The following is a 65,617-nucleotide window of genomic DNA, read 5'->3' as shown; positions in this document are numbered from 1 at the left end:
TAGAATCTTCCCTTTGAAAGACAAGCTGTGTCCCCTCCCATGCCCATTTTGAAGCTGTAGCAAAACATTCTGACAATGATTCATTGTGGACACTTCTTAGTCTTACAGAGAAGGACCATTGAGCTCAGCATGGTTGAACTGGTTAGATGTTAAGCCCAGAGCTTTTGCACTCTGAAGTCCTCACTACTATACTTTCCACTTGCTTAGAAAAGAAGGGAGGGTTCATAGCAAAGATAATTTGAGTCTCAACTCCACTGTGTAAAACAGCCAACATGGGGAGTTTGACACTCTCCAGGTCCTTGTTCTCATCACCTCATTCCCAGGTTAGTCAATATCTTTATTGTAGAGGGAGGAACATACACGCTAATCAGAGGAGCAGGGACACAAGAGGCTAGGTTGAGATAGAGGAACGAAAATTGTGTGTGTTCCTTCATTCAATGGATCAGCACAGAGCAAGTTTGCACATATTTTTCTCTGTACTGTCTAGGAGCCCTGCCACTCTTAGAACATTAATTCTCCATCTTTTCTCCTGGGGTTGAAGTCATTATAGTCTTCCATTACTCTTTCTTCAAGGCCACTGAGACTGTTATATCATTTATTAACCCAGTGGATCTCTTGACTCCAGTAGGGTTCATGTCTCACAAAGGATATATCTAACTGCAACAAAACACTCCTTTATTCCAAGCCCAGAAACCAGACCCCTCCTATTCTGTCTCCTTTAGCTCCTACACTCACACAGTCAGGCAACAGACCAGGATTCAGTGGTGTCTCTCATTTAGTCCATTTACATTTAAGGTTAATATTGTTATGTGTGAACTTGATCCTGCCATTATGATATTAACTGGTTATTTTGCTCATTAGTTGATGCAGTTTCTTCCTAGCATCGATGGTCTTTACATTTTGGCATGTTTTTGCAATGGCTGGTACCGGTTGTTCCTTTACATGTTTAGTACTTCCTTCAGGGTCTCTTGTAAGGCAGGCCTGGTGGTGACAAAATCTCTAATCATTTGCTTATCTGTAAAGGATTTTATTTCTCCTTCACTTATGAAACTTAGTTTGGCTGGATATGAAATTCTGGGTTGAAAATTCTTTTCTTTAAGAACGTTGAATATTGGCCCCCACTCTCTTCTGGCTTGTAGAGTTTCTGCCGAGAGATCTGCTATTAGTCTGATGGGCCTCCCTTTGTGGGTAACCCGACCTTTCTCTCTGGCTGCCCTTAAGATTTTTTCCTTCATTTCAACTTTGGTGAATCTGGCAATTATGTGTCTTGGAGTTGCTCTTCTGGAGGCGTATCTTTGTGGCGTTCTCTGTATTTCCTGAATTTGAATGTTGGCCTGCCCTACTAGGTTGGGGAAGTTCTCCTGGATGATATCCTGAAGAGTGTTTTCCAACTTGGTTCCATTTTCCCCCTCACTTTCAGGCACCCGAATCAGACGTAGATTTGGTCTTTTTACATAATCCCATACTTCTTGCAGGCTTTGTTCATTTCTTTTTCTTCTTTTTTCTTTTGGTTCTCTTCTCGCTTCATTTCATTCATTTGATCCTCAATCGCTGATACTCTTTCTTCCAGTTGATCGAGTTGGTTACTGAAGCTTGTACATTTGTCATGTATTTCTCGTGTCATGGTTTTCATCTCTGTCAGTTTGTTTATGGCCTTCTCTGCATTAATTATTCTAGTTATCAATTCTTCCACTCTTTTTTCAAGATAGTTTTTCTTTTTTCAAGATAGTTTTTTAGTTTCTTTGTGCTGGGTACATAATTCCTCCTTTAGCTCTGAGAAGTTTGATGGACTGAAGCCTTCTCTCATCTCGTCAAAGTCATTCTCCATCCAGCTATGATCATTTGCTGGCAATGAGCTGCATTCCTTTGCAGGGGGAGATGCGCTCTTATTTTTTGAATTTCCAGCTTTTCTGCCCTGCTTTTTCCCCATCTTTGTGGTTTATCTGCCTCTGGTCTTTGATGATGGTGATGTACTGATGGGGTTTTGGTGTGGGTGTCCTTCCTGTTTGTTAGTTTTCCTTCTAACAGTCAGGACCCTCAGCTGTAGGTCTGTTAGAGATTGCTTGAGGTCCACTCCAGACCCTGTTTGCCTGGGTGTCAGTAGCAGAGGCTGCAGAAGATAGAATATTGCTGAACAGCGAGTGTACTTGTCTGATTCTTGCTTTGGAAGCTTCCTCTCAGGGGTGTACTCCACCCCTGAGGTGTGGGGTGTTGGTCTGCCCCTAGTGGGGGATGTCTCCCAGTTAGGCTACTCAGGGGTCAGGGACCCACTTGAGCAGGCAGTCTGTCCGTTCTCAGATCTCAACCTCCGTGTTGGGAGATCCACTGCTTTCTTCAAAGCTGTCAGACAGAATTGTTTGTGTCTGCAGAGGTTTCTGCTGCTCTGTTGTTGTTGTTTAGCTTTGCCCTGTCCCCAGTGGTGGAGTCTACAGAGACATGCAGGCCTCCTTGAGCTGCTATGAGCTCCACCCAGTTTGAGCTTCCCAGCAGCTTTGTTTACCTACTTAAGCCTCAGCAATGATGGGCGCCCCTCCTCCAGCCTCGCTGCTGCCTTGTTAGATCGCAGAGTGCTGTGCTAGCAATGAGGGAGGCTCCGTGGGTGTGGGACCCTCCCGGCCAGGTGTGGTATATAATCTCCTGGTGTGCCTGTTTGCTAAGACCCTTGGTAAAGCGCAGTATTGGGGTGGGACTTACCCGATTTTCCAGGTGTTGTGTGTCTCAGTTCCCCTGGCTAGGAAAAGGGATTCCCTTCCCCCTTGTGCTTCCCAGGTGAGGCGATGCCTCACCCTGCTTCAGCTCTCGCTGGTCGGGCTGCAGCAGCTGACCAGCACCGATTGTCTGGCACTCCCTAGTGAGATGAACCCAGTACCTCAGTTGAAAATGCAGAAATCACCTGTCTTCTGTGTCCCTCGCGCTGGGAGCTGGAGACTGGAGCTGTTCCTATTTGGCCATCTTGCTCCGCCACCTCCAGTCTTAGTATTCTAAGTGGTTTTCCTCTGGGATCTGAATTGAAGTGCTAGCAATGATGACAGAAGTAGCATAGCAGAGTGGCTTGCAGCAAGGATGACTGCTCCAAACTAATAGGCTGACATCTTGACTGTACGACTTACCTATTGTGTGACCTTGATCAAATGATTTCACCTTTTCTTGCCTCCGTTTCTATGTCAATAAAGGGAATTAAATAATTCCCCTTAGGAATCTTCGTAGGGTCTTGAAGAAAAATTAAGTGGTCCCCCTGTGTGCTTTCTTACCTAAGCAGGTCCTATACTTAATTGGAATTCAGGATACTTGATTATCCATGCCCTCAGATCCCTAATGAATTTCAGAACATGAATGATTTTGTAGTTTATTCAGATTTTTCTCATCACTAGTGTGGGAGCAATGCTTTTTCCAGCTTTGTAAATCCTAAGTAGAATCAGAACTAAGATTGTCTTTTCTTAATTTAGTTATGTATAGTTATAATTGCTTAGACAACTTCCCAATACATGGTAAGCACATAGAAATGCTTTACTTAATAAAGAATTATCTAATGCAGTGCATTATGCATATACACATGTGTGCATGAAATATTTAGTAAATATTTTTTCCCTAAGGTTCTAGGTCAAGTCAGTTTTCATAAGACTCACGACACAATGGAGAGACAAATTTCTATTGCAGAAATATATGTACGCTGCCCCACTGCCCCTTGCAAAAAGACTCTTAATAACTCCCTTAATTCATTACATGTCAAAAATCAATTTTGGACTTTTTAGACTAGTTTATTCTATATATTAGTGCACACATTCTTGCATCACAGTGTCGGATAAAGTTTGCCTCCATCTGGAACATCTGTCACTCAGAAATTATACCTGATAACACTATATTAAAATATAGTCAAATGAACCAGGCACGGTACAGTGGGGCATGCCTGTTAGTCCCAGCTACTCAGTATAGTAGGCAGAAGGATTGCTTGAGCCTGGGAGTTTGAGACCAGGCTGGGCAACATAGCAAGACCCTGTCTGTAAAAATAAAAAACAGGCCGGGCGCAGTGGCTCACGCCTGTAATCCCAGCACTTTGGGAGGCCGAGGTGGGCAGATCATGAGGTCAGGAGATCGAGACCATCCTGGCTAACACGTGAAACCCCATCTCTACTAAAAATACAAAAAAAAAAAAATTTGCCGGGCGTGGTGGCGGGCACCTGTAGTCCCAGCTACTCGGGAGGCTGAGGCAGAAGAATGGCGTGAACCTGGGAGGCGGAGCTTGCAGTGAGCTGAGATGGCACCACTGCACTCCAGCCTGGGCGACAGAGTGAGACCGTGTCTCAAAAAAAAAAAAAACAACAACAAAAAATAAACATATAGCCACATAGCCAAATACTAATGTATAACTTGATAACTGATCAAAGGAATTGAAGTAAATCACCTCCATCTTCTCAGGAGCTGATTTTGGGGTGTAAAAGAAGAACTTCTGTTGTATGGGCCGGTAATCAACATGGAACTTTCAAGAGATGAGAAAATCCCACCAGACTTACTTCAAAATGTTCAAAAGTTGTACCCCTCTTACACTGGAGAGAAAGAGTTCTAAACTGTGAAAATAACAGCAATCCCAAAATACATTATTTCTTGAAGACTTGTTAAAGGAAGTGACTACAACTTAGTACCTAAAAGAGAAGCACATTACTTAGTGCTTTTCAGGCTGGTGGTGTGAAAGAAGGGAAAATTCTCTCTTGTCCTGGTTAAACAGGCCCTATATGCTTGAGGTGGGTCTTTCTAAGCATCCCTATTTCTCATCCCCATGAAAACCAATCTCAGCCTTGTCTCTATGGCAGATGTCACATAATAGTGTGTTATTTACCCATTTACACAATGCTTGTATAACCATTGCCTCTTGAACTAAATAATTTGTTTTTTGTTTCAAAAGTTCACAAACGGAAATAGCTTGCCTTGAATCTCAGATAAGACTTTAGATCTTTAGACTTTAGAGTTGGTTCTGGAACAAGTTAGGACTTTTGGAAACTATTGGGATGGAATGATTATATTTTGCAATGTGAAAAAGACATTTGACTTGGGAGGCCAGAGGAGGAATAGTATGGATTAGATATGCTTTGTTTGTTCCTTCCAAATCTCACATTGAAATCTGATCCCCTTGTTGGAGGTGGGGCCTGGTGGGAGGTGTTTGATCGTGGAGCTGATCCTTCATGAATGGCTTGGTGCCATTTTTGTGGTAACAGGTGAGTTCTCACTCTATTAGTTCGCACGGAACTGATTGTTGAAAAGAGCCTGGCACCTCCCCCATCTCTCTCTTGCTTCCTCACTCCCATGTGATCTCTGCACACACCAGTTCCCTTTCACCTTATGCCATATGTGGAAGTAGACTGATGCCCTCACCAGAAAAAAGGTGCTGGCACCATACTTCTTGTACAGACTGCATAACCATGAGACAAATAAATATCTTTTATTCCTAAATTATCCAGCCTCCAGCACTCCTTAATAGCAATGCAAATTGTCTAAGACACTACCATACCCCCAGTGGTAGCATACACTTACTAATGTTAGAATAGGATCCTGAGCTGAGGACAATTTCCTGCCCCTATAGAGGTAGAAAACCTTTATTTATTTTACCCATCTCTAGCAGTACTGGGTGTTTACTTGTGCCTTGAAGGTGGCAGGGTTTGTGGCCCATTCACCAGCAGGTTAAGGGTTTTACCTTATAGGCGAAGAGAATCCAGGCAGGAGTTGGACTTCATGTCTTTTCCTCGTGACATTCCCTCCAGAACCAAGGGAGGCACTTTCTGGTTTTCTGCTTGTCTCTAATATTTAACGTTGGCACCTGGGCACGGTCCATGCAAAAACACATGAGTAGGTGGAATTGCTCTTGTGTCTGAGGCTCCCAGAAGTTCTGTATTGTCATAGTAGCTAAGATTTGGCCTTCAGCAATTGAATAAAATGTTAACTAATTTTTTAAATGAAATTGCATGGAAGCCACCTTATTCTTGTACTCTACCACAGTTGAGAAAGTACATGTATCTTTTCTTACCTCAGAAAATCCTGCCTTTTTTAAAAAAAACATTTTAGAAACTCGGTTACCCTGTACCTTCATATCCCTAAAGAGTTTCAGAATATGTGTGGTTTTTGTAGTTTGTCCAGCCTTGTCTTATCATTAGGGTGAAACAATGCTTTTTTCCAGCTTTTAAATCCTAGGAGGAAACCGTATTAAGGCTGTATTTTCTTAATTGAGATATGCGTTCTTCCGTCTTACTTGTGCCATTTATCCAGGTATGACATGAAGGATTAGCAACGATTGGAAAATATTGTTCAATTACTCGTAACTGGTTGGACTATATAATTTACACTGATTATTCTGATGGGTAAGATGGGTTATGGTCTCAGTTATTTATTTTGTCAACTAAATTAAAGGATAAAATTGCATGACCGGCCGGGTGCGGTGGCTCAAGCCTGTAATCCCAGCACTTTGGGAGGCCGAGGCGGGCGGATCACGAGGCCAGGAGATCGAGACCATCCTGGCTAACATGGTGAAACCCCGTCTCTACTAAAAAATACAAAAAAACTAGCCGGGCGAGGTGGCGGGCGCCTGTAGTCCCAGCTACTCGGGAGGCTGAGGCAGGAGAATGGCAGGAACCCGGGAGGCGGAGCTTGCAGTGAGCTGAGATCCGGCCACTGCACTCTAGCCTGGGCGACAGAGCGAGACTCCGTCTCAAAAAAAAAAAAAAAAAAAAAAATATATATATATATATATATATATATTGCATGACCATCCTGCATGGATGCTTTCTATGTGTAGGATCATTCTTTATCATGAATCCATTCTGCCAGGTATACTGCATACCTAAAGGTTTTTCACTTCTGGTTCTTTGTAAGGAGAAAAAAATCTACTAAGGATATTGAACAGCCAAACACTCAGAATGGTCTGAGATGCTCAGAGGACAAGTAGTCATTATCCATGATTGGCACAGAAGAGCCAAAGTCCCATGGTCGTAAAGAAGATCTCAGATGCTTCACAAGAGAGTAATCAACTTTGGTGGAGCTGCAAGATCATTTTCTCTGGGTTTTGATATGACCAACACTCTGTTATATCCCAGGATTATTTGTATCTCATTTTCTAGCACAAGGACGTTTCATATACTTATATTGGTTACAAAAGGTGCATTGTTGGTAACGTTAGTGTAATATACTATTGTCATAGTCTGTTCAGGCTGCTATGACAAAAATACTATCAACTGGGTGGCTTAGACAGCAAACATTTGTTTCTCACAGTTCTGGAAACTGAAAAGCTGAAAATCAAAAGGCCAGAATGTTGAGTGCCTGGTAAGGGCTTGCTTCCTGGTTCATAGACTGCCATCCTCTTGATGTGTTCTCCCTTGGCAGAAAGAATGAGAGAGAGAGAGCTCTGGGGTCTCTTTAATAAGTCCACTAATTCCATTCACAAGGACTCCACCTTCATTACCTAATTACCTCCTAAAATCCCACCTCCTTATACCAACTTATTGGGGTTTAGGATTACAACATATAAATTTTAAGAAAAACAAATATTCAGTCCGTAACAGCCATTATTTCATTCTCAGGGTTTTCTATGCTTAATATGTTGCACTTCTGTTTATTTTGTTAAAAATTATTAATGGTTCATATGTGTGAGTTTCTTCATTATTTGACTTACAGTATCTCTAAAAGAAAATATCATTAAAAACTGATAAGAAAAATTTCTATTGAGGTTGAAGTGATTCATATGATGAAGTCGAGTCATGTAATTTGCATAAATAGAATTGTAGCAAAATACCCTAGATGTTTATCTATAGTTATATTAGGGCAGTTTTTGATTAGAATATTCTTTTTTTTTTTTTTTTTGAGACGGAGTCTCGCTCTGTCGCCCGGGCTGGAGTGCAGTGGCCGGATCTCAGCTCACTGCAAGCTCCGCCTCCCGGGTTTACGCCATTCTCCTGCCTCAGCCTCCCGAGTAGCTGGGACTACAGGCGCCCGCCACCTCACCCGGCTAGTTTTTTGTATTTTTTAGTAGAGACGGGGTTTCACCATGTTAGCCAGGATGGTCTCGATCTTCGGCCGGGCGCGGTGGCTCAAGCCTGTAATCCCAGCGCTTTGGGAGGCCGAGACGGGCGGATCACGAGGTCAGAAGATCGAGACCATCCTGATTAGAATATTCTTAATCAAAATTTATTTTAGAAACATCAATGGCAAGTATGGCCATTAATTTTTTTTTTCCCAATGTTGTTCTATTGAATAATTTTCTAAATTGGCTGTATTTGCAATAGTTTGGAATATCTAAATTATAGTCTGGTCATATTGAGGTTATTAATATTAGTATGTGTAACATTTTACAAAAAATGAAAATTGTATGACTTCAAATCAGTAAAAAGTTTAAAAGACTCAAGAAATTTAAAAAAAACAACGAAGTATGCAAAGGAGAGTGTGACAATCAGTGGTTCTGCACAACTGGGATAATCTGGTTCTGGGTGAAATCTGTCAGTTTCAATGAAGGTGTCTTTCTGCTGTTGGAAATCTTGGGTCTACAATAAATTTCTATGAACTATCCTCTTTCAGAGATTCTGTGGAGAACCTTATATTAAGATTTCTAGTTGATGTAACTTTCCAATTATTTTTCATTGAGGATAATGTCGTTTTAGTTGAGAAACATGTGTTTAGGGATTATTTAATTGCAGTTTAACAGCCACGCTTACAGAAAAAATTACCCTGATAAGGCCACTTCCATCAAAGCTCAAGGGCAGTCTTTTTCTAATGCATTTTCCACCTGGTTTCAGGTGATGTCAGGGCTAAATAAATGGTTAACAAGAAAATCCATCTCATACCTGTTGATGTTGGGGCTGAGTATATTGGACTAGTTATCTTACATCAGTTTATGTCATGGGAATTAAGTATGGTTAAAGATATTTCTAGATAAATTGGTTTCTGGTGACTAACTAATAGGTTGATACTATGTGACTTTGTGAAAGAGAGTAATGAAGTGCCATAGAGCTAAAGGTAGTAGTTTAGGTCAAGGAAATTTACAAATGTCTGATAGTTTAATTCCTGTTCTAATATTCGAGAATTCTAGATAAAATAATAATAGACCCCTAGAAACACATGAAATTATTTAATTAACATCATCAACATACAGATCCCAAGATATCAACAAATCTTAATCAGAATAAACACAAACCTAGAAATATGCTTTAATTAGCATGTTTATTTCTAAAAAACAAAGATAAAAGGAAAATCTTAATAACAGTCAGAGTTAGCAAGATAGCAGAATTAGATGCCTGTGTCCCCAACCCCATGGGTACCCAATGTCATAGCACCCAAATATGTGAAGTAAACACTGACAGAACTAAAGGGAGAAATAAATAGCAAAATAATAATAATGGGGGATTTCAATATCCCACTATCAATAATAAATAGAACATCCAGACAGAAGATTAATAAGAAAATGGAGAACTTCTGAAAACTCCTAGTTCCAAAATTGCAATGTAGAGGCAAGCTGACTTCTCTACCCTACACACACACACACACACACTACACACACACAAATATACAGCACCAGGAACTACACTAGCAACAACCTAGAGCTCAAGTATGAGGATGAGACCGTTCCTGGGGCAACAGAGAAGTAGAAAAACTTTGAGAAGATGTTAGGAGAATCAGACTTGCACATCTACAATGCCCCTCCCCACCATTCTGCCAGGCATGCAGAAAATCTCCTACCAACTCATGGTTTCAACACTGGAAAGATTAAAACTGAGATGGTAAACCAGCTTCCTCCCCTTCTTGGATTCCCTGGCAGCAGACCTGTCCTTGGCTTTAACCAACAAGTGGCACCATAACTTCCTGAAGGGAGAAATATCCATGAGGACAGGCAGAGATGAACAGGGGTTGTCTGGCCCTGGAAACTCTGATCTGTAAGTCAGCCAAAGGAGATGCCAAATCAGAGTGGCTGTAGGAGCTTTGTTCCACAAGTCTCCTGAGAGCAAAAGCCTAGCCAGCCTTCCCATACTGCCAGATAATCCCTTTGGAAGGTCTTCTATTTGGGACAGGCAGTGCTTGGGCCAGTTATTAATTCTAAGGCTGAGGTAAACCTGGACTTAAGGCACTATGTAGAGTTGAAAAGGAGGCAGAGACCTAGTAGTGGAGATTCTCTAAACAAATATATTCAATAAAAACCAAACCAAACTAGACAGAGAAAAACTAACAAATTACTAACCATTCAATGCAAAGACATAGACTTACAGCCACACTAAACAACAGCAAACAAGGAATCATGACTTTCCCAAAAGGGCAGAGCAAAAATCCAGTGACTGACTCTAAGAAAAACAGTGATTTGTGAACTCTCTGACCAAGAATTCAAAAGAGCAGTTTTAAAGAAACTCCGTGATCTCCAAGATAGTGATAGAGGCAGGAGGCAGACAAATGCCTAGGCAGATAAGCAGGGTTGCACAGAGAATCTCCAACCTGCCCCAAAAGTATTTACACGAGATGTTTTTGTGCAGATAAGGGAACCCGCACAGGGTCTTGCCTGAGCATTCCCACAAAGGACAGGAGGTCCATATGCAGTGGGGGAATGGGGTGGAGCCATCAGAAATTCACACCTTATGCAGAGGAGGAGCCTGGCTCCTTCAGCTGGTGTGTGATAGCCTGGTATTCAATTTGCGAGGTGGAAACCTGCATGCAGGACCCCTCACTTTGCTGAGAGCTTTTCTTTCACTTCATTAATTCCACCCTCCTCACCTTTCAAGGTGTCCACATGCCTAATTTTTCCTAGTCATGAGACAGGAACCTGATTTTAGCTGAACTAATGAACAAAAATCCTGCAACATTTTTGTGGCCAGTACAGGAACACATCAGAAGGGTGAAAAAAATACAAACCCAAAAATCTCTTTCACTTTGTTTTCTGAGCTTTCTTGTCATCAGACTTTTTCTGAGGGCAGGAGAAACTGCCCCCACCCCAACCTGTGGCTCTCAGGGTTCAGGAATGTCAGCCTCAGTGCAACCTAGTCTTTTCTAGGCATTTTCCTTCTCTTTTTTTCAGGACTTTAATGGCACCTATATTTTCTTTTACAATATTGGGAGCGTTCCACCCCAACCCCAATGGCTGCAGATGCACATGGGAAGGACTGGTAAATGGCAGCTTCCTGCCCCGCTTCCCTTCTGGCTGGGGCACATGGCCATGTCTGCTGAATGTGCATGTGACATCCAGCTGCTATGCAGGGCAGGACTGAGCCACAGCTGCTGCCAGGGCCCCAGAGTGGTCTCAGGGGCCAGAAGCCCTGAGCAACCAGCTGGCCATTATTCCCTGCCACATACCCACAGGAGTCTTCTCCTCCCTGGCTGAGGGGTCCAGCTCAGTTGAACTTTTAATTGAAAGCAATTAAAAGTTTCTCTCCCTGTGGAGAAATCCGTTTGCGTAAGAATAATAGGTTTCTTCCCCCAGGCATCTTATCTTTTCTCCAACCTATCAGCAGTTAACAGAACCCTGCATTTAAGATTTTTTCCTCCATTCTCTACCCTGCCAGCAGTTAACAGTTAACAGCCTTTTAATAAAGGTTTTTTTTTTCTCCCTAGGGCAAGAGTTAATGTGGTGGTGTGAAGGTAGTTGCAGTTTTTGCCATTACTTAGAATGGTGGGGACCATGATTGCTTTTGCACCAACCTAGTAACAGAGCCCTGAGAGTACAGGGGTCTTCTCTATGCCAGTGGTTTTGTTTTGTTTTGTTTTTTTCTTGGAAGGTTTTTTACTAGGTGAGACCCCAATTCACAAGACACGCTTTTCTTTCCCTTGTTTGAGGAGGCACATTGCAGGTGAGCATGACTAATTTCTGCCAATTAAGCCAAGTTTCCTGTTTCATGGATAGAGGTCATGCTAGTATCCATGGCATAAATGAAGTCTAAGGACTCAAAGGCTATAGACAGCAAGGGGAAATGCAGTGCATGGGTAAGAGCCGATAATCCCACCTCCTAGGTTCCCTGTTAACATGGATGAAAGTCACATTGGCACCCATGAGTGGCATCCTGTCAAGCTCATGGGGACTTAGTATATAAGGATCAAAGACGGAAAGAGGACGCATTTTCCTTCTCTCCCTCACACACCCCAGGTATTTGCTAGGAACAGAAAGGAATTGGGGACACATGGCTCCCCTCTTTGTAGATGAGTAGCCATTTATCTTCTGTCTGCACCCCTTTCAAATGCATCCTGAATCCTGGGGCTCTTTTGAAAAACATGTCTTTTTTTTTTTCCTTTTTCCCCCTTGGTCCTCTCTTCCCAGATGTGTAATCATGTTACTGTACTACAGGACAGTCCCCTTGAATGCATCTCCCAAACTGGGAAAAGTTAATTTCCCAAATCTTAAACTGGTTGGGTTAGAATTAAACTCAGAGGAAGGGACCTGGAAGCCTGACATGCCAGCACAAGGGTAAAAGTTTTTTTACCAGTTGGAATTTTGGCCTGCCTCTTTCTGTGCAAACCAGTAAAAGGAACAGTAAGAATCACTGCTTATATTCTCTGTAAAGTTTTGATTAATAAAACCGGATTTATGAGGTTTGTCTTAAGCTGTAGCCAATCTGCTGTGCTTTGCATGTCCTTCTGTATAGTTCTGTCAGAAAGATGGGTATGTTAGGATAAGATGTGGGCCTAGGACCCTATAAGCCCACTGTTCAAGTTAGCCTGGCAAACTGGTCAACAACAAATTTTGCTGCAAGCCTCCATCTTGTTTTACTTTCTTGGGAGCATGACCTGTAATGACATGACAGTACTTTGTTTTAGCCTCTGCCATTTTGCAATGGCAGCCTGCGTTCAATCCCAGCTTAGGAAATGAGTACTTACTAGTTAATACCTGTGTGACCTTTGCCACTTGCTGATTCTATTCCCCTCCATGAGCCATTTCCAGCTTCCTTTCTTGAATCTTTCCTTCTCTGAGCTACCTTTAAAGCTTCTAAATTTTGTAAAAAACTGCTTGCCACCTCTTTGAGAATGTCTTACACTTTTTATCAGTTTTTAATGATATTCCCCCACACTGTTTTTGTGATAGTGAGTGAATTCTTATGAGATCTGATGATTTTAGAAGTGACAGTTTTTTTCTTGCGTTCTCACTTCTCTCTCTGTCTTGCCTGCTGCCGTGTAAGACATGACTGCTTCCCCTTCTGCTGTGATTGTAAGTTTTCTGAAGACTCCTCAGCCGTGTGGAACTGTGAGTCAGTTAAACCTCCTTTGTTTATAAATTACCCAGTCTTGAGTACAATCTGCATAGCAGTGTGAGAATGAACTAAGAGATCATATAATAATTTCACTAGCAGAGGAAATTGATTGAAAAGTACAAGATAGACAGCAGCTACAGACCTGAAGGAAAAGAAATCCCAACAGACATATAATTATAATTCCTAGTTTAAGACTCTCTCTATCCAGGTTTGTTTTGAGACACTTCCTGGAACCAAGCAGCTTCTTGTCTAATTTTATCTAGATGGGTCTCAACTTCTGCAGAAGTATTAATGTAAACACAGCATGATGTATTAGCCATAATACAAACACTTCCTTGTTCAGCCAGTGTATAATCTAGAGCAATTCAATTATCTAGTACTGCTCAAGCCAAAGAATCTATCACTCTCTGTTGAGCCACTATGACTAAGGCAGTCTCATTGGCAAACCTTCTTAGGATGATAGAAAGGTTCCTAATCATATGTTCATGCATCGCAAGTCCCCACAAGATAATTCACCACAGGACAGGGTAATTCACCCAATGAAATATCCTACACCATCTGGTAAGCTGCCTGATAAATATTTATCTTGGAAAGGACTTCATATCAATCTTTTTGTTCTAGCAAAAAGTTTTTTTTTTTTTTTTTTTTTTTTTTAATTTATTTATTATTTTTTTTTTTTTGAGACGGAGTCTCGCTCTGTCGCCCAGGCTGGAGTGCAGTGGCCGGATCTCAGCTCACTGCAAGCTCCGCCTCCCAGGTTTACGCCATTCTCCTGCCTCAGCCTCCCGAGTAGCTGGGACTACAGGCGCCCGCCACCTCACCCGGCTGGTTTTTTGTATTTTTTTTAGTAGAGACGGGGTTTCACTGTGTTAGCCAGGATGGTCTCGATCTGCTGACCTTGTGATCCGCCCGTCTCGGCCTCCCAAAGTGCTGGGATTACAGGCTTGAGCCACCGCGCCCAGCCTTTTCTTTTTATTATACTTCAAGTTCTAGGGTACATGTGCATAATGTGCAGGTTTGTTACATATGTATACTTGTGCCATGTTGGTGTGCTGCACCCAGCAAAAAGTTTTAAAAAGTTGGTTCATTGCCAGGCATCACTAGAGTTATGGACACAGAAATGAGCAACTAAATGCCCAAGCAAATGAGTACTCCCTATGCACCGGCTGTCTACGCATTTACAGGCTCATGGTTGGCCATTTGCCCCACAGACAAAGATGTATGCTAAGAGAGGACACAGAACACTGGACATGTTGTTAAAATTTGGGTTTTCTGACTCCAGGATCACAGAACATATACAGCTGGTAGATGCTAAATTGGTACAATACTGTTTTGAATCTGATTCGTAAATTATAATCTGGAAATCTTATAGCTTAGTTTGAATTTGTTGACTGCTCCTCTCACAGATACACTATGTAATAATCTTCACTTCATATTGCACCTGTCCTGATGTTTCATAACAAACATTTTAAGTAACATTTTTGGAATGTTTGACATATGCCAGGCATTGTTCTAAGTTTTTACTTATATTTTCTCATTCATTTGATCCTCTCAATAAATAATACTTTATTTTATACATAAAGAAGCTATGAGTACAATGATGTTAAATAATTTGCCCAACTTTATAGTTGATAAAAGGAAGATCCGGGATCTTCATCCAGGAAGTTTAGCTCCATACTAATCACTATAATATGCTGCCCTACCCCCTCAGTATTTATATCATATTACTGTTATGTTTTATTTTTATATTAATAGGTGATCACTAGAATGTAAGCCCTGCAAGTGATCTATATTTTGTTCAGTATGTGTCCAAAATGCCCAGAACAGTGCTTGGCAATCAGTAATATTTATTCCTGTTGTTGAAACAAGCAAATTGTTGAGAATTTGGTGCACCTGTTTGATGTTGCCAGCATGGAGAAAGGACATAAAAATTTCATGTCAATAAGCAGAATAATCATGGCTTATTTCAATGTCACTATTTCCAGTCCCTAGAATTTTCCTCAAGAAAATAAATTTTTAAAACAGAAATAACAGAGGAATGAATAAAAAGAAAGAAACATTATTATATTTAACAATATTTTATTGCATAATTCAAAATAGCTAGAAGAGAGGCATTGTAATGTTCCCAACACAAAGATGAATGTTTGAAGTGAGGGATATCCAAATTATTGTCATTTGATGATTTCACATTGTATACATTTATCAAATATCACATGTGCCCCCAAAATATCTACAAGAATGATACATTGATGAAAAATGCAAAACAGAAAAAATCATTAAGAAAAGGTTGTATAAGTATGCTATATTCGCCTAATTGAATATTTGTCACTATATATATATATATATATATGTATTTCTCTATCTTCCCACTATCCCATCTCCATGCGCTCTGATGGACACTCTATCTTAACTTCCACAATCAAACGTAAGATTTCTTTATAGTAAGGTGATCATGGGGGTGAAAATTCATCCAACTTTAGAAAGATAATACCATTCTCACTTTCATGGGGTGGTGATGAGGAAAAATCCTACCAACAGTTAGTGTTTCTCTTAATAACCTCCTCAGGTGCCATATACACCTGATGTCACATATTTGTCATACATGTTAATGTGATTATCAAGCAGATCAAAGGGCTACCCATAAAATAATCACTTCAAAATACCTCTGAAAGACAAAGGACACACTTTGGCTACTAAATAAAGAGGTCATAGAAAAACACGGAAAAATTATACTACCCAAAAGATAATACCATATCTCATCAAAACTGGCAAAATCTACCCATTGGCAACAATCCACATGTAAGACACGAGTTCCAAGAGAGGGCAGAGTGCAGCTGAATAAAAAGTGTCACTGAGATCTAGAGGTATAGGAAATTGAACAAAATCAGAGACCACTACAAGAAGATCTGGCCATACCAGGTCTGCTAGATTGGAAGGGCAATTCAAGTGCAGGCACCAAGGCAGACCTATTGACCATCCACACTGATTCCCCAGAGCTCAAATATCATCCACTCCTTTCCTGTTTATTACAATCCATTCTTTCTCCCTGCCCACGATACAGTCCTCCACCCACATGCACATCCCACACTGTCTTATGTTCAGGGCTAGCTTCACATAGAAACACAATTCCATTGGTTCCAGTCACAGGGCATGAGAATATGATGCAGAGCATGACTTACACCCTGTACACATTTGTTGGTTCTGTCTGCATGGTAATATAGAGGGAAGCCAAGTTTGTCCAGAATCTAGAACTGGGACCAGATGAGATAGGACATGAGGCCCTGACCCCAGGACTCAGGCATGATGGCTGCTATCCACAGCTCTCCAGTATAGTCCATTATGAACCAGAACACAGGGGTCCTTTCAGGCCCTAGCAGACGGCAGAATGGGAGGTTATGAATACAGCACTCAATGAATCTCTGGTTCCTCTCATTGCCACCAAAATGCCAGAATTTATTCACCAAGGAAGCATGGGTGGTTTTCAGAGATGAGCGTTTAAACATCTCTTGGTCACTGTTGATAGAAGGGGAAAAGAAAAGCCCAAAATATCACGTGTACTGTGATGGATATTTGTATTCCTCTAAATTGTCTTGAAAGGCAAATAGGAACACAGGTAAGTCTGTCTCTGCAGCCAGACTGCCTGGGTTCATAATCTGACTAGCTGTGTGATCTTGAACAGGTAATTTAGTATCTCCCTGCCACCATTTCTTCTGTCATAAAGTGGAGCTATTAATAACAACTCCATCAAGGTCTGTTTCAAGATGGCCAAATAGGAACATCTCCAGTCTGCAGCTCCCAGTGTGATTGACGCACAAGATGGGTGATTTTGGCATTTCCAACTGAGGTACCTGGTTTATCTCACTGGGGCTGGTTGGACAGTGGGTGCAGCCCACAGAGGGTGAACTGAAGCTGGGCAGGGCATCGTCTCACCCTGGAAGCACAAGGGGTCAGGGGATTTCTCTTTCCTAGCCAAGGGAAGCCATGACAGACTCTACCCAGAAAAATGGGACACTCCTGCCCAAATACTGCACTTTTCCCACAGTCTTAGCAACTGTCAGATTCTCTCCTGTGCCTGGCTTAGCAGGTCCCACACCCACAGAGCCTTGTTCACTGCTAGCACAGCAGTCTGAGATCAACCAGCGGGGCTGAAGCCTCGTGGGGAGAGGGGCATCCACCATTGCTGAGTCTTGAGTAGATAAAGCGGCCAAGAAGCTCAAACTGGGCAGAGCTCACCACAGCTCAGCAAGGCCTATGGCCTCTATCGACACCATCTCTGTAGGCAGGGCATAGCTGAACAAAAGGCAACAGGAACTTCTGCAGACTTATATGTCCCTGTCTGACAGCTTTGAAGAGAGTAGTGGTTCTCCCAGCATGGCATTTGAGCTCTGAGAATGGACAGATGGCCTCCTCAAGTGGGTCCCTGACACCCATGTAGCCTAACTGTGAGACACCTCATACAGGCAAGTGTCCCTCTGGGACAAAGCTTCCTGAGGAAGGATCAGGCAGCAATATTTGTTGTTCTGTAATATTTGCTGTTCTCCAGCCTCCGCTGGTGATACCCAGGCAAACAGGGTACAGAGTAGACCTCCAGCAGACTCCAACAGACCTGCAGCTGAGGGACCTGACTGTTAGAAGGAAAACACACAAAAAGGAATAGCATCAACATCAACAAAAGGACATCCATCCCAAAACCCCATCTGTAACAGTTCACCAGTGATTTATTTACAAATGAAAATTGTATATATTTATTGAGTATAATGCTTTAAAGTATGTATACATTGTAAAATGGCACAGTAGAGCTAATTAATATATGCACTATCTTATATACTTTAAAGGTTTTGGTGAAAACACTTAAAATGTATTCATATAACTATTCTCATAAAATAGTATTTTTAAATATAATCACCATACTGTACAATAGATTTATTGGACTGCTCCTACTATCTAACTGAAATTTTGTATCCTGTGACCATCTCCCCAATCCCTACCACCTCCTCCAATGTCTGGTAACCACCATTATACTCTCTGCTTCTATGAATTTAACTTTTTCAGATTTCACATGTAAGTTACATAATGTGGTATTCATCTTTCTGTGCCCGGTTTATTTTACTTAACATAATGTACTCCAAGTTCATCTATGTGGTTTCAAATGACCAAATTTCCTTCTTTTTAAAAGCTGAATAGTAATCTATTGTGCATATATACCACATTTTTAATGTTCATTAATCTGTTGATAGACACTTAGGTTGACTCTATGTCTTGGCTATTGTGAATAATTCTATAATGTACACAAAAGTGCAGATATCTGTTTAACATACAGGCCTGCCTCAGAGATTTGGAAGGTTTAGTTCCAGACCACTGCAATAAAGTGAATATTTCAGTAAAGCAAGTCATATGAAGTTTATGGTTTCCCAGTGCGTATAAAAGTTATGTTCACACCATACTGTTGTCTATTAGGTGTCCAACTGCATTATGTCTTTAAAACGTATCTATCTTAATTTTAAAATACTTTATTGCTAAAAAATGCTAAGGATAATCTGAGCTTTCAAAGAGTTGTAATCTTTTTTTTTTTTTTTTGCTGGTGCAAGGTTTTATTTCAATGTTGATGGCTGCTGACCAGGGTGGGACTTGCTAAAGGTTAAGGTAGCTAAGGCAATGTCTTAAAATAAGACAACAAATAAGTTTGCTGTATTGATTAACTCTTTCTTTTAAGGGAGGAGACCACCCCTCATATTGTCTTGTGCCCAATTTCTGCCTCCAAATAAAGAAGAAGTAAAAACTAAAAGGCAGAAATGAAATCCACAGGCAGACAGCCCGGCACTGTGCCCTGGGCCTGGTAGTTAAAGATCGACCCCTGACATAACTGGTTATGTTATCTATAGATTCCAGACATTGTATGGAAAAGCACTGTGAAAATCCCTGTCCTGTTCTGTTCCGATCTGATTACCGGTGCATGCAGCCCCCAGTCACATACCCGCTGCTTGCTCAATCGATCACGACCCTCTCATGCAGACCCCCTTAGAGTTGTGAGCCCTTAAAAGGGACAGGAATTGCTCACTTGGGGAGCTCGGCTCTTGAGACAGGAGTCTTGCCGATGTTCCCGGTCGAATAAACCCCTTCCTTCTTTAACTCGGTGTCTGAGGAGTTTTATCTGTGACTCGTCCTGCTACACTTTCAGAAAAGATTTGTCTGTAGTATGTAATGCTGTTTGGTAGCATTTTACCCACAGTAAAACTTCATTCAAAATTGGAATCAGTCCTTTTAACCCTTGCTACTGCTTTATCAAATAGGTTTACGTAACATTAGAAATCCTTTGTTATCATTTCAGCAATGTTCACAGAATCTTCACCAGGAGTAGTTTCTATTTTAAGAAGTCACTTTCTTTGCTCATCCGTAAGAAGCAATTTCTTTCATTCAGGTTTTATCATGAGATTGTAGCAATTCAGCCAGATCTTCAGGCTCTTCTTCTAATTTTAGTTCTCTTGTCATTTCCACCACATCTACAGTTACTTCCTCCATTTAAATCTTGAATGCTTCAAAGTTACCCGCAAGGAATGGAATCAACTTCTTCCAAATTCCTTTTGATGTTAATAGCTTGATCTCCTCCCATGAATCATGAATGTTTTTAATGGCATATGGAATGGAAAATCCTTCCAAGAGATTTTCAATTTACTTTGCCCTGATCCGTCAGAGAAATCACAATGTATTGCAGCTATAGCCTTAGAGAATGTATAAATAATAAGACTTGGAAAGTTGAAATTACTCCTTGATCTATGAGCTGCAGAGTGGATGTATGTTAGCAAGCATGAAAAAAAATTAATGTCCTTGCCATCACAGCCTTTGAATGAATAGGTGTATTGTCAATGAGCAGTAATATTTTTATAAGAATATTTTTTTCCTGAGCAGTAAGTCTCAATTGTAGGCTTAAAATATTCAGTAAACAGTGCTGTAAATAGATGGTGCTGTAATCTAGGCTTTGTTCTTCCATTTATAGAGAATAGGCAAAGTATATTTAGCATAATTCTTGAGGGTCCCAGGATTTTTGGAATGGTAAGTGAGCATTGGCTTCAACTTAAAGTCACCAGCTGCATAAACTCCTAATGAGAAAGTCAGCCTGTCCTTTGCAGTTTTGAAGTTAGGCATTGACTTCACCTTTCTAGCTGTGAAAGTCCGTGATGGCATCTTCTTCCAGTAGAAACCTGTGTCATCTACATGGGGAATTTGTTGTTTGGTGTAGCCACCTTCATCAATTATCTTAGGTAGATCTTCTGGATAACCTACTACAACTTCTACATCAGCACTTGCTGCTTCCCTTGGACTTTTATGTTATAAAAATGGACTGGGCGTGGTGGCTCATGCCTGTAATCCCAGCACTTTGGGAGGCTGAGGTTGGTGGATCACCTGAGGTCAGGAGTTTGAGACCAGCCTGACCAACATGGTAAAACCCCATCTCTACTAAAAATACAAAAGAAGAAAGAAAAGAAAAGAAAGAAATCAGCCAGGTGTGGTAGTGGGTGCCTGTAATCCCAGCTACTCGGGAGGCTGAGGGAGGAGAATCGCTGGAGCCCAGGAGACAGAGGTTGGAGTGAGCCCTGATCGCTGCACGACTACATTCCAGCCTGAGCAACAGAGTGAAACTCTGTCTAAAAGACAAAAAAAAAAAAAAAAAAAAAAGAAAGAAAGAAAAAGAAAAGGGCTTCTTTCCTTAAACCTCATGAACCAACCTCTGCTAGTTTCCAACTTTTTTTCTGCAGCTTCCTCACCTCTCTTAGCCTTCAAATAACTTAAAGGAGAGTCTTGTTCAGGATTAAAGTTTGGTTTATGAATGTTGTGGCTAGTTTAATTTTCTATCCAGAGCACTAAAACTTGCTCCAAACAGCAATAAGGCTATTTTGCTTTCTTATCATTTAAGCGTTCACTGGATTAGCATTTTTAATTTCCTTCGAAGATTTTTCTTTGCATTCACAACCTGGCTAACTGTTTGGTGCAAAAGACCTAGCTTTTAGACTATCTTGGATTTTGACCTGCCTTCCTCAATATGCTTAATCATTTTTCACTTTTTGCTTAAAATGTAAGACTCATGACTCTTCCCCTCACCTGAATACTTATAGATCATTGTATGGTTTATAATTGGCATAATTTAAATGTTGTGTCTCAGGGAATAGGAGGCTGGAGGAGAGGGAGAGAGACTGGGAACGCTCAGTCAGTGATACAGTCAGAACACACAACAGTTATCAATTAAGTTTGCTGTCTTGTATGGGTGCAATTTGTGGTGCTCCAGAACAGCTAAAATAGCACCATCAAAAATCACTGATCACAGATCACCTTAACAGACACAATAATACAGAAAAAGTCTGAATATTGTGGGAATGACCAAATGGTAACACAGCCAGGAAGGGAGCACATTTGTTGGAAAAATGGTGCCAGTAGACTTGCTTCATTCAGGGTTGACACAAACCTTTTATATTTGTAAAACTACAGTACCTGTGAAGTACGATAAAGTGAAGTGCAATAAAATGAGGTGTGCCTGTACTGATTTCATTTCCTTTAAACATGTATGCAGTAGGGATTGCTGGATCATATGATAGCTCTATTTTTAACTTTTTGAGGAACCTCTGTATTGTTTTGCATAAGGCTACACTAGTTTACATTCCCACCAACAGTGCACAAGGATTCTCATTTCCTCACATCCTCTCCAACAGTTATCTTTCATCTTCTTGATAATAGCAATTCTAAAAGGTGTGAGGTGATATTGTGATTTTAATTGCTTTTGCTTGATAATGAGTACTGTTGAGCATTAACAACAACAACAACAAAACCCCATTAGTTATTTTTATGTCTTCTTTTGAGAAATGTCTATTCATGATGGTGGCGGGGAGATAGCGGCAGCCGGCTGGGGAGGGGGTGTCCACACACCACAAAGAGCTTCCCTGGGTGAATTCTGGGACCTGGAACAGCCTCCTCCTCTTCCCACTGCCTAGACCTGGGGAAGCCTTTTCTCATCCTTCTCGCCCATCCCCTTGTGGCGGGGCGAGTGGGCTGAACTGCTCCATGCTTGCGGAGCCCAGAGCTGAAACGCTTACCATGAGCGCTGCAGAGTGAACTTCACTTCCTTTCCAGGGCGCACACGTGAGCCACTACCCCAGGTTGTGTTGATGTTTTATTGGTATTTCTGCAAACAGTAATAAGGCCATTTGGATCTTTCATCATTCATGTTTTCACTGGACTAGCACTTCTAATTTCCTTCCAAGTTTTTTTCTTGCACTAAAATCTGTCTTTGTATTTACATCCTGACTCCAGACTCCCTTTTCCAAATCTAGATAAGCACAGTGACCATTCAGCATAACCAAGATCCCTTTCTCACTGTTGCCTCTCTCCTAACTTATCTGCTGCCCTTATTTAAACAAACAAACAAAGAGCAAAACAAACAAAAAATACCTCACTCAAGGAATTAGGTAGGTAAGGAATGATGGATCACTTTGGAGTCTGGGCTTAAAAACACACACAAAAAGAAAAAAGTTAAAATGCACTTGTTTTCTCTACACTGGCTAAGAATATTGTTCTACAGTATAAATTTTAATGTCATGTGTCTGTGTGAATGTAGTTTGGGTTTGAATAGCATTGAGTATGAATGACTCCACAAGTACCTTCAAGTGCAGCCCCTCAGTTTAAAGAAGAAAGCGGGGGAAAATATTCCACAAAGCTTTAAGTTCCTTGAGTGCTTCCTTTTCTTACTGAGCATGGTTCTAAGAACTGGAGATGAGCCTACTTTGGAAACAGCCCCTCTTGCCCCGTGTTTATTCTTAGGGCACCCCTTCATCCATGCCATGACCAATGGTCTCATTCCCAAGTGATGATAAGTTAGCTAGAATTTAACACTTTTCTGTAACTGTAAACTTAGATTATGCTTTGTTATAAATTTTTACACCACTCTTTTGTTAAAGATGCAGAATTGGGCTTTAAAAAAAAAAAAAAAAGTATTGGATCAGATAAGCCCTTTCCTTTCCACTTGTCTCTGGGCAATGTGAGCTGATGGTTCTTCAGATGTTGAGTTTTGTTTAGTACCCACTGCTCTTTAGCCAGGAATTCTCTAGTGATCTGATGCAATGTGGCTGAAAACCAGTTTTTAAATTACGTGTTGACAAGTTGCCTTATATTTTAAAAGGAGAAAAATTACCTGATTTATATTATGCCAGGTGACAGCAACATGAAGTCCTAATTTATTGTTCTTGGTTCTTTTCCCGCCTAATGTGAACTTCCGTGTCCCGGAGCCCTCAGGAATGCCTACAGCTTCTGGTGCAATGTCTTCTCCCAAAGTGTTGGCCACCATTTCACCCAAGACCCTCTTTCAATCCTTGCTTTTCTGAGTCAGACTTAGAGAGCACCACTGTCTCCCCTTATCCCTTACTTGATCTCCAAACCAGATATTCTTGCTATACTTTTCTTTTCAGTACCTCTGCCTGAATGGTGAGCTGCCATTTTAGGAAATTGGGTCAGATACCAATTCGGGAGATTTTAAGTCAAAAACCTCTAACCCATTTCTTCCTGTGAAGGAGTGCAAGTCTCTGAAGCTCTCACTCACCTCTGTAGTCTGTGTAGAAAATGTACTGTAATCCCCCTGGCCCCCAACTGCCATTGCCTTTGGTGTGAGATGTTCCCTATTTCCTAGTTCAACTTGAGTCCATCTCTCCTCTGCTATGCAACCCCCATCCAGCAATAAGGATCCAAGCCACAGCCTCCTATTCACAGTCCCTGCCTCCATTCCACACTACCCTAGGGAATCCCTGGATTCCCCACTCTGTCCACATACTGTAGCATTCATTCTCTATCTCTCTCATCCTCTTACCTGTGGTGGTTTATGGGTGTGATAGAGTTTTCAAGAATATTATAAACTAGTAAAAAGAAAAAAAAAAAACAGAGAGAGAGAAAGATCTATTCAGGGTATCTGTACATTTGATAAACAGGAAAGTTATTCTAGTCTTTGTATACTGGCTTTGTCTGGAAAAACCCTTTCCCAGTCATCCAGCAATTCTTGGCAGGGTTTCTGTTGTGGTCTGCAGGTGAACTTGTTGCTGAAGTCTTCAGGCAGCCTAGCCTGGTGCTTGTGTCAGCAAGTGGTAGGCCTGGTTCCTGGATCTGTAGAGTTGGGCCTAAATCCTGGATCCACTGGGGTGGATATTTTCACTGGGTATGCGGGCATGAACATAAAGCCCATGTCTACAAGGCAGGCATACAGCCTGTACCTATAGGGGCTGGACTGAAGTGTGGGTCCACAGGGACTGACATGGCTCTGATGTGGGCATTGAGCCTCTGTCTGCAGGCACTGGCTAGGTTCTGGAATGGGCCTAGTGTCTGGGTCTACTGGGATAAACATGGAATCTGAGTCCATGGGGACTGGCCTGGTACTGGTGCAGGATTAGAGCCTGAATATGGAGAAATGGACCTAGGATCTTGGTAGATGGAGGCTTACCTAGAGCCTTGGTCCATGATGTCCAGCCTAGCATCAGTGAGAGGTGACAATGTGCTAACAGCCCTCACTCACAGCGCCTCCTCAGCCTCCGGCCTCGGCGTCCACTCTGGCAGGCACTTGAGGAGCCCTTCAGCCCGCCACAGCACCGTGGGAGCCCCTCTCTGGGCTGACTGTGGCCAGAGCCTCCTCCCTCTGCTTGTGGGGAGGTGTGGAAGGAGAGGGGTGGGTGGGAACCGGGGCTGTGCTCCCGGGCCAGCGTGAGTTCCTACGGGCCGAGCTGGGGTTCGGTGGGCCCCGCACACAGTGTGGCCAGCCAGCGCTGCTGGTCCAGGGCAGTGAGGGGCTTAGCACCCAGGCCAGCAGCTGCAGAGGTTGCCCCGGGTCCCCCAGCAGTGCCCACCAGCCCGCCCTGCACTAAAATTCTCGCGGGGCCTTAGCTGCCTCCCCGCGGGGCAGGACTTGGGACCTGCAGCCCCCCATGTCTGAGCTCCCGGCCCTGTGGTGGGCTCCAGAGCAGCCTCAGCCTCCTGGACGGGTGCCGCCCCCTGCTCCATGGCGCCCGGTCCCATCAACAGTCCAAGGGCTGAGGAGTGCAGGCCCGGCTTGGGACCGGCAGGCAGGTCTGCCTGCAGCCCGGGTGCACGATCCACTGGGTGAAGCCAGCTGGGCTCCTGAACTGGATGGGGACTTGGAGAACTTTTATATCTAACTGGAGGATTGTATGTGCACCAATCAGCACTGTGTATCTAGCTAACCTAGTGGGTACTTGGAAAACTTTTATATCTAGCTCAAGGATTGTAACTGCACCAATCAGCACTCTGTCAAAACGGACCAATAAGTTCTCTGTAAAGGGGACCATTCAGCTCTCTGTAAAATGGAGCAATCAGCAGGATGTGGGTGGGGCCAGATAAGGGAATAAAAGCAGACTGCATGAGCCAGCCAGAGGCAACCCGTTAGGGTCCCCTTACACAGTATGGGAACTTTGTTGTTTTGTTCTTTGCAATAAATCTTACTGCTGCTCACTATTTGGGTCCAAGCTGCCTTTATGAGCTGTAACACTCACTGCGAAGGTCTGTGGGTTCACTCCTGAAGCCAGGGATTCACTCCTGAAGCCAGCTATTCACTTCTGAAGCCAGCGAGACCACTACCCCACGGGGGAGAGCAAACAACTCCAGAAGCGCTGCCTTTAAGAGCTGTAACAATCACCATGAAGGTCTGCAGCTTCACTCCTGACAGCGAGACCACGAACCCACCAGAAGGAAGAAACTCCAGACACATCTGAACGTCTGAAGGAACAAACTCCAGACACACCGTCTTTAAGAACTGTAACGCTCACCGTGGGAGTCCGCGGCTTCATTCTTGAAGTCATTGAGACCAAGAGCCCGTCAATTCCAGACACATCAGGATCTACTGAACTCAACCTGTACACTGGGCTTGCTAGAGCACAGCTGGGCCCTGAGCTTATTGGATCCTGGGTCACAAAAACCAGCCTGAAGCCTGAAGCTGGCCTAGGACTGGGGTAGGGTGGGGCCAGTGTAGAGCCTGAGACCACGATTTTGAACCACAGACTAGATACATCAGAGAAGTGGGCTTGGAGAATCCCCTGCTGGAGTGCTGCAGAGTAACCACTCTGTCAGATAGCATGTGTTTCTGGGAGGAAAGCATAGGGGCCTAGTTCCAGCCTTACCCCATTGCATCCCATAAGCACAGGCTGACTTTGGGAGACACTCCAGAGCTGGTCTGAAAGGCTGATGCAAAGAAGCCTCCTTGGGAACTGAAGTGGTCGAAGAAGCTCAGCAAGCTCAGCAAACCCTACAGATGGGAGAGGAACCCACAGATGGGAGAGGAAGCTATTGTCCTGGCCAAAGTCCTGATACAGAGTTTGTCAGAAACATAGGCAGACGTGAGGCAGGTTGCAGCTAGCACTGGCACTGGAATTGAAACCTCCTTTGTAGTCCCATAGATAGATTTTTGTGTAAACATAGAAATTGGCCCTCTGGTCTTAAAGCTTGAAACTTTCATTTGTTTTATATGAATTTCATTCTTAGTAAAGGACCCCTCGGTACCTCAAAAAGTATCAAAGAACTGAAACTCGCCAGATGAGCCCATCCAGACAATGGACACCAGGCTTTTCATAAATCATGATTGCTTCCTTAGGTCTCCTGAGTTCCTGTTTTCCTACACATTGTTACATTTCTTCCCTGGTATGTAAACTCATAATTTAGTTGGTCAGGCAGATGGATTTGAGACTGAGCTTGCATCTCCTCCGCTACAGCATCCAATTCAGCCTTCTTCCTTGGCAATAATTGGTGACATTGATTGGTTTTCTGTGCAGTGAAGAGCAGGACCTAGACCACACCCCTGGCATTTAGTAATGGATTTTTGTTCCCCGACCCGGAACGCTTTGGATTGGCAGCCATGAGTCTGGAGTCCCAAAGCCCTCCTAAGCAGCTGCTTACCCAATTTTGACTGGAGATGAGTTCCCTCTCTCTGGGGCCAGCCACAGCTGGCCTCAACCATGTTCTTGATTACCTTGGAAGAACTGCTTTTGAAATTTGACATCTGCATCCAGATAGGTGACTGTCTTTTGTGGGCCCAGACAGAAGGATCTGCTCCTCTCAGTTTGGGAAATTTTTAAAGGAATTTCCACTTGCAGATTGAATAAGCCCTACTGATGAAAAGAGGGAAGTACCCTGATTGTTCCAGTATGGACACTCTTGGGGGCTTGTTTGTCATTGTGTGTGTCCAGGCAGTTGAGTGTCTTTTGTGGTTACCAGACAGTGGGATGAGCTCCTCTCCACTGGAGAAATTCTGAAGGAATTTTGATTTGCAGATTGATTGAACCCAACCAATGGAGAGAGGAATCACCCCAACTCGTTCAGTTTGTAGACTTTTGGGGCTTGTTTGATCCTGCAGCAATTGGATTGTTTTAGTGACTGTTTGCATGTATCTGATGTAGTCATGGGAAATTAGAATTTAATAAATTGACACTCTTTTATAACACTGTTTGACCCCAGTATAGTTTGGAATCTGGTATTTGCTCTTGAATGGGAAAGTGGGTTGGATTTCCATGTATCCAGGCTTTTGTGCTGCTGTTGGGCCAAGGTAATATGTGATGTTCTCCTGTGGTGCTGTTTGATCCCAGTGTTCTTTGGAGTCTGGAGAGGTTTGGACTTTAAAAATTAAACTGCCACGGAAAGTGTTTTGCCGAAAATTTTGGTTCACAGCATTCACTGGATTATTGATCAAGGCTAACAAAGTTCAGCCATGTGAAGTTTGCAGACTGGTGAGTTTGTATTTCAATAGCTAGACTTCCAAGGTAAACGCTATTGGATCTTTTTGTGTATGTATATCTAGATGTGTTTATATGTAGGCATTTGTATTACGTTAAATGTTGTGACTATCCAATTGGCTTATAAATAAAAGAATGCTCATAGATAAAGTAAATAAGTCCAAAGTATTTTTCGTGTTCATGTTAAGTAAATCTTTAGCAAGCTAGTATTAAAAGTCTTGTAAGATAAAAATAGAAATGTCATAATTGTCAGCATACATTTTTGTCTGGGTTTTATATTTGTCTCTGCTAGGTATTTTGAGGTATCAGAGTTTGACGCAGAAGTTTATAAAATTGTAACCAGAGTTTGAGATGAACCTGGGAAACAAAGACCCCCTCCCCCATCTCTATAAAATAAAAATAAAAAATTAGCCAAGCACAGGGATTCATACCTGTAGTCCCAGCTATGCAAGAGACTGAGGTTGGAGGATTGCTTGAGCCTGAAAGGTCAAGACTGCGGTGAGTCTTGATCCAGCCACTGCACTGGTGAAAGAGCAAGACCCTTCAAAAAAACAAATAGAGGCAGAGAATAACAATGGGGCACAGAAGCATTGCAGAGTGACTAGGGAAGGAGCTGTAATTTTTAATAGGATGGCCAAAGGAGGCCTTATTGAGCAGGTGGCTTTTAGGTGAAGACTTAAAAAAGGTAATAAAGTCTTCTATACGTCTAGTGAGAAAATAATGCAGGCAGAAGAAGAAGGACAGCCAAGTGCCTGAAGCAGAGAAGCCAAAAGAGTGAGGTCTAGGACCTGACTGGACAGATATCAGGGAGGTGACTGGACTCTAACTTAGAGAACTGTTATAAGCAATTTGTATCTCTTTCTCTAAATGAGATTGGGAGTTACTGCAGGAGTTGCACAAAGGAATGACAAAATCTGGCTTTTGTTTTAAAAGGGGCATCCAGGTTTGTTACTGATGGAAGACTAAAGGCATTCTCCATCCAGAAAAGACTGCTAAGAACTGTGAAGCATATAAAAGTTAACCCTACTTGGGGCAAAGTTTCATGAATGCTGGCAGATGACACAAGCTTCTTAGGTCAAAGACAGGGTTTTATGACTCACTCAACAGAGAGAATGATTTTTGTGTTTGTGTCAGTCATCCTTGCTCCACAAGTCCTACAGAGGAAATACAGAAAGGCAGTTGAATGTTGCAAATGCAACAGATGTGTGTTGCGGCCAAGCAGCCCCTGAATTTAGGGAACCTGGATGTTTTATAATGAACTGCAAGCAAACCTGTCTGAACTTTGCTCCAGAGGGAGACATTATCTTTCTTATACTGATCAGTAAGCAGACCTGCCCTCTGCTTCAGAAGAAAGCAATATATCTAGCTTCCAAGATGTTGTCTTTACAAACATCCTTGAAAAGATAGTCAGGAGTGAAGGCTATCGATGTCTCTGCTCATAAGACATACAGAAATGTGAGAGGTCATGAAGAATTTTCTCCCAACCAGAATTAGCAGGATGTCATAATGAATTGGATGTACAGTGGGAGGGGAAAAGATACTTAAGAATAACTCCAATAAGTTTTATTTGAACAGGGGAAAAAATGGAGTTGCCATCAACTAAGTTGAGAAAGACTACAGGTGAAGTAGGCTGGGTGAAGAGGGTGGATAAGGAGTTCGATCTGAGACATAATGAGTCTGAGATGGCTATTGGATGGAATCCAAGAAATGTCAAACAGGCCATTAGATACATATGTCTTGAGTTTGAAAAAAAGTTTGAGTAATAATTTAAATGTATTAGTCATTGGCAGGTACATTTATTTTAAAGCCATGGGACCAGATGAGATCACCAGGAACTTTGAAGTGATCCAAAATTAAGAAATTGGGGAGAAAATAAGGGTCCACCGAGGAGACTGAGAAGAAGTAACCTTTAGTAAAGTTAAAGGAAAACCAAGAGAGTGTGTTGTCTTGGAAACCAAGTGAAAGAAGTTCATTAAAGGATGATCTATTAAGACGAGAAGCAATAATTGACCATTGGATTTAATAACACAGAGATCACTGATGGCATTAAAAAGTGTTTCAGTAGAATAGTAGCAGCAAAAACCCAATTACATAAGATTAGGAGGGGATTGGCCGGGCGCGGTGGCTCAAGCCTGTAATCCCAGCACTTTGGGAGGCCGAGACGGGCGGATCACGAGGTCAGGAGATCGAGACCATCCTGGCTAACATGGTGAAACCCCGTCTCTACTAAAAAATACAAAAAAAAAAAAACTAGCCGGGCGAGGTGGCGGGCGCCTGTAGTCCCAGCTACTCGGGAGGCTGAGGCAGGAGAATGGCGTAAACCCAGGAGGCGGAGCTTGCAGTGAGCTGAGATCCGGCCACTGCACTCCAGCCTGGGCGACAGAGCGAGACTCCGTCTCAAAAAAAAAAAAAAAAAAGATTAGGAGGGGATTAGAAATAGCATGTATAGATAATCCTTTCAATAAAGTTTGCCACAAAGTGTTAAAACAAACTAATTATGGCCTGAGAAGGACTCTGTACTTCTACATTTGAGTCCTGTGGGTAAACTGTTACCTACTTTAATAGTCAGACAAGATTGAAAACCTTATTTAGTAGTGTGCACCTGTAACAATACTTGAGTGTTGGCCAATCCCAGCAGCCATACTTCAATCACTCATAGACTGCTGAATGTTCAAACTGTGTTCAAATAAGGCAAATCCCCAGTTGTAACTAATCTCACTGTTTCTGTACCTCATTTCTGGTTCTTGTACTTCACTTTACCTTTTTTTGTCTATAAATTCGTTTTGACCACAAGGCACCCCCGGAGCCTCTGTGAATCTGTTGTGATTCTGAAGGCTACCGGATTCACAGATTGTTTATTGTTTAATTAAACTCCTTTAAACTTAAGTCAGCTGAAGTTTTTATCAGATGGTGTCAGAAGCAGGATCTGAAGTGGAGCTTCTAGTATCCCCAGGAGCACTAAGTGAACACAGAAGGTACCTGCAGGATCCAGTTGCATCCACTGATCTCTCAGAGAGGCTGAGGATAATATGTAAACTCCCTCTCGCAGTTTGGAGGTTCACACATTTGTGTTTTGAGCTCTTTGAGTTGCTTGGAGCAAATTTCTGATCCAAACTGTGTTTGGAGTCATTACAGGAAATAGACTGGGTCTAGGAACAGATTTGATCTTGGAATTGATTGACTTGGATCCAGTTAGAGGCCTCTTACATCTCACTGGGTCAGAAAGGAACTGGTAGTAAGCAGTAACGTTGCAGGAGTTATAAAATGTGGCTTTTGAAAATTCACAGGGATATTTGTGTTCTACCCCTTTGTTTCTTTCTTTTATTTTCTTTTCTTTTCTTTTCTTTTTTTCTTTTTTTTTTTTTTTTTTGTGCACCTAGGTAGGAAAAAATTCATTGGCTTATCAAGAGAACCAAAGAGTAAAGCCAATATTTTAGGTAAAAATTGGATCCTTAATTTCTGGAAAACTGAGTTCCTTCTGGCTTATACATTAGGACTGGGAGGCAGTTAAGTCTTAACAGAAATGGCAAAATGTTACTAAAGATAACTTAGAGTGGAACATTCCAAATGAACGGCAATGCCAATGCATTTAAACAATGCCAAGTACATTTGAAAATGAGAGCTCTCAGAAAAGTCCCTTTTGACTAAAAACAGTTTTGGCACTATGGGATGTCAACTGCTATTCTCTTTGGAATAATCTGCCTTGCACTCGTTGTTGACCGCTGTGGGTGACAGGATGAGGCACGTACAGAATCGTGGGACCTGGGGAGCTTTTTCCTTCTCCCTACGAAAAAAGAAACTTGATAGCTGATGGGACCGTGGGGAAAAAAGACAAAAATACATAGCGTTTATTCTGTTTCTATAATTCTCATCTTTAACTATGGTTCAAGTGCCTTCCATGTTTTTTTCAATCTAGCCTAAAAATAAAAACATGTCAATGGTACAAAATGAAATTCTTAAATAAGAAATAAATCACACATACTTTCATCACCCAAAAACAATTTTCATGTTTGTTTATTCCCTTCAAGTCCTTGTCCATGTGCAAACATAATTTGGGTACATATGTAAAAGTTATATATTTTTATTTTTTTACCCATTATTCATTATAATTGCTTTTTTATAGTCTTCACAGTGACCACTGACTGTTTGCTACTCATATTTACTAACTGTCATTCACAAATTTATAATTTCTCTTTAGTGGACTTTAAACTTATTTTCCATATATTATGAAAAATTATTTTAGTTAAGGAATGAAATTCTGATACATAATACAACATAGGTGAACCTTGAAAACATTATGCTAAGTGAAATAAGCCAGACCCAGATGGACCAATATCATAGGATATATAGGAGCCAGGGACTAGGGAGACAGGGAATGAGTAATTGTGGTTTAATGGGTATAGTTGCCATTTAGGATGACAAAAACGTTCTGGAAATGGATAATGGATAAGCATTTTGAATGTACATAATGCTGCTGCATTCTATGCTTAAAAATGGTTAAATGGTTAAGTTCTTTGTTATGTATACTTTACAACAATTTTTTAAAGAAGGTGGGGAGGGGTCTCTCCAGGTTTTTAGCAGCTTCCTGATTTAGAAAAGAAATGTTAATGGTAGGAATACAGGTAGAGAACACTTTTGTTTGGGTAGATGTTAGAAGCTGAGGCCAGGGTGGGGTCTAAGAGCAATATTAAGTATGAGGTGGAAGAGGCCCTCAACTAAGGTCATTGCAAGGGGATGGAGCAGGGAATGGATAGGAGAGGTGTTTTGGACAAAGATGTGGCAGCTGATAGGTGTGGGGATTGTTCTCATGTATCAGCCCAGGCTATAGTGTTCCCGGGGCAAACGGAACACAAGTTTTTTTGCGGGGAGTGATATAGCATGGCAGATCTTGAATTAAAACTTTAAAATCTTGACCAAAAGCTCAAAGGAGAAGACAATAGTGAAACACACAGGTATGGGCAATTTTAGTTAAGTCAGGTGAGAAACAGAGCAGATAAATCACTTGGAGATGGAAAAAAACACCAGTGTTTTTTGACAGCTACAAGAATAGCAGAGTCAGACAGGGGATAGGCTTATGCCAGAGATCCAGTTTTATTTACTAAAAGTTCCTTGAGTATTCAAACATTCTGAAATTCTGAGATCTTGCAAAAGGATGCCTTTGTTTAAACATTGCTTCACCTAGCTACAGAACATAGTTTAACTTTGAGACCTTTGACCCCAGACAAGGCAAAATATGTTCCACCTTGCCTATTACTCAACACACATTTGTTAACTATTTAACCTTCATGGATAAAAAATTTCCAACATCTGTATTAACTAATTTGCAAATGATTGTTTCAAATATCTGATCCATTAATTACATTAATTAAGCTTGTCATAAGTTCTTTACATTTCTAATTATTATATTATTTGATATAATTGCTGAATCTCTATGTGACATGTTGATTAATATAAAGTCAATTAAAAAAACCAACATGTTAAATATTGTTCTTACTTTATTCCAGGTATAATGCTATGCATTTTATATGTATTGCACTGTGTAATCTAGTTCCTCTGGAAAACATGCATTCTAATTTCCAGTTCCAAAGTGGCGAGAAAACACTTTGAGGTTCTGATTGGTTAAGCAACTTACCACAGAAGTAGGAGATAGAACTAAAATTTGAAAGCAGCCTAAGCTTTGAACCTATGAGTTGTGATGATAACCTTCTCCAAGTTATTGTTAAATTACTGGCACATTTCTGAGAATTCTGAATGACCTTTCAACAGAAGTTTACAGATACGTGTCAAAATTTTTTTATCTTTTTAAAATTTTTGTAATGAAACTGGGACAAGTTCCAAAATGGCCATAGGTCTGAAATATTTGGCCCTGAGAAACTAAAGAAAATCTGTGCCAACTCCTGCTCTAAGTTTTTTAGTCATACTTGTTCTTAGAGGGCTGATATTTTCTATTCCGGATGAAAGAAGAATTCTCAGGCATCTGATGACCAAAATACGGAAAAAAATTTGTGATGGCGGTGGTGGAGTGTCTGCTACAGGCATTTGGGAAGCTCACAGAACTCTTAATATTCACTTTTAATTCATTCCACCAGGGAGGAAGGGCATGGGTTTCAGAGCCATTCATATATGGTTTCAAAATCTGACTTTGGCATTTATCTCTGTAAGAACTTGAGAAATTTACTTAGTCTCTCTGAGCTTTGGTGTGTTCAGAATGAAGATGATACTAACAGTACCTACATCATGAGTGTTACTTGAATGGAGTTGTATAAAGTGCATTTTAAATTCATTTGGTTCCTTAACATGTTCCATTCACTTCTTATCTTTTCAGAGTTTCTTCTTGAAGGTCTCAAGGTCTGAAGCATCCCACAGAATGATCCTACTGAATAACTCCCATAAGCTACTGGCCCTATACAAATCCTTGGCCAGGAGCATCCCTGAGTCCCTGAAGGTGAGGGAACCGTGGGAGGTCAGGGTGTGGGAGCAGGGGTGTTGAGAATGAGAAAATAGCAAGCTTGTGATTCTAGTCCTTCCTGACTTTTGGCAAAGGGTTCGAGCTGGGAAACAGGATGGGGTTGGGGGCGCAAGAGGCATATCAAGAGCTGCTGCTTCTCTTCGGGAAGAGGCAGCTAGGCCTGCTCAGCAGGTTTTGTCGCTCATTTGGAGAGGCGGTGGAGAATGGTTGCTACGAACATGGTTTGGAGCCAGTCCGAATGGATATGCATTCCAAGTGTGCCATTTTCTAGTCGTACGGCTTTGTGGGCGTTTCTTTCCCTTTCTCTGACTTTATGTTTGGTCTTTTCTTCAATGAACTAGGAATACGATTAGCATCTACCTCTTAAAGTTGCTGTGGGCACTGAATAAATCTATACAATATAAGTGCTAAGAGCATTGCCAAGTGCCCAGCTAGTGCACAGTAGCTCTTTGGTATCACAAGGACACCTACCTATGAGTTCTGCCTGCTTGCTGGTGTCTTCACGTCCATCAGTATGGTCCTGGAGACGCTGCTCATCTCACCATCATTGATGTGGTCCCAGTACCTTCTCTTAAACTCCATTTTTCTCTTCCTCGTCACATCCAGATCCCCATCTCTGGGGATCTCTACCTCTCCTATTCCCTTTCATTCCCTCCTTCAGGTGTACGGCTCTGTGTATCACATCAATCACGGGAACCCCTTCAACATGGAGGTGTTGGTGGACTCCTGGCCCGAGTACCAGATGGTTATTATCCGGCCTCAAAAACAGGTAGGCACACAGACAGGAACTGGTGGAGCCAGGCAGGTCAAAAGGGCCTGAGGAACTGACCAGTTCAGACACCAGGGCTGCTTTTATAGGGTGAAAGGAAAAGTGAGTATTTTAAAACACTCCTTCAGTACTTGGCACCTTGCATGAGTGCCACGCGTTCCCACCCTTTCTGTAAAGCCTAGGACTCTTCTGGGAAAGGGGGTGGAGGGTGGAGGTGAGGAAAAGGGGAAGGCTGACATTCACAGATTAAGGGCCCTTTGAGGTGGCAGGGGTCACCTGCAGGGGCTGAAAACAGGCCAATTTACAGGGAAAGTTGGGTGTCTGAAATGTCAGAACAGTGACTTAGAAACAAAAACCAAAGCAGAAGTCTACTAGTAAAATTACCTCTCAGGGCCAGGCATTGTGTCTTCTACCTGTAATCCCAGCACTTGGGGAGTCCAAGGCAAGAGTATCGCTTAAGCCCAGGAGTTTGAGACCAGCCTGTGCAGCATAGTGAGACCTCATCTCTACAGAAAATAAACAAAATTAGCAGGGCATGGTGGTGCATGTTTATACTCCTAGCTACTCAGGAGGCTGCAGTGGGATGATGGCTTGAGCCCCAGAAGGTGGAGGCTGCAGTGAGCCAAGATCACACCACTGTACTGAAGCCTGGGCAATAAAGTGAGTTGTTTTTTGTTTGGTTTTGGTTTGTTTTGTTTTTAAAAAGTTACTTCTTAGGAGCCAGGGAAGGGGCTCATAATTACTGTGTGTCAGCTATGTGAATGCACATCTTTTGTTAGTGAATGTTATCATCAGAACAATCTTATGAAGTGAGCATTAATATCTCCAATTTAGAGATAAGGAAACGACACTGAGAAATATTAAGTCGTGTAACTGCTGGATTCCTGATGTTAAGGCATTGCCCAATCTGAATTCAAGTTCAGTGGACTCTGCCACTTTTACTCCCTATATAACCATAGGCCCTTCTCTGAGTTTCATTATCTGTTAAAATGGGGAAAATAAAAGGACCTTCTTCAGAGGGTTACACAAGGTTTAAATGAGATACTGTATGTCAAACACTTAGTACATGGCACATAAATGTAAATAGTGTTTACCGTAAATAGCTGTTATTGGCTGAGGACACGTAAGGAATAAATGAGCTGAAATAATAACACAAACCTAGGTGTATTTTTTTCCTACATACTTCCCCTTTGTGTATGTGTGTTTCATACACATCTGGTTAGTGAACTGAAGCCTCATTGCCAGCCCAGCTTCATGTGGGCATAAACCCTGGGCCTCCAAATAATAATAAGCCACACCAGGGCAACACTAGTTTGCAAACTGGGTCAGGATTGGGATGCAGAAAGTGACAAAGTGACCCTAGCTTGAGGAACAAAGGGGTAAAGGGGATGGGAGCCAGGCTGAGCCTAACACCTTCCTTAGGGATGTTCTTTTGATCTCCTGGCTTCCTGACAATTTGGGATCAAAGATTAATGTTTAGTTTATTTAATCCATGGTCCAATTTCTTCAAAGTGTGATATGCTAAATAACCTAAATAACTGTAGGAAGTCAAATAGTTCTTTTTACTTCAGTAACTTTGTAGTTATTATATGTATTTTAGCAATGCAACAATAGCATCAAATCATAACTTCACATATGCATTGCTTTGAACAAAGATAGATTTATAAAATGAGTCAATGAACAAAAATATGAAAATATAAAAGTTCCACACCACACATATAAGACCAAAAAGAAAGGAAAGAATGAAATATGCTGCAATTTACTTGGAAATACATTCACCTAGTCTGATTCCATAGCATACCATGTTTCTTTCAGTATTGAAAGTCAATCTGGTTTTGAATAATAGCTTTTCAGGGTGGGATGCAGGAGAATTTATCTAGAAAAAAAATAATTTTTTCATTGCCGGTTTTTAATCACAAAGAAAATCTATGCTGATTATACAAGTAGAAAAATCCCACATGGTTTAAAAAAGTTAATAACCTCTCACCTCCCCTTCTGTCCTCTCCTCCTTTCCTACCCCTTGGTATAATCAGTGTCCTTGCCCATATTAACACACAGAGGGCTATTCACTGATGATCTTTTGTCATCACTTTTTAATTTGTCTTTAACATATGGACATCACTTTGGGTGAATTAATACAGCACTAACGTATTCGTTTTAACAACCATGGCATTTCATACAGTCAATGCAATGGTATTTAGTCAATCATTCTCATGCTATTGGGTTCAAATTGTTCATACTTCTTTGTCACTACAAACAAGCTTCAATAAACATCTTCATATACATATCTTTACATCCTGGAAATTTTTCTCAATACAATTGATTTCCAAAAGGGATATCTCCAAGTTAGAGTTTATCTTATTCTAAGCAGGCAATGCCAGATTACCTTCCCAAAGGATTCCACAATTTTATTTTTATTAGCAATGTGTGGAAGAATTGTTTCCTCACATTCTCACCAGCACTGAATGTTATCCCTCTTTTTATGTATCCCAAACTGGTGGGTGATAAATGGCATCTTATTGTAGATTTAATTTGCATTTCCCTAACTAGTGATATTGAACAAATTATATTTTCATGTTTGCCAGTCGTTTGGTATTTACTCTTGACCTGTTTATATTCTTTGACCATTTTTACACTGGGGTTTTGTGTCATTCTTAAAATTTTGTAAGTGTTTTAGATACTAGGGATACTAAAAAAAGGTGTATGCTACAAATTTGTTGCCCAATTTAGAATTAATTGACTATAAGAAATGTTTTATTGTCATGTAATCAAATATATTATCTTTTTCAGTATGACTTCTGAGGTTTTGGGTTTATAAGTTAATAATTAGGAAGATTTTTCCTACTCCAAGATCATGCAAATATTTTCTTATTTTGTCTTGCAGTGAGTTAATTTTTACTTTTGACATTGCAAACTTCATTCTATTTGGAATATATTTTTGAATAGCATGAATTAACATTCTTTTATATTAATCTTCCTGGCTGGCTGATTATGTTAGTACTATTTATTAAATAAGTCATTCCCTACTAAAACATAAATATCTGTTTTGTTGTATAATATGTTATATATTTTTGTATCTTTCTGTATTTTTTTCTAGTCTTTTCTCATGCTATTCCATTGTTTTTTGGATAAATTTTAATATCTAATAAAGCAAATCACCCTTCACCAATCTTTTTTTGCTTTCCTGTTTCTTATAAACTTAATAGCTATATGAACATAAACTAATTTTTCCAGTTCCCCGCCAACTACCCCAAATAACTATTGCAATTGTGATTGGTATTGGAGGAGCATTTTTTGACAATTTTGGAAGGATTAATAATTTCGTGATACTAAATTTTTTCATCAGGAAATATGGTCTTTTGTCACTTTTTTCAGTTTGTATTCTATGCTATCTGGTAAAATGTTAGTGTTTTCCAGTGGAAAACTAAGTGATTTTTCCACTAAGTTTACCCTTAGGTATTTTATACTATTTGTTAAGATTATTAAATTATTTTTCCTGTGATATTTCTGAGCATTATTATTTTGTTATTGCTTTGTTTTTGCATTCTTGATTTCCAAATATGTCACACTATTCTTTAAAACCCTGTTTGTGTGGGGCATTATTTGTTTTGTTTTTTGTCAAAGTCTCTTGGATTTTCTAAATGTGTAATACTCTGATCTACAAACAAAGTAATTTGCAGCTTCTTTGCCAATATTTGTATGGGTTTTTAGTTTCTTGCCTTATTGCATAATATACAACCTAAGAAAACAATTCCAACTAACAATAATAGTATTTCTATACTTGTCTCATTCCTGATTTTAATGAAATAGCTATAAAAGCTTATATTTGGAATTACATTTGATTGTGTATTTACGAGTTTAGAACATTTTTCTGTTGTTCCTACTTTCATAGAACTTATATTTAGAGTGGAGGGTAAATTTTATGTTATTTAATTTTTGTCTTTTCTATTTGGCAATATATACACTCATGTAATTTTTTCTCCTTTAATTTATTACACTAAAAGATCTTCCAATTAAAGCCATTCTGGCCTTTCTAAAACCAACTGCTCATGTTCACATTCTTTTGTATATGCTATTGAATATTTTATTCATAATTTTTGTATCTGCATACCTAAGGGAATATGGTCATAACTCTCTTTTTGTTATTTCTTTACCAGATTTGGCATTAGGATCTTTTCATCTGTTACCAAAGTCTACTATTAAAATCATGTGTTTGTTTTTGACTTATGTAGAACTTAAATGTAAAATAATCTGATTTTGGCTATATTTTATTTTTTAATTTCAACATTGTTTTTAGATACAGGGGATACATGTGCAGATTTGTTGATAGGAATAATGCATGATACTGAGTCTTGGAGTACTGACAGATCCCATCACCCTGGTATTGAGCATAGTACCCAATAGGCAGTTTTCTAACTCAGCCCCTTTTCCTCCACCCTCTAGTAGTCCACAGTGCCATTGTTCCTACATTTATGTCCATGTATGGTCAATGCTTACCTCCCAGTTATGAGTGACAGCATGTGATATTTGATTTTCTATTACAGCTTAGGATTATTGAACTGTGGAAAGCAGTCTGGAAATTTCTTAGAGAACTTAAAACAGAGTTGCCATCTGACCCAGCAATGCCTTTACTGGGTAAATACTGAAAAGAAAATGAATCATCCTACCAACATGACACATGCACTTGTATGTTCATTGCTACACTGATCACAATAGCAAAGACATGGAATCAACCCAGGTGCTCATCAAAGGTAGATTGGATAAAAAAAAATTTGGTACATATATTTTTATGGAATACTGCACAGCAATAGAAAAGAATAAATTCATGTTCTTTGTAGCAACATGGATGGCACTGGAGGCTGTGACTCTTGTCTACTTTTTAAAAGGTAGATGTTTAATTTAATTTTTGATATTTTCTATTAGTTTGTTGAGGATTTCTATTTTTTTGAAAGTTAATTTTGATAGCTTATTTTTGAGGGATAACATCCATTTCTTTTATCAGTAAATATGTTGCCCTGGGGTAGTATGTGATCTTCTATTAGAAGTCTTTTGTTCTTTTCTCTGTTTCTTCTGTTTCTGTTCTCATAGCTTATAGTCTATTTTCTTTCTTTTTTCTATTTCTCTTGTATTTCTTTTAATAAATGCCTTACCAGAAGTTTCTCTCTCTCTTTCTTCTTTCTTTTTGCCATTTAAAAATGAGCTTTTGACATATATATTCTTTGCACTATGTCTTATTCTCCATTTCATTATTTATAGCTTTCATTCTTATAAATTGTTCCATTTGCTATTTTCTAATTTACTTGGATGTTCTTTTATATAATTCCTTGAATATTTACTTGGCTATTTTTGGTCATTCTTTGAAAATCAGGTCTTTTAAAACATCTACTCTTTTAAATTCACTGAAGTGTTGGTTTTGGCCATATTCAGGAACTTGCATTTATAAAAGCACCCTCAGGTTCTTGATGGTTTCTTTAAATTAATTACACTATTTTCTCTTTTACTCTTTAACAGTACAATTTCCAACATAATGTTAATACTTTCACTGGTAAAACTCTCACACTTACTGTTTATATTTTCCCTGAGAAACAAATCCTCATCTTCAAATGAAGTTTGTGGCTAGCCAGAGTCTCTTTCTTTCAAACCCATGAGTCTAACACCACATAAATTACCCAGAGAGCTACCAAAAATTCAGTTATGTCATTCTATTTTGTGGACTTCTTGGTGTAAAGCCAGTGTCACTCTTTGAATAGGCTGATATACTGTAGCCTTGGGAAAAGGCAATGTCTCCTTAATGTTTATATTCACTAAAGTATCTTGCTCAAGCCCTGGACACTGTAGGTTCTAGGACACTATAGATTCTAGGTGTCTAGTGAAACAGTAGACACTAAAACTTAGAGAAATCACAGTTAAATTTATTTAGAGCCAAGTTTAAGGACTTAATTCTAACAACACAGACTCAGTACAACCCAGAACGTGTCCCACAGGAGGTTATGTGGGGGCACAGTTTATATAACAGGAGTATCCTTTTGGCACAGGTGGTAAGAGAAGAAATTGTTGCATTTTTTTATTCTGTTGGGTGCTCGGTGATGCCATATATAAAATAAGGTAAGTGTGTAGTTGAGCGGGTAGGGAGAAAGGTGAGGCATCTTAAGGCCTGCTGGAGAGTGATTTTGTCCTGTCTTTGTTCTGTATGTGATAAGGAGGTTTATAACCAATACTTGTCAGTGTTAAATATTTCCGGTTCCACAGGTAAGAGGTCAGCAGTAGCTTATAGGCCTAGGTTTTATTATCCATGTGCCCAACTGCAGCCATCATGGGCCAGTGTTAAAATTTTCTTTTGAATTTTCATTTTTCTGATAATTGCAATCAGTGAGAGGTGAAGAAATAGTTCAAGGGAATGACCTGAACTTACACCATCCTATACAGGAGATGACTGACGACATGGATTCATACACAAACGTATATCATATGTTCTCCAAAGAGCCTCAAAAATCACAAGAAGTTTTGGAAAATTGTGAGATCATCAACTGGAAACAGAGACTCCAAATCCAAGGTAAGGAGTCTGAAAGAAATGGGAAAGCAGCAGTGCTTCTCAAATTGTGTCTTCAACTAACAGCATTAGCATCACCTGAGAGCTCATTAGAAATGTAAATTCATGGGAACTCTGGGAGCTGGGAGAGGTAGAGCAATCTGGTGTGACAAGGACTCCAGCAGGTTGTGGCGTAAACTCAAGTCTGAGAACTACTAAGCACTGAGGTATTAATCAGGTGGGAGCAGTGTAAGTAGAGAACTCCATATCTGACAAGATTGCTTTCTTGCCTTTCTTCCCAGGCCTTCAGGAAAGTTTAGGTGAGGGGATAAGAGCAGCTGCATTGTCAAAGTCAGTGAAGGTAGAGCATTCGACAGCAGTCCTCTTGGTTACGGAAGATATTCTGAAGCTCAATGCCTCCAGTAAAAGCAAGTTTGGAAGCTGGGCTGAGACAGGCCACCCAGATGATGACTTTGAAAGGTAGAAAAACATATGCTAATCATTTATAATTGCTATTCCTTGTACATTTTTGTAATCCACAGAAATCAGTTTTGGAAAGAAGAGAGGATGAATTCATTCTTTCGGATGAATCAAGATTGTCAAAGGTCAAAATATGCAACTTTACAATGGTGTCTTTAAACAAGAAGAGGGCCTGGCATCTCTAGATTGGGATGACACCCAGAAATTACAGGGGTGAGGATGAAAGTTGTTATCTTTCCTTTTGTTTTCTACAGTGAAACTCCCAACTTTAAGTATGCCCAGCTGGCTGTCTCTTATTCTGGGCTGGTAAATGACAACTGGAAGCGAGGGCAGAATGAGAGGAGCCTGCGTTTCATCAAGCGCTGCATAGAAGACCTGCCAGCAGCCTGTATGCTCGGCCCAGAGGGAGTCCCAGTCTCATGGGTAACCATGGACCCTTCTTGTGAAGTAGGAATGGCCTACAGCATGGAAAAATACCGAAGGGCAGGCAACATGGCACGAGTGATGGTGCGATACATGAAATATCTGCGTCAGAAGAATATTCCATTTTACCTCTCTGTGCGGGAAGAAAATGAATACTCCCGCAGATTTGTGGGGCAGTTAGGTTTCTTTGAGGCCTCCTGTGAGTGGCACCAATGGATTTGCTATCCACAGAATCTAGTTCCATTTTAGACAATGAAGCTGCTTAGTAATTTCTGGCAAGCCATCTCTTAATATTAAAACAGACACCACAGAATAGATTTCTTCACTTACAAACGCATATTGTGCATTTATAAGATTGCAGGAACTCTTCTCACATGGAGCCTTGATGTTAAAAGACACAGCCGTGCTCTTCAGGAGCTCACAATTAGGCTGGAGACAGGGGAGGGTATAGTCTTTATGCTTAAGCGTTGTAGGGAAGGACGGGGTTACCAGTAAACATGTAACTAGAAAGCCAGGCTCAGTTCTTACCTCTGGGAATCAGAACTCTTTATGAAACTTGGTTAATAGAATCTACTATCTGGAAGATAAATGAAGGATTTTAATAAAATTGTCAATAGAATATACCTAATCTATATGGATACTTTATTGGAAATGAATACCCATGCTATTTATGGATTTATGAGGCAATGGTACACTAAAGAATGAAATCAGTCTCTTAGTTCAGTGAGTAGAAATGTATCAAAGGTGAAGCCTGAGAAGAACAGCTTTCCCAGGCTATCTTTCATCATTGTTATGCAGAAAAGGAAACCACAGAATCAAGTGGGCTGGCCTTGGGCCCCCTGTTATGGAAATGACATTTGTTGTGTCTCCTTTCTCCTACTCTTTCTCACATCCTCATCATGATTGAAGCGTGGCACAGGACACGGTGTTGCCTGTGAGTCTGGTTATAAGTTCATTCTTTGGTGTTTGCAGCACTGCTATCATAAGGGGTCAGGGGCATTCTGGGGAGAAGTGACCACTAAGGTGAGGATTGCAAAGTGCCCTTCCCTGAATGCAAGCCAGCTTCCCTTATATCTAGCCCATCATGGCCCTGTTAAGATAGTGATTCCTAAACCTTAACCTGCACTTGGATTAAAAAAACAAGAAAGCATGGGAAAGAAGAAGGAGGATTTCTTAAATATGGCACAAATAAGTTCAAAATTATCAGTAAACACAATACAAATGAATGGGGTAATTTTTTTATTAAAACATATGTTTTTCATATTGAATTAAACATAAAGTCCAAGAAGCATGCATTAATCTGCTCTGGCTGCCATAACAAAATTTCATAGACTGAGTGGCTTACACAACAGAAATTGATTTCTCACTCTTTTGGAAACTGGGAAGGGATATGGCAAGGTTCTGGTGAGGTAGGTTTCATTCTCAGTCCTCTTCTCTCAGCTTGTTGATGGCTGCTATCTCTCTGTGCCCTCACATGGTGTAGAGCAGGGCTCAGACTCTCTTCCTTTCCTTAGAAGGACTTAATTTCATCATTGGGGCTCCACCCTCATGACATCATCTAAACTCAATTACTTCTGAAAGGCCCACCTCCAAATACTTTGGGAGTTGCGACTTCAACATATGAATTTGGGGCTCACTGTCAGTACATAAGAAAGCGCATCTGAAATAAAAAACACAAGGGTTAAAAGAAAGGAAAAAGATATATTAAATGAATTTGAAACTGAAAAAGCAAAGTAATAACATCAATACTAGGCAAAATATAACTTAAGATGAAAATCTGCTAAATACAGAATTCTCCCACAAGATAGGTCATGACTCTTTCTCACACACAACTACAAAATACATATAGCAAAAGCAGACAGACATACAAAAAGAAATAGGCAAATCCACAGTCTCAGTAGGAGAACTCAAAATACTTCCCTCAGAAAGCAACAGATGATGCAGATAACAAAGACAATTTGACAAAATGCCATTACAACTTCATATTTTGGTGATACTGGGCTTATCTGCTTCTTGTGTATTTGAGAACTTCTGTTCATCTGTTTGTCAAACTGACCAGCAGGGGGTGCTGGGGAGGGAAAAACTCCATCCAGTGAGTGCAGGCAACTTGTCTCTAACTCTAGAGGCTCCTTGTCCCCCACGATCATCATCTATCAGGGGCAAGCACTGCTGATACAGGAGCTAAAAACATAAATTATTTAGCAGTTAGTGTGGGTAAGGGAGTCCTCGGTAAGGTTTTCCTTTTAATATAAAAGCAGCCCCCATCTAATTTTCTTTCTTTTTTTTCTAACAACAATCAGCCTGAAAAATCAAGCTGCATGCATAGATAAGCAAGCTAAAAGCTTGCACAGGGCACAGTTGAATGCCAGCACCTATGCCAGTAGAAAAGGGATACTTGGAAGTCAGGCATATTCAACATTGAGGCTTCCTCTTCCTTTTTTTTTTTTTTTTTTATAAGACAGTGTCTCGCTCTGTTGCCCATGCTGGAGTGGAGTGGTGCGATGTCGGCTCACTGCAACCTCTCCCTCCCAGGTTCAAGCAACTCTCTGCCTCAGCCTCCTGAGTAACTGGGATTTCAGGTGCCCACCAACAGGCCCAGTTAATTTTTTTTTTTTTTTTTTTTTTTTTGTATTTTTTTTAGTGGAGACGAAGTTTCACCATCTTGGCCAAGCTGGTCTTGAACTCCTGACCTCGTGATCCACCCTTATCGCCCTCCAAAAGTGCTGTCATTACATGAGTGAGCTACCCGTGCCTTGCCGCCTCTTCCCATTTCTTTGTCTTCAAGTGTTCAGGCGACATGGTGCTGGCCAGGTAGAGACCCCATCTGCATAATAAAAGATTAGGGTGGGATGGCCAGCCTCTTCATGCATCACATAAATGGCACACCTGGTCCAACCAATCCTCTGAGCCCTATGTAAATCAGACACTGCCTCATCAAGCTCATCTATAAAACCTACCATAACTCACCCAAAACTTAGAAACCCGCTCAGGCATCCTTCCAATGCACAGGGAACTCCCTCTGCTTTCTTTTGCCTATTAACCTTCCACTCTTTTTTTTTTTTTTTTTCTTTTTTCTTTTTTTTTTTTTTTGAGGCGGAGTCTCACTCTGTCGCCCGGACTGGAGTGCAGTGGCCGGATCTCAGCTCACTGCAAGCTCCGCCTCCCGGGTTTACACCATTCTCCTGCCTCAGCCTCCCGAGTAGCTGGGACTACAGGCGCCCGCCACCTCGCCCGGCTAGTTTTTGTATTTTTAGTAGAGACGGGGTTTCACCGTGTTAGCCAGGATGGTCTCGATCTCCTGACCTCGTGATCCGCCCGTCTCGGCCTCCCAAAGTGCTAGGATTACAGGCTTGAGCCACCGCGCCCGGCCTAACCTTCCACTCTTAAACCCACTCCTTTTGTGTCTACATCTTCAATTTCCGTATTGTGAGACAAAAAACCTGGTATTTACCCAATGATTCTGCGTCACTGCTATCTCTAGCACAAGTGCCGAAAATGACCACTTTAGCCTGATGAGTGCCACGGTGGCTACCATGGCTTAGGACAAGCAAGGATAAGAAGATGGAGTCGGGAATGGTTTATCAGAGAGGCCGCAGTAAAAGCATGTCCCAGGCAACTTTCCACTTCTTAACTTCTGTCATTTTCAAACTTAAAGGTGTTTTTGTGTGTTTGTTGTTGTTCTTTTTGTTGTTTTCAATAGTTTCTATCAAAGACTTCTCATGGTTTTCCTGCTATGACATATTTATCGTTTCTCCTAAGGTCCTTTCCAACATTTCCTACAGGAACTTAAAAGACATGTGTTTGGTTCACACCTTGATCCCCTCTCCATCTAAAATTCTTTTGACTTTCTCCCAGGAAGATACAACCCCTCCTATTCTGCCAGTTCCCTCATATTTGCCTCCAACGGTTGCCCTTGTAGGCAGATGAACCTGGGCCGGTTCTACTTTACTATGAACACCAACTCCTCTGAAATAACATCTGAGTCTTGGGATTTGCATATGAAACTTCCCTTGACGCAGCAAACAGTCTTTCCTTTTACCTTCACTAAAGGCATCCACTTGGGAGAATTGACAGCACTAAAGTTCCACAGATTTCAAAACCAAACGTACTGTGCCTTTCTAGAGATCTTGGAATGAAGATGAGAAAGTAGGTTAGAAGGGATAATTTCCTCCTTCCTTCGTCAATGTGAAGGACCTCCTGTTTTTAAAGGGAAAAATTGGGGACAGTCCAAAAGAAACTCTTGCAAATCAAGCCTTGCCATGCCACCACGACAAGGGTAACCTGTGTGCCCAAGGGTGAAATTTTTAAATTTTTGTAATGGTGTTCAGGGTCATCCCTATGGATAACAAAAATATTTAAACAGGCAATCTCCAAAGGCTCCCATCTGCCCCAGCCAACACACACACACACACCCCATGGATAACAAAAATATTTAAACAGGCAATCTCCAAAGGCTCCCATCTGCCTCAACACACACACACACCCACACACACCCATCCACCCCTCTATTCTGGTAGGCTGGTTCTCTCTCGCCATCTGCTGGCCGGACTCGGGAATATACCAAACGCATAAAAGCGCCTTCGCCTGCCCTCAGTACCTGCAAACCTAGGGCTGGGCACAGTTTTTAAGGGCTTGGCTAGCGTGCCCGGGGCGATGCTAAAAGGGGGCTGCCTGTGCCAATCTCATTTCCACAAGATGCAAGTACAGAAGCAGCGCAGGACGCCCGGAAAGGGTCACAGAGAGGCAGGCAGGGCGGTTGACCAGCCTGCTGGCCTCACTTCTGAGAAATGCAAATTACCCAGCCACAGTCCAACCAACGGCATCAAAACAGAATCTCTATAGATGGAGCTCAGCGAAGCTGAATCTCAACCCCACCCTGGAGAACTTAAATATATTGGGGGTACCCAGAATCCCCATTTTAAAAAACCTATCCGAGTGATACGTTTGAATGTTAAAGTACAGAGAATCACAAACTGGCAGAACTCTTTAACTTACAAGTAGGGAATGAAGACCACTCCTCCAAGAGGAAAAGGAATTCACCCAATGTCTCCCTGCAACATCCTAAGAAAACGTGAGACTCTAAGGTTAAAATCCTAACTGACAACCATTCCCTCCCCCAACTAGTCCTCTGACCTCTAGCAAACTATCCTGTCCTAATCTGTGAAATAGGAGCAACAGTCACACCTAGCCCAGCGGGTGGCTGCGAATATCAAATGGATCAAAATGAGTCAACTACCAAGCACCGCCCGACTGGAAGTATGAGGTTGAACTGAATCTTGATCGCCCTACCCCATTCATCTCTCAGTACCACTGTATGAGGATGGAAATGAAGCCACCCAGCCACACATTGGTCCCAAACCATGTCCACCTGCACCCGCAGTTCAGTGAGTATTTCTTTTCTTGAAGACAGAGAGAGGCTCCTTGGAGCCTCTGGAGTCTGAAGGTGGATGTTACCTTCCTCAAGAGTGCGTTGTCCTCCTAAGATAGGATGGACAACAGGGTCTATATGGAAAGTATTGGCTGCCAGGGCTTCAAGGCTGGCTCCTAAGCAGTTGCTGGAGGGTTAGAGACCCCACTCCAGCTCTCTGTAAAATCAGGGCAGCTTGGTAGCAAGAGTGAGTGAGGTGAGCCCACTATGAACCCATGGGAGGAGAGAAAAAGAGCATCCCGTCTAAGCTTTTACATACCCCATTGCAAGCTCCAGAATGTGGTGCCCAGTCCCTTATCTCGAACCCATCCCCAGAAGCCAATTCTCCTTAGCCCTTCCTGCCACTTCTGCCATTGTACATCCAGATGGTTCTCTTCTTCTCTCCTATCAAACTCCTACTCATCTCTCATTCATCAAGTCCAAATATAAGTCTTTCTCTGTGATATGCTCTCAAGTTAGAGGCCATGGTGCCTCCCTCTGTATTCCCAGAATATGTTGTTTGCAACTCTAAATACAGACATCAGCCTACCGTTAGAGTTCAGGAGCATCTTTTGGGGGTTCATGGAGAAATCACTTTCCATAAATGCTGGCCTTATTCCCTAACTTCACCAGACCTGACCTTAGTGCTTGATCCATTCCCACCTCTCCTGACCATGTAAGAGATCTTTTCTTCTTTATGGATTTGAGAAACACAAAATGTCAAAACCACCAGTTACTTGGCCAAAAGTCTTCTTGTCACATTTATAATAACATCCAGCCAACAAGATGCCCTGTGCCAAAGGGATGTTCCTTTTCAGGGCAAACACTCTGTCCCCAGGGATGTGAGACAACGTCCACGGCCCCATATAAGTATTAGCTGGACGTGAGGCTTCCTTGGTGGCTCAACAGATTCCCTGAGCATCCCTACTCTGTCACTCATGTCAAACTGTAGTGGGATTGCATCAAATCTCTCAGAGCACAGCTGCAAAGAGAAAAGCAAAGCTGGAGCTCTACTCTCTGAACCCATAGCTCTAGGCAGTTAGTTTCTCTGTGAGGGTCTCTTTTATACATAAGGAAGAAATGGAAGATTGCTACCAAAAATGACATCATGTTACTTATTCCAATCTGTGGTTCAGTTGCTACTCCAGTGATGAGTGAATAAAGAGGAATTAGAAGCATGGCTATTCCTAGGCTCAAGGGGCAGGGAAGCTCTGGAATTGGGTTTGTGGCAGTGCTGCTTGGAGCGCCATTACAAAGGGACAAGAGTGGTTCACTGGGCGGTAAAATACAGGGCACCTAAGAGACAAGGGGTCTGGGAAACAAGGCAGACTTTTGTATTTATCATTTGCTGTAAATCTCTCCATGAACTTTCTTCTCCCTTTTAATTTTCTCTGTACTTTAATTACATTTCTTGTTGGGGACAGGTCCCCAAATCTGGCCATAAACTGGCCCCCAAACTGGCCATAAACAAAATCTCTGCAGCACTGTGACATGTTCATGATGGCCATGACACCCATGCTGAAGGTTGAGGGTTTACTGGAATGAGGGCAAGGAACACCGGGCCCACCCAGGGCGGAAAACTGCTTAAAGGCATTCCTAAGCCACAAGCAATAGCATAAGCCATCTGTGCTTAAGGACATGTTCCTGCTGCAGATAACTAGCCAGAGCCCATCCCTTTGTTTTGGCCCATTCCTTTGTTTCCCATAAGGAATACTTTTAGTTAATCTATAATCTATAGAGACAATGCTTATCACTGGCTTGCTGTCATTAAATATGTGGGTAAATCTCTGTTCGAGGCTCTCAGCTCTGAAGGCTGTGGGACCCCTGATTTCTCACCCTACACGCTATATTTGTGTGTGTGTGTCTTTAATTCCTCTAGCACTGCTGGGTTAGGGTCTCCACGTCCGAGCTGTTCTCAGCAATTTCTCAGGCCTGGCATGGTGGCTCACATCTGTAATCCCACCACTTTGGGAGGCTGAGGCGAGCAGAGCACCTGAAGTCAGGATTTCGACCCTAGACCCATCCCTACTAACAATACAAAAATTAGTCGGGCGTAGTGGCAGGCACCTGTAATACTAGCTGCTCAGGAGGTTGAGGCATGAGAATTGCTTGAACCCAGGAGGTGGAGGATCGTCCTCCTGCACTCCAGCCTGGGTAATAGAGCAAGGACTGTCTCAAAAAAAAAAAAAAAAAAATTCTCAGTTAATGGCTAACATTGTTACCATCATAAGTCCTAGCTTCCCTCTCTTTCTCCCTCCGTGTGTCTTTTATTTTGATCTATGTTCTTCTCTCCCAGATTCAGCCCCTGGCCCCTTCTTAAGGCTCCCTGGCCATTCACCCTCATGTGTTGAATGTCCACTTCCCTCCTTATTTTTTAGTTGGCGTGGATTAGCATCTCCAAGTCAACATGTCAAAAGTAGAATTACTGATACACACACACACAAACACACACACCCCAATCCTGGCATACACAGCGTCTCCTTCCTCAGTCTTCCCCATATCAGTTAATGGAGATTTTATCTTTCTAGTTGCTCAAGTCAAAAGCCTAGGAATCATCACTGAGCCCTCTTTTTCTCTTATTTATAGAATATCCATAAGCAAATTCCATGTGCTGGCCTTTCAAAATATACGTGGAATCCAGCCATTTCTAACACCTCCACCATTACCACCTGAGGTAGGGCTCTGAAATCTTTGCAATCCTGGGACAGACTCTTAGTCGCCTTCTCCCTTCCACATCTACTCTTGTCCTCCCAGAGTTTGTCCCCCACTCAGCTGCCAGAGTGATTTTTTAAAATATGTCAGGGTATAACTTCTCCCTTGCTTCAAATCCTCCATTTAAATAAATTTCACATTTAAACCAAAATCCAGACTTCTTCATATGGCCGACCAGGTGCTTTATGCTAATGGAATGTGCAGATGCTTCTCCCTAAGGAGTGCTTTTGTCCAGGGCAAATTATCTCCAGTGACGTCAGGCAATTTCGACAACAGCCTTCTCTACCACCTCTTGCTTTTCATAGCTTTTTTCCTCCAGATTCTGCAATGAAAATTCTCTTTGTGCAATGATTTACTCTCTGATATATATTGCTGCCAGTCACGTGTACTGCTTTCAGATGATTCAAGAATAACAGCAATTTGAGAAACCTGTCGTTAAGTTTTCTCTTCTCTTTTTCTGTATAAAATTATTTTTACAGTTATACTTCCAAAGTGTTCTCTTTGCAAACACCACAAGGCCCGTGTAATTTAAGCAGTGATTTTAGGGGTCTCTGGATATTTTACATTAAGTTCAGAAACATGCTCATGATTATTCCACCCAAACTATCAACTTTTACATAAATATCTGTCGCTCTATAAGTTATAAAAAATTGTCACCATCCCGCCTTAATCAACCATCTTCTCCCCTTCTTTGACCAACTTTTCAAACACCCAATACTGAAGGCATCTCCTTCTATTCAGGTTCTGAGATAGTAAGACGTTCTGTTCTTCAACAGTAAGATGTTTTCTCAAGCCCCATGCAAAGCATTTCTTTGATCCTCACTTTGGGGATGCCCAACTCTGGCATCTTCATCTGAAGGGTAAACTTCCGCACTCAGCAAAGCGCGTCGTGGGAAGCCGCCTAAGCAGTGCCGGCCGCTTTCTGGTCCAGGTTGGCGTTGTCTGTGTTCGCGAGGCCCTCCGCGAAGTTGGATCATTTGTGGAGCAGGCCGACTCCCTCTAGAGCTCACGCTGACGGGGGTGCAGCCTGCTCTGGGACTGGCAGTCGGGCTGGAGGCTGGGCTTCTGCGTCATCAGGGTGGAGCTGTCTCCGCTGCTGCCGCCGGATGCCGCCTGGATGCTGCCTGGATGCTCGTGCCGCCACCGCCGCTCACCCTACAGCGGCAGAATGGCAGCAAGTGCCACACACCAAAGCACCGGGGCGGGCTATTTGCCCTGCAGCTCCCGCCAGCGCGCTACTCCTGCGCAATCAAAAGGCGTGGAAAGCGCGAAACCACCAGGCGCCTCCCACCCCCACAGCTGTGCACAGTTCCTCCTTGGCCTCCATGCGGAGACAGGGGACGCTGACGACCCGAAAGCAGCAGGGCAGTGATTGCTTAGTTTATCCTGGGACGCGGGAGCTGGCCATGGACTAAGTGGTGCATGTGGGCGGGTGGGGTGGGGGGTCGCCGGGAATCGCTAGGACCCGGATGGACCATCCGGACAAATAGGGAGGGTGGGCCGGTGGGTGCGCAGACTCCACACGGCCTCCCGACCCACCTGAGCAAGGCACAGGTGTGCGCTCTTACCCCTTAGCATCCCTGCAATCACTGTCTCCAGAGATGTTAATTGGCTTCCAAAGTAGATGAGAGATGAGTCATTTTCATCAAATGAGAGAAAACAGCCTCCAGAGACTCTTTGTCTGTTGGCCAGCGAGAAGGTCAATTCCCAGGATCCTCCCTCTCAGGGACTTGATCTTCCAGGCGAGAAAAGTTCAGCTGAAGAGCTACAAGAGAGCAGTCTTCGCAGCACCTGCGAATCCAGAGCTGCGGGCACCGGCACGTGCACTGTGTGGACAGACTCTCTGGTTCTGTGAGTGTTTTTTCTGGTCCTGGGTTGGACCTGGAGTTCTTAGCGGGATGGCTGGCAAAGCCAGTATGCAGAAGGATCTCAGCCCAAAGTCAAGGAGGTTTTGGATGGAGAGCTGGGCCCCGCGCCGGTTGTGGTAATTCCCTTCCCGCCCCTCAGCGTCAAAGGCCAAGAGTTTTACTCCTGAAAAGATACTTGGAGATTGTCTGGGTGTTCCTGAATCTCAAGAGAGTCGCTGGACACTAGTGGGTCCTTTCCCTGCCCGGTGCCTTCACACACTTAGCATGAGAGGTTCAATTAAGCAGAACAGAAACTTTATTCACTGATCAAGGAATGGAGAAGGGAAGTTCCTGCTCAAGATGTGTGGAGTGTAGTGAGGTGGTGCTTTTTCAAGGTCTTTTAGGGCTTGTAGGTGGAGACTGAAGGCAAGGGTTCCTGGAAAGAGGTGGGGCTTTCCAGGAAGAGTTGACTGTGGCAGTCTTATACTTTCTGTTGCCCCTCAGCATTACATGTGCCTAGCAAGGTGCATTTTCCCCCGGGGGGGCCAGAGATTTAGGTATGGTAATTAGCAAGGATTCAGGTTAGGGTAGCAATTCTGAGTTCGTTTCCCATCTTGTAGCGCGGTGGTTGCTGACATCCAGCTTTTGTTTCTGTAAGCAAGCAGAGCTGCAAACACAGGTTACCTTTGTAGGTTCTGGGGCATTAGGAAAGAATTTAGGTCATGCGGGGGTGACATAGACAGTTGTTTAAACAACGTGGTGCGCATTTGAGGTGGGGGTTGTAGGGCGAGGCAGATAAAAGTGCAGATTTCATAGCCACACCCGGACATACTGAATCAGAGTCTATGAGGGTAGGATCTGGAGTCCTTTTTAAAAAGCTCAGAGGAACCAATTCACAGGAACAATGAAAGTTTGATCTGAGCCAAACTCCTTAATTTAGAAATGAGGAAACAGGGATCCTTAAAAGGGATACAGGGAGAGGGCTGGAGGATAGTTACAATATAATAGTTTTAGGATGGTTGTTTCCTGGCGTTGGGAAGTTTTCTCAGCCACTGCTCTGATCAGTACACAGTTGAATACTTTAGGGGAACCTTCCCCATATATCCTGAGTTCTCTCTCACTGCAGGTCTCCCGCCAGGTCTGTTGCCTGTGATCTCTTGTCACCTTGGTCTTTCAGCTTTTTCTCCTTAAATCTTGAAACCCAACTAGCTTTGCCTTGCTGCCCTTCCTTGAGACACTGGCCTGGAATCCTTCAAGGTATCTGCTTATTCTTGAGCTTTCTTCTAGTCCGATGTTATTTTACATGGGAACAATTTTGTACTTTCAAAGCTTGCATTTATTTGTTAGGTAGGACCAGAATTAGGGTTAATTTTGTCCCACTATGGAAGCTATACTTTCTGAGTACTCTCCCTGACACTTCATGAATTATGAAGTTTTCTAGTCGGATTTGGGGAACTGAAACTATTCCTAGTCCCGTATGAACCTCAGAAATTGTTACATCTGCTCATTTTGGGTAGTTGTTTTCCTGTTCCATTTCAACAGGGTAAAACAGGAGGATTTTATTGAGTGCATTCAGACCCAGAAGATTAACAGCCAAACACTGGTCCCAGAACAAAGACAGCACCTGACTTTTATACACAGTTCTAAGGTGGGCTACCTTGAAACAAGCTTACAGCAGTGTGAAGCGTAGTAGCATGAAAGCAAGGATACAGAGGCAGAAGAAAGGCAGTCAATCAAATTGTGACAGGTGCATAACTCAGGATTACATGTGACTCTTGTTATGCGGCCCAGATGGCTGTTATCTAGGCTTACTCTAGTGCCTTACAAGGGCTTATCTCATAACCTTCGCTATGGCACCTAGATAGCTGCAGTCCAGGCCTGCTCAGGCATCTCATGACCTTTCCTGTGCTGCTTAGATAAAAACAGAATACTTGAAGTTACTAGTTACAGAAAACAGAAAGCTATAAACTCCTAAGCTTATCTAAGGATATCAGGAATATTGGATTAGGGGCCTATACTACTACTAACTTTAACTAAGTGTATCAACAAGAACTGTATGTCCAAATAAGGTCACATTTTGAGGTACTAGGGTTTAGGACTGTAACATGAATTATGAGGGGACACAGTTCAACCCGTAACAATCTTATGTGGCAAAACTGGCAGTACAGATCAGTGGAGAAAAAATGAACAATTCAGTCAGCACCGCTGGAGCAGTTTGTTATCCATATGCAAAACATAAAAAGTGATACCTACTTCAAGCTATATACAAAAAATTATTCCAGATTATGAACTTGAATGGTAAGAGCAAACCTTTACAATTTTTAGAAAAAGAAACAATATATCCTATGAAAGATGTTCTAATGACATAAAAAGGTTGATAAACTTGACAACATGAAAATTAACGTCTCCTGTATGACAACAGAGAATGAAAAATCAAGAAGAAACTTAGCATACATGTTTAATACATGTGACGAATAAGGAATTTATGTCTACAGTATTAAAATACTTGTACAATCAATACTAAAAAGAATAACAGTTCAGTAGAAAAATGAACAAAACACTTTGGGTGGCAGAGGCTGGCGAATCAGGAGGTCAGAAGTTCCAGACCAGCGTGTCCAATATGGTGAAACCCTGTCTCTACTAAAAAAAAAATACAAAAATTAGCCAGGTGTGGTGGTGTGTGCCTGTAGTCTTAGCTACTCAGGAGGCTGAGGTAGGAGAATTGCTTGAACCTGGGAGATCAAGGTTGCTGTGGGCCAACATCATACCACTGTATTGTGGGTGACATAGGAGACTCCGTCACAAAACAACAACAACAACAACAACAAAAAAAAAAACAGGAAAAAAGAAAGAAAAAGAAAAATGAGCAAAAGACATAAACAACGATTTTAGAGCCTGAAGCATGAAATTACTAATTACTCAATCCCATGAGTAATTAGGAAACTACTGTTGAAACCTTCTATAAGATGTCCTTTGTCACCCACACGATTGACAAATGTTAAAATATGGATAATACCCAGCTTTGATGAAGACGTGGTATAGTGAGAACTCTCATTTCTCACTGGTGGAAGTGCAAGGTGGTACAACAATTTTTAAAAATAATATGGCAGTATCTATTATAATATATTCATAGCAAAACTGTCCAGTTTTTAGTAGAAAAACCCTGGAATGTGCATAAGCATTTGATTTCTTCAGTGAATTCTCTCTAACTGTAAAAGTAGATGGAGAATTTCATCTACTAGAATGAACCTCAAAAAAGTAGTGCAAATCACAGAACACATTCAGCTGGATGTGTTGATGTAAAATCAAAACAAGCAAAATGAAACAGTGTACTATTTATACTTTTACTACATATGTATATGTCACTAAATAAGTGTAAGACAATGATAATTTTAAAACAAATTCAGACTTAGCGGTTGTCCATGAGAATGAGAAAGGGAGATAAGATGAAGGATGAACACTCTGTATGCCTCTAATAATTTGTAGTGTGCAATTTCTTAAGTTGCGAAGGAGATACATGGATATTTATTATATGAAATATAGGGTGCCACGAACTGCTTTTGCATGTAGAATATGTTTCATAGTTTTTTAAAAACACAATATATAAGAGATAAAGAAGCTGAGGAGTATCCATAGGATACTAGCTTGGGTAGTCAAATGGGTAATGACACCATTGTCAGATTCAGGAACACAGGAAGAGGGGCACAATTAAATTTTATGACTCTGGTTTTAAAGGCGTTAAGAGTGAAATGCCTCTGACATATCCAAGAGTAGATGTCAAAGACACAACACAATATTAATATCTGGAGCTTAGATGAGAGTTCAGTGCTGTGGAGATAGATTTGGGCAATAAATATTTGAAAACATGAACTGATGGGAGAGCACCAAGATAAAAAGGAATTAACTATTCCTAAAACCTCAGCTCATTAAATTGCACCTACCTACTAAATGATCTAAGCCCAGCTGTGCCTCCTGACTTTACTCACTCCAGGCTTACTCCTCTGTTTGTGTAGACTACATGCAATACTTCAGGCTTCACAATAATTTCCTTCTAAGTTATGTTCATGTATTATTTTTCTGATTCTTTTTAGTCATCTATCTGTGTTCTCTTGTAGCTCACTGACCTTTTAAAGACAATTATTTTAAATTCATTGACAGACAGTTTATAAACCTTGTATCTTTAGGGTAAGCTATTGGTTAAGATTTTTTTCCCTTTGGTAGTATCATTTTTCCCTGATTGTTCTTGATCTTGATTTTTAGGCAGTGCCTTCATGTCTGCACATTTGAAAAACAAGAAACTTATTCTAGTCCTTGCATACTGGCTTTTTCTGCAAAAACGCTTTCCCAGTCATCCAACAACTTTTGGTAGGGTGTCTATTGTGGTCTGTAGGTAAACTTTTTGTGGAAGTCCTCAGGCAGGACTTCCAGCAGCAGAAGCTGCTACTAAATATTTCCTCATACAATCCACCGCATCTATAATTCTTATAATAGCAATCATTTCCAATAACCTACTCTCCGGACATTGAACCATAATAAGCAACACCAGCAACTCTCATCTCTAATTATAACAATAGCCCTCATTATAAAACTAGAAATAGCCCCCTTCCACTTTTGAGTTCCAGAAGTCACCCAAGGAACACCCTTAATTTCTGGCCTACTTCTCCTCACATGACAAAAACTAGCTCCTATCTCAATCATAAATCAAATCCACCCATCAATTAATCTATATGTTCTCCTAACCCTCTCAACCTTATCTATTATAGTAGGCAGCTGAGGAGGCCTCAACCAAACACAACTATGTAAAATTCTGGCATACTCTTCAATCACACATAGGCTGAATAATAATAACATTAGTGTACAACCCAGATATCACAATCTTCTATCTAACTGTATATATTATTCTAACAACCACTATATTCTTAGCCCTAAACCTAAACTGAAATACCACAACCCTCATACTATCTCGCGCCTGAAACAAATTAACTTGATTAATACCACTAACATCATCTACCCTCCTATCCATGGGAGGCTTACCCCCATTAACCGGCTTCCTACCCAAATGAATTACCATCCGAGAACTTACAAAAAACAACAACTTCATCATCCCTATCATCATAGTTATTATAACCCTACTCAACCTATATTTCTATGTACGCCTAATCTACACCACCTCCAGAACAATATTTCCCACATCTAATAATATAAAAATAATATGACAATTCAAAAACACAAAACCTACACTTCTCATCCCCCCACTCATTATCCTCACCACCTTCCTCTTACCAGTCTCCCCACTAACCCTAACTATTCCCTAGAAATTTAGGTTAAATAAGACCAAGAGCCTTCAAAGCCCTTAGTAAGTTAGACCATACTTAATGTCTGAAATATATAAGGACTGCAAAATTCTATTCTGCATCAACTGAACGCAAGTCAATTACTTTAATTAAGCTAAGCCCTTACTAGATCAATGGGACTCAAACCCACAAAAATTTAGTTCACAGCTAAATACCCTAATCAACTGGCTTCAATCTACTTCTCCTGCCACAGGGAAAAAAGGCGGGAGAAGCCCTGGCAGAAGTTAAAGCTGCTCTTTTGAATTTGCAGTTCAACATGAAAATCACCTCGGGGCTGGCAAAAAGAGGGCTTGACCTCTGTCCTTAGATTTACAGCCTAATGCTTACTCAGCCATTTTACCTTTCCTCTCTTTTTCCCGCCTATGCTCGTTAACCGTTGGTTATTCTCGACAAACCACAAAGATATTGGAACTCTATACCTACTATTCGGCACATGAGCTGGAATCATAGGCATAGCTCTAAGCCTTCTTATTCGAGCTGAACTAGGTCAACCCAGCAATCTATTAGGCAACGACCACATTTATAACGTTATTGTTACAGCTCATGCGTTTGTTCTAATTTTCTTTATAGTTAAATCCATCATAATTGGAGGCTTCAGGAACTGATTAGTATCCCTAATAATCGGCGCTCCCGATATAGCATTTCCCCGCTTGAATAATATAAGCTTCTGACTTCTTCCTCCATCCCTTCTAATTCTACTCGCATCCGCCATAGTAGAAGCCGGTGCTGGAACAGGCTGAACAGTTTACCCTCCTTTTACAGGAAATTTCTCTCACTCAGGAGCCTCTGTTGACCTAACTATCTTCTCACTCCACCTAGCAGGCATTTCCTCTATTTTGGGGGCCATCAATTTCATCACGACTATTATTAATATAAACCCCCCTGCAATATCTCAATATCAAACTCCCCTATTTATTTGATCAGTCTTCATCACAGCAGTCCTACTACTCCTTTCTCTACCAATATTAGCTGCCGGCATCACAATACTACTAATAGACCGTAATCTTAACACTACTTTCTTTGATCCTGTCGGAGGAGGAGATCCCATCTTATACCAACACTTATTTTGATTTTTTGGTCACCCTGAAGTTTATATTCTTATCTTACCTGGGTTTGGAATAATTTCTCATATTGTGACATACTATTCATGGTCAGGTGAATTCGGCCTGTACCCTGGGTCTGCTAGAGCACAGCTGAGCCCTGAGTTTATTGATCCTGGGTCACGAAAATCAGCCTGCAACCTGAAGCTGGCTTAGGGCTGGGGTGGGACGGGTCCAGTTTAGAGCCTGAGACCATAGGTGCTAGATTGGTGCCTGTAGCCACAGGGGCTGGCCAAAACCTGTGGAATGGCCTGGAGGCTGGGTGTGTGAGATCTGGCCTAGAACTAAGGTCTTCAGAAGCTGGCATGGGCACTAGGGCCACAAAGCCTGGCCTGGGCACTAGGGATGTAGGAACTATACTGAAACCTAGGTCCACAGAGGCAGTCCTAGATACTGGGTCTGTAGGAACCATCCCCGTACTGGAGTCAACTGTGATGGACCTGAACCCTGGGTTTGCTGGAGCATGAGACCATAGGAACTGACCTGGAGAGTGGGGTGGCAAAAGCAAGCATAGCCCTAGGCAGGCCTGGGGCCTGAGTCTGCAGATTCTTGCCAGATACCTGGCTAAGGACTAGGGCTATAGCTGCCATCCTGGAACTGGGTTGGGCCTGAATCCTGGATTGGTGTGAGCCAGTATAGTTCTGGGCTGGTCTGGAACCTAGGGTGGACTTGGGGTCTGTGAACACAGGGGCTAACCTGGCACTAGGCAGTCCTAGAGCCTGTATCCACAGGGGCCAGCCTGGATGTTGAATATATGGACATTGGCCTGGTGACTACAGTTACTGGGGCCAGCCTCATCCTGGGCTGGGCTGAAACCTGGAGTTGTGAAAGCCAGCCTGGTCCTATGAGTAGTCTGGAGCCTGGAGTCACTTGGCCTGGACTAATCCCAGGGACAGTCTGACAGCTAAGGCACTGGGGTAGACCTGGCATTAGGATATACCCAGAAACCAAGTCCACCAGGCAAGCCTGGAGCCTGGGCTGTAGGATCTGGTCTGGCTCAGTCTGAAGGTACCAGCCTGGAGATTGGGGCCACAGGAGCATACCTACTACTGGATTTCACTGAATCAGGCTCTGTGTTGGGTTCCAAGGCAAAGCTCAGTGACCACTTACTTTTCTTCTTCCACGCAAAGATTGCCTATCTCTGTACTCTGCTGCCTGGTGTTGTGGGAGGGGTGACACAGGTAATGTAAAATTGTTCTTCCTATGCTCTTCAATTCATCTTTTCTTATTTCTCTGTTACACACAGATTCTGTAATCCTTCACCTGGTTTCCTAAGCTCTCATGAAGGTATTTTTGTGCACAGATAGTTGTTTAAATTGATGTTTCTGTGTGACGATAAGTGCTAGAAAATCCCATTCTGACATTTTGCTGATGTCCAGTTTTATGGCATCCAATCAGATTTCTATGTAATGGTTTTCAAAGTGCCTCAGCTGCATCAGAGATGGTTTTCCTACTAATTTGGAAAGAAAGATGGCAGATCTGATATTAAATGATCTTATCAAACACACATATATACCCACAATAATAAGAGAGCAGACAAAAATTTGGTGGTGATGAATATGTTTATGTTATAGGTTGTAGTGATGGGTATGTATTCATCTGTATATTGTATGTATTCATCTCTGTGTTCATCAGGATGTACATACTAAACATATACAGCTTTTGTATGTCAGTTATACCTGAATAAAGCAGTTATACGCAAACACAGATAAACACAATAGAGGAAAAATATTATTGGCATCTTTCTCCATGAAGTATGACTTGTATTTCAGATTTCTGATCATTGCTGAACTTCCAGACTTTCTGATGATAAGTATAATAAGAGAAATAATATGTTGGCCTAGAAAAGATAAAAATACATATTTGAAGATGGATTAATCAAATTTACTTGTTGTTCAAGATATTCAAGCCAGTACCAGGCTAGACGGAGAGACAAGTTTCCAGATCAAATATTTTTTATAAACTAATTCAACTAAAGTCTCAAGAGGAAGAGACTCATGATGAGATACCTGGAGGCACAATCTGCAAAATTCATCACAAAGTGGAAACCAGCATCTTACAAAACAAAGAACAATGACTTGGGATTCAGAACGTTTGGGTTGTGATCTCAGTTTTGCACGTGCAATCATGTGTCCACTTTCCAGGACTTAGTTTCTTGAGACTAGACAATCACTAATGAACCTCCTATCTGATTTTCCTCTCTTTCAGCAAGTTAGGCAGGTGCTCAGATCAACTTTTTGGTCACAAAGGATGAAGGACGAAGGCTTTGGGTGTCTTTCTTAACCACAGTTTTAGGACATGGATTTAGAGAAGGCACTAGCAGGAACTAAGCAAATAATGTAAGCTGAATTAGGGGTAGAAAAATGGGGAACAAGAGATGAAAGAATTGGAAAGAAAATATTTAGGAGCAATGGAGAGAGTCCCCTTTCATTTCCTAGTACATCCAGAGTTTCTGTTTTTCTCTTCTTTAAAGTTTAAGAGAACTAGAAGGCATCAGAGAGCTTTAAAATGTTCTAGGATACCCCAAACCAAGAAAGCATGTCCTGTGGATCCCACACTTTCCCAATTCCCTGATCTAGCTAAAACCATATACCACATCCTGGTATCTCTGGAGGCATGGAAACCTCATCACCAACCCAGAACAGTTTGGCATGACTTGTCCTCTCCAGGAAGTCCCTAAACATCCCCTTTCTTCCTCTGGAAAAGCTTCAGGATGCCACTTCATGATCAAGTTTTTCTACAGAGGCAGATTGTCATTTATATCATACTCCAGAGACCCTTATCCGTTTCTGGGATCCATTTAAATTGGTGCTATGAGGCTTTTTGACCCTAAAGAACTTGTGTGTACTTGACTCTTCTATGCCTTCCCACCAGCCACCAGTCAGTTAAAACAGCTTTCTTTTGCTACATAGAAGTGCAACCATCAGTTCAAGGTCCTCTGACTGGATGAACAACTCCTCCCTGAGTGTCCAGATGTGAAGAATCTGCTCAATCACCAAAGCTCCTGAATTTAGCATTAGGGTGTTTCTTTGAACCATCAGAAGGAACTTCATTAGGAATTCTGAGATGGAGCAAGTGTTTCAGGGGAACCCCAGGTTCCAGTGTCTTCCTGTCATCTCAGAAACCAGTAAAGAAAACTGTTTCCCTAGAAAGATTTCTGGTATAAAAACAATTTCCCCAAGATTTGAGAGTGTGAGAGTCTCTTGGTGAGTTCACTGGTGAACAGAAATCAGGAATGTACTACCACACAGAAGAGATGTACAAGCATCTAGTCACTGCTTCAAGGTAACTTTGAAAGAATTTATTGTAACTTAGATTGGGATAGAATGATTTCTTTGAGCTTTAGGTCTCTCCAAAGTCCTCCAAAAGATCTTGCAAAGGCAAGTCTCCTCAGAATTCCTAGGAAGTCGTCATATTTTATAGATAGGTGCCAACAGCTATCAGATATCTTCCTAAGATGGCTGCTGCATCCTTGTTTTACATTGCTAAAGATTAATGAAAGACATTGATCTGAAAGAAGCATCGCAGAGACCCTTGACACATTGTGAGAATACACAGAGGGTAGGGCCCCACCAGGCTCACATAGACACTCAGCTTTGCAGTTCCCATTCCCTGCCATGAGCAAACTTCAGGGCTCCACAGGGGTTCAAAAATGGCCAGCTTATTGCCACGCTTTGTAGTATGAAATAAACATAGACCAAAACATTGATAATATAATAGCTTTAAAATGTGTATATTTTATAAATGTGTGTTTACAACAACAAAAATGCCATGCAATACTATTTTTCTACTCACAAGATCAGTACAGGAATTATAAAGCATAAATTCAGGGTGGACTCTTGGCAGTGTGTAATTGATGGTGTATGTGTTCTCTTTATTCTGCCTGAGTTTCAGTACTATTGGGTGATAGCACTAGAATCTCAAATTTGGGACTCTTTCTGAAAGTGGAGCCATGCCCAAATAGCTCTCCTAGGTGTCTACTCCACCAATACCCCATGAAGGACCTGCAGAGTCCCAAAGGTTGGAAGAACATTCAAGCCTAGTCATGTGGAGAGACCTATAATCAGAGGTCTGTCAGCCTGAAAAGCCCAATGCTAAGCATAAACTCAGCACCCGTGAAACCAGAATTCACTGCTTCCATTCAGACAGCCCATGTTCCTACCAGAATCCAATCTACCATGTATGTTTTGGGAAGTCACTTATGACTAACACTGAGTATGATGGGACTGACACCAGAACTGAGCTAGGCCCAGAGAGCCCAGACTCAGAGACACGTAAGGCCAAACCTTTCACTTTTGATCCACAGACTGACTACATCAAAGGAATGGACTTGGGGAATCCCCTGCTGGAGTCCTGCAGAGTAACCACTGTGTCAGATAGCATGTGTTTCTGAGAGGAAGGCACAGGGGTCCAGTTCCAGCCTTATCCCACTACACCCAGTAAGCATGGGCTGAGATCTAGAGAGACTCCAGAGCTGGACCAAAAGGCTGATGCAAAGGAATCTTCTCTGGAACTGAAGTGGTGTAAGAAACTGACAAGCTCAGCAGCCTTACAGATGGGAGAGAAGCCTACTGATGGGAAAGGAAGCTATTCTCCTGGCCAAGGTCCTGAGACAGAGTTTGTCAGAAGCCTAGGCAGACTTGGTGCAGATTGGAGCTAGCACTGGACCTGGAATTGATACCTTCCCTGTAGTCCTATGGATAGTGTTTTTTTGTGTAAACATAGAAATTGACCCTTCTGGTCTTAAAGCTTGAGACTTCCATTTGTTTTATATGAATTTCATCCTTAGTAAAGACCCTTAGGTCCCTCAAATAGTATCAAAGAACTGAAACCCCTCAGATGATCCCATCCAGACAATGGGACACCAGGCTTCTCATAAATCATCATGGCTTCCTTAGGTCTCCTGAGTTCCTATTTTTCTGCAGAGTGTTACATTTCTTTCCTGCTATGTAAACTCATAATTTTCATTGGTCAGAGAGATGGATTTGAGAGAGAACTCCCATCCCCTCTGCTACAGCATCCAATTCAGCCTTCTTTCTTGGCAATAATTGGTTATATTGATTGGTTTTCTGTGTGGTGAGCTGCCAGACCTAGACCACCCCGCTCGTGTTTCAGTAATAGATTTTAGTTCCTTGACCGAGAACAATTTGGCTTGGCTACCATGGACCAGGAGTCTCAAAGCCCTCCTAAGCAGCTGCTTGTCCAATTTTGGCTAGAGATGAGTTCCCTCTCTCTGGGGACAGCCGCAACTGACCCCAAACATGTTCCTGATTGCCTTGGAAGAATTGTCTTTGAAATTTGATATCTGGATCCAGACAGGTGAATATCCTTTGTGGGCCCAGAAAGAAGGATTTACTCCTCTCAATTTGGGAAATTTTTAAAGGAATTTCCACTTGCAGGTTGAACAAGCCCAACTGATGAAGACAGAGAAGTACCGTGACTGTTTCAGTATAGACACTCTTAGAGGCTTGTCATGGTGTGTGTGTCCAGGGAAGCAAGTGTCTTTTGTGGTTACCAGACAGTGGGATCAGTTCCTCGCCATTTGAGAAATTCTGAAGGAATTTTCCTTTGCAGGTTGATTGAGCCCAATCGATGGAGAAAGGAAGCACCCCACCACTTTCAGTTTGTACACTTTTAAGGCAGGTTTGATCCTGCAGCAGTTGGATTGTATTTTAGTGACGGTTTGCATGTGCCTGATATAGTAATGGGAAATTAGAATTTGATAAAATGATAATTTTTTGTAATACTGTTTGACCCAGTACGGTTTGGAATCTGCTATTTGCTGTTGAATGGTAAGTGGGTTGGAATTCCATGTATCCAGGCTTTTGTACTGCTGTTGGTCCAGGTTAGTATATGATGTTCTCCTGTGGTGCTGTTTGACCCCAGTGTTCTCTGAAGTCTGGGGAGGTTTGGCCTTTAAAAATTAAACTGCCACAGAAACTACTTTACCAAAAATTCTGGTTCACAGCCTTCACTGGTTTACCTATCAAGGCTAACAAAGATCAGCCATGTAAACATGTTTGCAGACTGGTGAGCTTGTATTGCTATAGCTAGAGTTCCAAGGTAAAACCTATTGGACGATTGTGTGTGTGTATGTCTAGATGTGTTTATGTATATTCACATGTATTACATTATGTCTTGTGACTACCAAATTGGCTTATACATAAAAGAGCACTCATAGATTAAGTAAATAAATCCAAAGTATTTTTCACGTACATGTTACTTAAGTAAATCTTTAACAAGCTAGCATTAAAATTATTGTAAAATAAAAATGGAAATGTCTCCAGAATTGTCCGCATACATTTTTGTCTGAGTTTTATATTTGTCTCTGATATTTTGAGGTGTCAGAGTTTGGCACAGAAGGTTGTAAAACTATACCCAGGAGTTTGAGACCAGTCTGAAAAACAAAGACCCCCTAATCTCTATAAAATTCAAAGAAAACCATTAGCCAGGCACAGGGATTCATGCCTGTAGTCCCAGCTACTCAGGAGACCGAGGTGGGAGGATTGCTTGAGCCTGAAAGGTCGAGGCTGCGGTGGGTCTTGATCCAGCCACTGCACTCCAGCCTGGGT

General features: G+C 41.7%; 1 protein-coding gene across 4 annotated transcripts; it reads left to right on the top strand.

Moving 5' to 3' along the window:
* The first annotated feature begins 18,489 nt into the window (after nucleotides 1–18,489).
* Nucleotides 18,490–43,246, top strand: LOC104680419 (glycine N-acyltransferase-like protein 1). 4 transcript variants are annotated; one of them, XM_010386366.1, is made up of 8 exons: nucleotides 18,490–18,500; nucleotides 26,627–26,636; nucleotides 30,853–30,986; nucleotides 34,281–34,400; nucleotides 35,086–35,193; nucleotides 41,620–41,746; nucleotides 42,025–42,202; nucleotides 42,457–43,246. In XM_010386366.1, exons 4-8 carry the CDS (start codon nucleotides 34,323–34,325, stop codon nucleotides 42,872–42,874), a joined length of 909 nt encoding a protein of 302 aa, XP_010384668.1. In that variant the 5' UTR covers nucleotides 18,490–18,500; nucleotides 26,627–26,636; nucleotides 30,853–30,986; nucleotides 34,281–34,322; the 3' UTR covers nucleotides 42,875–43,246. The 4 variants fall into 4 exon arrangements, with proteins under 4 accessions (XP_010384668.1, XP_010384670.1, XP_010384666.1 ...); XM_010386364.1 differs by lacking the exons at nucleotides 18,490–18,500; nucleotides 26,627–26,636 and adding an exon at nucleotides 29,528–29,575 and having other exon boundaries at nucleotides 30,863–30,986; XM_010386365.1 differs by lacking the exons at nucleotides 18,490–18,500; nucleotides 26,627–26,636 and adding an exon at nucleotides 30,573–30,646 and having other exon boundaries at nucleotides 30,863–30,986.
* Nucleotides 43,247–65,617: the final 22,371 nt, after the last annotated feature.

The sequence above is a fragment of the Rhinopithecus roxellana genome, chromosome 15 (genome assembly GCF_007565055.1).
Source record: "Rhinopithecus roxellana isolate Shanxi Qingling chromosome 15, ASM756505v1, whole genome shotgun sequence".
NCBI lineage: Eukaryota > Metazoa > Chordata > Mammalia > Primates > Cercopithecidae > Rhinopithecus > Rhinopithecus roxellana.
Note: the sequence above shows the minus strand (reverse complement) of the source record. Positions and strands in the feature narration are given on the sequence as shown.

Coding starts and splice junctions, on each gene's coding strand:
- LOC104680419 (XM_010386366.1), top strand. CDS start 34,323: ATGATCCTACTGAATAACTCCCATAAGCTACTGGCCCTATACAAATCC. Junction 35,194..41,619: donor TTATCCGGCCTCAAAAACAG/GTAGGCACACAG, acceptor CATCCTATACAG/GAGATGACTGACGACATGGA. Junction 41,747..42,024: donor ACAGAGACTCCAAATCCAAG/GTAAGGAGTCTG, acceptor CTTTCTTCCCAG/GCCTTCAGGAAAGTTTAGGT.